This window comes from Gorilla gorilla, chromosome 3 (genome assembly GCF_029281585.2).
Source record: "Gorilla gorilla gorilla isolate KB3781 chromosome 3, NHGRI_mGorGor1-v2.1_pri, whole genome shotgun sequence".
Taxonomy (NCBI): domain Eukaryota; kingdom Metazoa; phylum Chordata; class Mammalia; order Primates; family Hominidae; genus Gorilla; species Gorilla gorilla.
In genome coordinates this window covers 146,195,441-146,267,529 of record NC_073227.2, presented here as the reverse complement: position 1 = coordinate 146,267,529, position 72,089 = coordinate 146,195,441, and the positions used below count along the sequence as shown (strand labels likewise).

The following is a 72,089-nucleotide window of genomic DNA, read 5'->3' as shown; positions in this document are numbered from 1 at the left end:
TGGAAAGGCAAAAGACCTCAAATAACCAACACAAGGATGAAAAAGAAACACATTTAGAGGATTCATACTGACATTCAGACTTATTTTAAAGCTACAATAATTGAGAAAGTGTGGTTTTTCCAAAAGAATAGGAACAGAGGTTAGTAGAACAAAATATAGTGCCAAGAAATAGATCCATGAAAAATATGGTCAACTGGTCTTAGACAAAGTAGCAATGGCAATTCCAAGTAGAAAGAATAATCTTTTTAGAAGATAATAACAGGAAAATAGACATACACACAAAAAATGAACATAGACACAGAACCTTGTAATTTTCAGAAATTTTAGCTGAAACTATACATTACATCTAATGTAAAACACAAAACTAAAAAATTTCTAAAAGAAAAATAGAAGAAAATCTAAGTGACTTCTGCATTATCATTGAGTTTTTAGTCACAACACTAACTAAAAGCACTACCCATGAAAGAAAAAATTAATAAATTGGACTTTGTCAAAATTGAAAACCTCTGCTCTGTGAAAGACACTGTTAGGAGGACAAAAAGACAAACCAAAGTCTGGGAGAAAATATTTGGAAAACACATATATGGTAAACAGCTTGCATCTAAAATATACAAAAACCAATTAACACTCAATGATAAGAAAATAATCGAATTTAAAAATAATCGAATGCAAAAGAGGGCTGGGCCCAGTGGCTCATGCCTGTAATCCCAGCATTTTGGGAGGCAGAGGCGGGTAGATCACCTGAGGTCAGGAGTTCGAGACCAGCCTAACCAACACGGTGAAACCCCATCTCTACTAAAAATACAAAAATTAGCCAGAATTGGTAGCAAGTGCCTGTAATCTGCCTTACCAACATGGTGAAACCCCATCTTTACTAAAAATAGAGAAATTAGCTGGATGTGGTAGCAAGTGCCTATAACCTCAGGCACTCAGGAGGCTGAGGCAGGAGAATCCCTTGAACCCAGGAAGTGGAGGTTGCAGTGAGCCAAGATTGTGCCACTGTACTCCAGGCTGGGCAACAGAGTGAGATTCTGTCTGAAAAAAAAAAAAAAAGTGCAAAAGATCTGGACAGACACTTCAACAAATAAGATATACAAATGGAAAATAAGCATAGGAAAAGATGCTCGACATTATTTGTTTTTAAATTATTGTAAATTAAAACAAGTTGTCACTACATGCCTATTAGGATGGCTAAAATTTCAAATATCTAAAATACCAGTTGATGACTAGGATGCAGAACCTCAGGAACTCTCCATTGTTAGGGAGAATGGAAATGGCATAACCACTTTCGAAGATATCTTTGAAATTTTGTACAAAGCTAAACATAGTCTTACCACACAATCCAGAAATTGTATTACTGGGTATTTACCCAACAGATTTAAAAACATGTCTACACAACAACCGATACACAAACTTTTATAGTAACTTTATACATAATCACCGAAAAAGTTGAAGTGACCAAGATATCACAGATAGTGGCATATCTATACAATGAAATATTATTTAACAATAAAAAGAAGGGAATTATCAAGCCACAAAGAGATGTGGGTAAATCTTAAATATGTTTTCAACTGAAATATTACAACCTAAAATACTATGTATTGTATGGTTCCAATTACATGACCTATTTGAAAAGGCAATGCTTTAGAGATAATAAAAAAATCAGCGCTTCCAAGTGGTTTGAGAAATGGGGAAAAAACATTCAAATAGGTAAAGTAAATGGAATTTTTAGGAAAATGAAACTATTGTATATGATACTATAATTGGGCCTACTTGACATTATACATATGTCAAAATCCATTTAACTTTATAGCAAAATAGTAACATTTAATGTATGACATTTTCAAAAAATTAGGAGGTCTTAGGAATCCCAAGTTGAAATGCAGAGTATGACAAAACAATTTCATTGTATTCTAAATATATGAGACAACCTCACTAAAGGGGGTAGAGGAAAAGGTGCTGAGCTAAGTAACTTTGGAAATGTGTGGAATCTATAAAACTAATGGCAAAAGAAACTGGTTTATAAAGCTGTTGCCCAATAGGGACTAGGTTAACAACGCTTGAACTGGTATACATGTAGATTGGACTTGAACAATTAAGTAAATTGATAAAACAAAACCAGATTTCTAAATATTGGAGTGGGTGTTTACAAATAAGTGAGGGAGGACAACTAGAATAATTCATGTGGTGATGTATTAGACCTAGAAATGTAAGTATGAGCTCATGTTTAACTTAATGTAGGTACAAATGGTTACACATAGAAATATTTGTATGTATGTGTATATACAAGGTCTGGTATGCACACATATATTTCTTTTCTGTGTCAGTGGCAAGGGTCTAGAAGGAATGACGTCCTGGTAGAGGAAAGCATACCCAGTACTTTGATGTTGGTTTCTAATACTGTTCTTCAGTGAAAGAAATCAGAGCTCTTTGTAGAAATGGCCAAATCTAAGACAGGACAGAGAATGTATAAGACTGAAGTGTCATGCAATATAACAAAATAAGATAGTTTTTTAAAAATAATGAAAGTGTATTAATGGGGCTTTATTTAAGAGAGACACAAAAGATGACTGAAAAATTACCAGTGGTAAAAGCCAGACATTTTGAACAAGACAATAAATTAAGCATTGTTATAATCCACAGTATAAAATACATATTTTTTATTCTACACTGCTATAAATAAATGCTTGATAAATAAACAAATAGAGGAGAGAGACAAATTTCCTATGCAGAATGTCAAATACTTTATGTAGAAATTTCACCCTCAAAGAGGTTAAACATAACTCTCCACTATTTAAATGTGGACTGCATATAGTGCCTTCTTCTCAAATAGTATGGTATAGAATGATAAGAAAAAAAAAAGATAATTTTAGGCCAGGTGTGGTGGCTCACACATGTGATCCCAGCACTTTGGGAGGCCGAGGCTGGTGGATCACGAGGTCAGGAGATTGAGACCATCCTGGCTAACACAGTGAAACCCTGTCTCTACTAAACAAAATACAAAAAATTTGCTGGGTGTGGTGGTGGGCGCCCGTAGTCCCAGCTACTCTGGGAGGCTGAGGCAGGAGAATGGTGTGAACCCAGGACACGGAGCTTGCAGTGAGCCGAGATCATGCCATTGCACTCCAGCCTGGGCAAGAGAGCCAGAATCCATCTCAAAAAAAAAAAAAAAAAAAAAAGATAATTTTACTTGGACAAACACTTCCTCAGCTAAGTAATCAAACCAACATCGACAGTCATAAGTCATGCTGAAAGTATATAAACTTGCTATAGTGCAATGGAAATGGCACTTTACCTCCTTTCATCCTCTTAAAACCCACAACTCTACTCTAATTATGAGAAAAACACCAGGCAAATTGCAATAAAGGAACATCGTTTAAAATTACTGAGTAGTAGTCCATAAAACTGTCAAGGTCATCAAAAACAGGGAACATGTGAGAAACTATAACCTTAAGTGAAGCCTAAGGAAATATGATAATTACATGCAATAGTTTCCAGGATGGGATCTTGGAAAACAAAAATAATCTTAGGTAAAAAATGAGAAAATCAGAAAAAAGAATGGACTTTGATATGGGTTGGCTCTGTGTCCCCACCCAAATCTCATCTTGAATTCTACTCCCATAATTCCCGCATGCTGTGTGAGAGACCCAGTGGGAGATAATTTGAATCACGGTGTCAGTTTCTCCCATACTGTTCCCGTGGTAGTGAATAAGTCTCACGAGATCTAATGATTTTATCAGGAGTTTCCGCTTTTGCATCTTCTCTCATTTTCTCTTGCTGCCATGTAAGAAGTGCCTTTTGCCTCCTGCCATGATTCTGAAGCCTCCCCAGCCATGTGGAACTGTAAGTCCAATTAAACCTCTTTTTCTTTGCAGTCTCAGGTATGTCTTTATCAGCAGCATAAAAACAGACATACAGACTTTTAAGTAATAATTATTTATTATATTTGTTCATTAATTATAACAAATATACCATATAATAAAATATGTCAACAATAGAAAATGCTGGGCATAAGGTACATAGGAATTCTCATTACAATCTGTAATTTTGTAAGTTCTGTAATTTTTCTGTAAATATAAAATGGTTCTAAAATTTAATTTAATTTTATGTATATACTAAATATATATATTATATATAGACTATATACATTACTTAAATTCTATATAGTCTATAAAACTCTGAATATATATACATATACACAAATATGTACAGTCTTATTGCATAGTTAATATTTGAAAAATAGTAACTTCTATAGACAAAAATTGATAAAGGCTGTATATTTAGAGACTACACTTGAATACGTGTTTGAGCAAAAGAAACTACTTAATAATGAGGATCTCGAAGCCACACGTGAGCATCCCAATATAGACCATATCTCATTAACTCATATCAATAGAATATAGTTGAAGCTAAAATTATTATGCTGTTCTGCTGAATCATGGTTCATGAATCCAAAATAACTGTATCAACTACCACTGTTTTTAACTTGGAGATTTAATACAGTGTACAGTAACCTAGTTGTTAAGAGGAAATACTACCCATAAATCATGCAAACACACATGCAACACTGAAAATTTGTAAACTATCTGTTGGTATCAGAAAGTCATGGCAGTTAAGTTTCCCTAAATCCATGTAATTGTTTCCTTTACTCTTTTTAAATTCCAAAATATTGAAGGATCTACAAGCCAGGTTAATTTCCTAATATAAGAAGTTATTGTACTGATAAAATCCCTTCTATATTCAACTAAACAGAATACTAAGCCACTCACCCAAACAGGATATCTTGAAATACTTTTCTGAAAATGTCACTGAGATTTCTAAAATATTTCTGAGATTTTTGTGTTACTACTAAGATATTATTAGTTAGAATTCTGCTTCTTCACAATAGAAAGTGAAAATGTCTTTAAATTATTTCTCTTGAGCAGATGACTAAAATATGTCAATTAAAGTTACCAACTATGATTCTACTTCTAAAGACTTCCCAATACTACAAATTTTCATTCCACAGAACTCATATATATGTAAGAATAAGAAACAGAATTCTAGCAGACCATTTTCATATACTCAGACATTTCTTGATAGGGTTGCTACATATAAATAAGTGAGTATTATCCTGGGAAGACTTAACTACTATAGCATTACCAAATACCAAATGGGGCATTTATTTAAACCTTTTGAAATAGATAATTTAAGGAATAAATTGAATGTTAGTATGTACTTTCACAATTAGTAAAGCATCAAACTACGTCGAGATGCAGAAGAGAGGTACACCTGTTATACAAGAAGTTGTAGTTCTTATCAAATGTCATAACTGGTTTAATGTTAATCATAAAGAATATAAAATATAGGGCCAATTTATGTGATAAAATAAAGAATTTTTTTGTAAAGAATCTAGTAGTCAATATAGTCCACAAGCTTATTTCTTCTTAATTATTGAGCTGCGTCAAAGATACTTAAAAGGATCTAATCAAAAGCATAGGCTCTTACTTTAGCTGCTAGTGGAACAATCAGATACCTACTATGTACAAAACATATTCAACTGGAGCCAGTATTTTTGCATGCCTCCAAATTGTTCAAATTTTATATTTGTAATGGCCTATATTATTAAAAATGTACTGGGTGCATTTTGTTAATGATATTTTCTTAAAGAATTTTATGTTCTCACACTCATAAAACTGCTGAATTTCTTACAAATGGAAAATTATTTCTATGTCTCGTTTCAAGTCTGGTCATAATAATCTGGAGTGCCTATGGGAGAATTTAAAAATAATAAAAATGCAATTATTCAGCACAAAAAGTCATAGACTCACAGAACTATTTCATTTTTTAGAATGGAGTAAAAATAAAACACGTGTCTACAAAAAAATGCCAGATTTCAAAATGAACAGTAGTTAAAATGAAAAGAAGAGCAAGCAAAAACCTTCATAATCTATTAACTGACTAAGCAATTGGTGGTATTTTAATTTCAGTTTCCACAAACTTCCAAATAATGTCCATTTATAGTCGAAGAGGAGAGCTGTAATAATATTTGCTGAAATTCCAAAATGTACAGCACATTTCAATAAAACATCACAAACAGATTCTAAACAGAAAAATTAAAAGTCCTAAACAGTTAACAAATGTATTTTAAGAGGGCATATAACATGTGTCGGGCGTGGTGGCTCACGCCTGTAATCCCAGCACTTTGGGAGGCCGAGGCAGGCGGATCACCTGAGGTCCTGAGTTGGAGACTAGCTGATCAACATGGCGAAACTCCGCCTCTACTAAAAATACAAAATTAGCTAGGTGTAGTGGTGGGCGCCTGTAATCCCAGCTACTTGCGAGGCTGAGACAGGAGAATTGCTTGAACCCAGGAGACGGAGGTTGCAGTGAGTCAAGATTGGGCTATTGCCCTGCAGCCTAAACAAAACAAAAACAAAAACAAAAACAAACTAACAACAACAACAAAAATGCAATTTTAATTGGGCTTGCAGTCGTCGCCGGTACCAGCGCTGCCTCTAGCTCACCAAGCACCAGCCAAAGGAGACCATGGCTCCTACAAAGTAGACTGCTCACAAATCGAAAGGTGGTAAGGCACCCAGGAAGCAAGGAGCTACAAAAGTTGCTGCTCACAAGAGTTCGCCCTCTACTGGAGAAATGAAAAAACCTCATCGTTTCAGGCCTGGTATTCTCCTTGAAATTACACTTCATCCAAGTCCACTGAATTTCTGATTCGCAGACTTCCCTTCCAGTGTGTGGTGTATATTAGTCCATTTTCACGCTGCTGATAAAGACATATCCAAGACTGGGCAATTTACAAAAAAAAGAGGTTTACTGGACTCACAGATGCACATGGCTGGAGAGGTCTCACAATCATGGTGGAAGATGAAAGGCACATCTCACATGGCAGAAGACAAGAGAAGGAATCAGAGAGTCAAGTGAAAGGGGTTTCCCCACGTAAAACCAGCAGATCTCCTAAAACTCATTCACTACAGGAGAACAGTATGGTGGAAACCGCCCCAGGATTCCATTATCTCCCACTGGGTCCCTCCCACAACATGAGGGAATTATGGGAGCTACAATTCAAGATGAGATTTGGGTGGCGACACAGCTAAACCATATCGTGCTGGAAGAAATAGCTCAGGAGCTCAGGACTTTAAAACAGATCTACGCTTCCAGAGCCCAGCTATTGGTGTTTTGCAGGAGGCAATTAAAGTCTATCTGGTTAGCCTTTTTGAAGCTACCAACCTGTGTGCTATTTATCCATGCCGCATGTGTAACAATTACACCAAAAGACAATCAACTAGCACACCACACACGTGGAGAACGTGCTTAAGAAACTGCTATGAAGGGAACATTGCATTCGCAAAAAAAAAAAAGAAAAAAAAATGTCTTCTTTCTCTTTTTGGCAGTTCTGAATGTTAGATATTTTTTCCCATGGGGTCAAAAGGTACTCAAGTATATGACTGTGAGTGGAAAAATAGGGGACAGAAATCACATATTGGCAATTTTTCCATTTTCATTTGTGTGTGAATTTTTAATATAAACGCGGAGACATAAAACATTAATGCAAGTCAAACTGTTTCAGTGAACAAGTTTCAGTGTTTCAACTTTATAATAATTATAAATGAACATGTTAATTTTTCTGAACAATCCAGGATTTGAATTTTTTTAAAAAAGCAAGTAAATTTCTTATTGGCAGCAACAAAATGGTGTTTGTAGCATTTTTATCATATAGTGAATTCCATCTATTCACTATACTTTTCTAACTGAGCTGTCCTAAATGCAAGTACATCTTTTTAATATTGTCTGTCTTCTGTGCTGTTCTTGTAAGTTTGCTATTAAAATACATCAAATGATAAGACAACAGAATTTCAATATTTTCCAAGAACTTCTTGAAACAAAAAATAGCTTATACCAACATTTAAAAAATTTCAATAGTGTTAGTGATACAATTGGCTTTTAGTAACGTGGATGAATTGTACAGTGGTGAAGTTTGGGCTTTTAGTGTACCTGTCATATTTTAACATCATTAATTAAATTAGATGTAGAAAGTTTATTTTTTCAACCATTCATTTTATTTATCTTTTTATTCTTTATTTGAAATCGTAGGAGCGATGACAATTGTTTATTCTCATCAGACGCAGCAGTGATTTTAAAATTCAGTTTTTCTCAGATAATGTCAATTAATTTTTCCAAACGATATGTGTGTATTTTAAATTATCTTTATAAACAATTTTAGTAAACGTGCGCTTGCAGTACACATGACATCCTATCAGACCCAACCTCTGGTAGATAAGAACAAGAAGCTGGACCAACTACAAAAACAAAACAAAACAAAATAGTTAAATGGAGGCACACAAAGTTTTTTTAGAGGCATCAATATTGTGGCTATCTTTTATGGCTTTTATTTAAACATTTTTTATGGGTACCTAGCATGACAGCTTTAATGCCAACAGGACACCAGGTGGATTTCAGGCCCAAAGAACAACAGGACAAAGTTCAGGCTGTCAATTTGATTGATTATAATATATCTTACAGCAGAATGAAATGAAACAGCTGCAATCGTATTAGGTGATTCATGACTCTAAAAGACAAGTGAATTCAAAAACAAGTTATAAAGATACATGTAATAATTATTATAACATTTCTTACTTTTTTTAGCTATGTTAATGTATAGTGGATTACTAAGATAGCAAAAAAAAAAAACTAGGGTTATTACTCTGACTGTGTCTAGTATTTGCAGGGCTTTGGGCCATGTTTTATACTAGATATATGTGATGCTCACAAGATCTCAGCAAGAGAGCAAATATTATTTTCAGATGGGAAAAGCCCGAGTAGGTTAATTAATCAGCTAGTAATAAGCAGAGCTAATATTTAAATCTAAGCCTATATGAATCTAAAGTATTTTCTGATCTGTGGTTTTAAGGTATTTGCTCCAGAGGAAGATTGACTTTTCTGGATCAATCTTGACAAGGTCAGACCAAAGATATTTTAGATTTGTAATTACCACCTAAACTCTAGGCCTTAGCTCCAGAAATATATCAACATGTGTTTTCTGGGTCATGCCTATGCCTTCAACATAAGATGTGTGTACTCTTAGTTTATGGACAAAGTATTACTAAAAATTCTCTTTTAAATTGTAAATGTTGTGACTAATATTATGTTAGAAGACCTGTTTGTGATAATGTCTGACAGCATATCAAACACATAATTTAAAATATATCCAGCTAATTCTGTCAACTATAAAAATTGCTCACTAAAGGAAATAAAAATTTAGCAAATGTATTTCTATAACATTGAATTTATTACAATTAAGATTTTTAAAAGTTAATTTACTACCACGAACTAAGGTTTGACTACATGCAGTGTACTTATCATCAAGTCCTTCTTAAGCCAAATATGTACTCTGTTTGTTGGGCTGAGTATAATAGCATTATTACAGAAATAAAAAAGCCAAATAATCTGTTTCTTTTGTTTTTTAACAGACTTTATTTTTAGAGCAGTTTTAGGTTAACAGCAAAATTGAGTGGAAGGTACAGAGATTTCCTATACATCCCTGGCCCCTACAAATGCATAAACTCTCCATTGTCAACATCCTCCACCAAAGCGTTATCTTTATTATCATTGACGAACCTACATTGACGAAGCATGCTCAGCCAAAGTTCATAGTTTACATTAGGGTCCACTCTTATTGTTAAATATTTTATGGATTTAGATGAATTTATAATGACATGGATTTACCATTATGGTATATGGAGTAAGTTATCTGTCCTAAAAATCCTCTGTGTTCTACCTGTTCATTGATTTACTTTTGTATCAGGGTTTAACAAGACTTCATGCTCAGACAGGGTTAATTAAGTTAATCTTCTGTATATGTATCATTTCCCTCTTGAATTTGAACTTTACCAACTTCTGAGAAATAAAATTTAAATTTTAGCTAGTTCCATATGTCTTCACCAAAAATATATTTTGCTGTTTAGATATGTTAAATAGATACACATACAAGTCAAAAAAACTTATCTTTCCCAAGAAAATGATTAATTGATTAATGAAATATCTTGGTGTTATGTGAGAAAAGATACATTTACTCAAGTTATCAATGTCAATATCCTCACTTTGGGATTTTTCCAAATTACTTTTTTGATATGTCTATGTGCTTAGATTTTTATAAATGTAATAAAACAATTGGAACTCATATAATGAACCACTTTTAATACCAGAAACATATTCTACAGTGTAAGATGTAATTTACCCTGGTAAATTTACATAGCATGATTTCCAATTAAAAATGGCTCTGTTTCTTATTCTGTGTTATAATGAGGCCCAGTATGATGGTTAAGAGAAGAGTTCAGTCGCATGATCTATTTTATCATTCTCTTTTTAATATTGTAAAGAATAACCTTCAGAACAAGTACTTTACAGTACTTGTAGAAAGTATCTATTCTTGAATTCCAACCCACACCTACTAAACCAGCATGTAAAAAATTGAAACCTCAGAAGCTGAATTTTAGAAAAGTATCCTTGGGGACACTTATACACACTCGGTTTACTTCAATAAGCAGAATAAATGCCATCTCAGTCTCTAGTTCAGGCTATCATGCCGAAGATGAATAAGTCATGGAGAGATACTAGAATTAACTGGCATTCTAACTGATGCAGCCAGCATATATGCATATATGTACATATAGGTACAGTTTCCTATGGGAATACATACACATTTTGTGAGGTATGTAGCCCAACTTAAAATAGGGAAGGTCATGAGAATCTTCCTAGAGAAGTGGACACTGAACTGAGTTTTGGAGGATGAGTAGGAATTAGTTTTAAAAAGGTTAAAAAAATGGGCATTTTAATTTAGAAAAACTGTGGTATAAAATAGCATGATGTATTTTGGAAACTGCGACCTGTAAAATGTTCAGGCAAAAGTGGCTGAAAATAAGGTGAAATATTGGAAAGTCTATAAACCACGGAATAGAACTTTATCTGACAATTTTAATGCAGCATCGAATATTTCAATAGGAAATCAGATAGACAACCTTAACAACATTTAGGGTGTGAGATTTATGCAAATTCAGGGCAATATTGAAGAGAATATAAATTTGAATCATTTTAGTTGCAAGTTATACAAACCAAATTTGAATTGAAGGTGGTTCTGTTCCCTTATTTTCTATTATGAAAAACTATTTAAAATTTGAGATAGTTTAAGCAAATGATGGAAATATTTAGACCCTTATAACCAAACTTTGAGAAAAGAACCAATAAGGCAGGGCTGATGTGGGAGGGAACTTAGACAATTAAATGCATTACTTCTGCTAGTCTCTACATGCAAGCTTCAGGTGGTCTTATTGCAGACCTTTTTTACAAAGGCAGGAATCAGTGTTGACAACAGTGTCTTGTCCAGTGTCTCCCTAACTTTGCCAATTGGGAATAACCCAAGTCAGGTCAGAAAGTTAAAAAGAAAGAATTTAAAGTTGTTCCATGACCACCCTTCAAGCTCCTCTGGTGAGTAAGGATTTAGCACACTGTGATAGGTTCAGATTGGGTCCCTTTCTCATTTCTCATCCAATTACTGAGGCCAGGAAGACAAGGTTATATTGGAAGATAGCAGCTCTCAAATGAACTTCAAAGTGTGAAGATAAGAGGAGAGAGAAAGAGAACTTCCCCCAAAAGGGGAGTGGTTTCTGTACCCATAATATGGATGGGGGAATAAGACTAGATCAAACACCACCACCACCATCAACAAATGCTATGGAAATCCATAAGGCTTCCCTAGCGTCTGAGCAATGGCAGTAGTTGAAGTGGGGAAAAAAAAGCTTTAAAAGATAAAATCAATTAGACATGAGAGATAATATGGTATGAGAGGTGTTTGGGAAATGCAGTTAAAATTATAACCTGTATTTCTGGCTTTGGGAAACAGGTTAATGTTAATGCCCTGTAGAGTACGAAATAAGGATACAAAACCATATCTAGGCAAGAATTGGAGCATTGCAAGTCTAGATATATATATATATATATGTGTATATATATATATATGTAATGCTTGCACATATAAAATAGAAGACATATATAAATACGTTCTTATAGACTTCCATAAAGAGAAAAAAATTATTTTTCTAGGTGGGCCTATATTATTTTTTACTACTTTACCACATGAAAGTAGATTTTGTTTTCTGCTTATCTCATTCTCATTTGAGGATAAAAAAGAATATATGTAATGCACCTATGATGGGCTCTAACATAGAAGGGGTGCTTAGAAAATGAACTGTTGAATCATTAGTCATGTGTATAGTAGAAAACAACACAAAGGAAAAAGTACCGTGCTTTGCTTTCTATTTCAGGAGGTTTGTTTATGTATTTGTTTTTCTTGAAGGATGAAAATATTTTAAATACGATGAAAAACTTGAACAAAGGTTAGAAATGGTAAATAGCAGTGAAAACATAAGACTTAGGCTGGGAACCTTTTCTGTAAATGGTCAAATAGCAAAAAGTTCAGGCTTTGCATTCCATGTAGTCTCTATCACCACTATTCTATTCTGCTTTGTAGAGGAACAGCAGCTGTAAATGATACATAAATGAATGAATGTTTACTGTGCTCCCAAAAGCCTTTATTTATAAGTACAGGAAGTGGAGAGCAGTATTTCCTCAGTGTGCAGTATTTTCTCCACACCTGATATAAGATAAGGATGGCATGTGATCTTATATTTCATGTAGATTTACAAAGACACCTGGAATCAAGCAAATGGCTAGAGCTTTAGTACATGGTGTTATTTAAAAATTGTTGTAGACATCACATAGCATCCTGGTCTGATGAACTGAGTATATGATAAATATTTTTTAAACCCTACCATATCACTGTTCAAAAGTACAGGTGTTTGCATTATAGTATCTAGTTTAAAAATAGGAGAATGTACGTATTCGTATGTTAATAATGGAAGATAATATATAAGATCTCTTGTCAAAGATAGAGGCCAACATTCTGTCTACTTTCTCTATATTCATTCTAAAGGGAATGAAAACCATGAGGTTTTAACATTCATAAGCCATTAATCTGATAGTTATTCTAAACCTAGCTTTTTATTACTTAGGTTGTGCCATCTGAGGTTTATTTTAGTGAGAGTATCACGCAAGACTCTTTTAACTGATGTTTCGTCTGAATTCCTATTATGCATCCCAGAATTGTCAAGAATGTTGGGTGGAAATCACCCTCAGTGATTTGCTTCAGGGAAATACTAAATCGCATCTATAACATTAACATAATATACTGTGTTAAATGCTTTGCCTCACTGATAATTTTTAAAGCATGTATAGAAAAATTAGTTATTAGAAGTCATATTTATCTAAAGCCTATATGAAATACCTATACTTGCAAAGCTTCAGTAGGTAACCAGAAACAGAGTGAGCCTATTCTGCTGAACTAAAATGAAAATGAACACCACAACAGCAGTTTTCAGTTGTGCTATTGGCCTCAGAATCCTTTCAGCAGCTGGAACATTCAATAATGTTCAGCATTTGGAACATTTAATTTGCTCATTTTTTCTCTTTATATCTTTCTTTGTTTCCCTATTTTCTTTCCTCCCTTCCTTCCTTTCTTCTTTTCTTCTTTTTGTTTCCTTTTCCTTTTCTTTTCTACATGCAGAGGCTGCACAATCCATCACAGAGTGATAGACATACATATGGCCTTCTGTGCAAGTCTTTGATTTGGATTGCTAATTTGAAGACCTTGAGTAAATTCCTTGGCAACCTGTACTTCAGTTGCTCATCTCCATATAAGACTAGTAATTTATGTCCAGTCTTCATTAAAGAATGCTTAGAGGAAACAGTAAGAATAATATAGGGAAAATATTGTACATTGTAAAAAAGAAAATTTCAAAGACTATCACCATCACTATTTCCAGGTTCCTCATGACTTTTTCTATAAGATAATCTCCTAATGGAATGCCACTCTCTGATCTCTGCTCTCTATCTTTTCACAGTATTCATTTGCATACAATATCATTATATTAAAGCAGATAAAAGTATATACTATGAAGCAAGACATCATAATTGACTTCATCAGATGATATCATTAGCTGTGGAAAGCCAGTATTGGTTTGTTTGCTAAGGAGACTCTGTAACTGAGGAAATGTCTGTCTCTTGCTCTGGGAAGCTGTGTGTCTCTAATAAACCATGTTCTTTGCTTGTATTAAAGAAATTTGTATTGTCTGTCTGTGTCTGCTGGTATCATTCCTAAAATTCTCATTACAATAGTTGATACAAATGTAGTGTTATAAATACCTCTCAGAAAGCCCATTCATTATACTATTATCAAGCATTAGCTTTCATACCATTTTTTGGATCATGTGCTTATCATCCATTTTAGAAATAATAGAATATGGCTTTTTGATCATGGGAGAGTATGCAGCCAAGTTGTGATAGAAAAAGAGAGTCATTAAATTTAGATTGTAGGAAAATTTCTGGAGGGAACAAAATGTGTTTGAGGACAGATGTGGTGGCTCACACGTGTAATCCCAAGACTTTGAGAGGCCAAAGCAGGATTAGTAAGCCCAGGAATTTGAGACCAGCCTAAGCAACATAGTGAGACTCCATCTCCACAAAAAATTAAAAACTAGCCGGGCATGGTGGCATGTTCTGTAGTTCCAGCTGCTTAGGAGGTTGACGGGGGAGGATTGCTTGAGCTGAGGATATCCAGGCTGCAGTGAGCCACCATGACCATGCCACTGCACTCCAGCCTGGGCAACAGAGTGAGACCCTATCTCTCGAAAAAACAAAAAACAAAACAAAAAAAACACAAGTATTTCCACACTTACATTTTCACTCCAAAAAGTAAAGAGTTTGAAGTCCCCACTTCCATTCTCACAAAAAGAGAATAAGTTAAATAAACTAAGAAACAAAATTACTCCTAGAATCATCATGAAATTGAAGTCATCGTGCAAACTGCTTCCCAGAAAACTGAAGAAAGAGGCAGAGATATAGAGAATCATAGCTTACTGAAAGCAGAAGCAGCTCCTTAAGCCAGGGCCAGAAGGAACACCAAACTGAATAATTGCCGGCAGTTCAGACGTAGTTTGAGAGCTAAAATCTACAGGGGAGAGGCAAATCTTAGGTGCCTCCCCAATCCCATGCTTTCAAGAGTTTTACCTCTAGGAGCCCCACCAGGTCTTTACTGTGAAAGTCTAAGGTAAATTTACTTATATTTCTGACAGTAAGAGGTGAAAAGCAACCCTTTTAAAATAAGCCCCAAGCTCTCCATGCTGTGTTCGCCATTCCATTCTTCTGTTCTCTGTAAAGGTCAGCCCTCAAGAGGAACTGTTTACCAAGTCTTATATGAGATGGGAAAGGGCAAATAGCCAGCTGTAGTCCTTCTACACTTAACACAAGGAGATAAAAAAGAGAGGGCCAGGAACGCTTTTGAAGGTCATGGCTCAAAGACCCTGGTCCTCCAAAATAACAAGCAAACAGGAAAACAAATAGAGCTTTAATCATAAGAGCACTTTCTGTACTTATCTTGCTACCACAAGATGTCTCCAGGATTACAACAGGGTATTACAACTGAGAGTGCTGTGTAACACAGACTCCATTTAAGAAAAGATTCCCAGGGAAACCCAGAGACTACAGCGGTGAAAAATACAAGGAACCAGGGAAACTGAAGTCTCTAACGCCTACAGATACAGGAAATATTTAACAGAGCCTAACCACTAGCTGTCAGTTCTGGACTGAATTGTGTCACTCCCAATGTGACTGTGTTTGGTGAAAGGGCCTATGTGGGTTATTAACATTAAATGAGGACACAAAGCTGGACCCCTATTCCAATATGACTTGTATGAAGAGCAGGAGACTCCTGGGATGTGCGCTCAGAGAGGAAGGGCCACATAAGGACTCAGTGAGAAGGTAGCTGTCTGCAAGACAAAAAGGGAGGTCTCTGAAGAAACCAAACTTGCCAACACCTTGATCTTGGATGTCTAGCCTCTACTACTTTGATAAAAATAGTTGTTTTCTGCTGCTTAAGCCACTCGGTCTATGGCCTGTTGTTATGGGGTCCTTAGAAGATTAATACACAAGATAAACATAAAAATTGCACACCAAACGCCTATTTATGTCAGTTTGTACTACCTGATACATCATGTTCAGCTTTGGACAAAACATAACTAGTCATGGTTAAAAACAAATAGGAAAAAAGAAATAATATAAAGAGACAAAGCATATAAACATACTCAAATACAGTAGATAATTTGACATTATCATACAGGGTATTTAAGATAACAATAATTAATATGCTCAGGGATCTTATGGGGAAAAAGTGCATAAACACCAAGAACAGATGGGTAATCCATGAACGGAGATTGAAACTCTAAGATAGAATCAAAAAGAATTGCTAAAAATGAAAAACACTTGTAACAGAAGTGAAGAATGCCTTTGATGGCCTCACTGGTGAACTGGACTTAGTCTAGAAAATAATAAGTGAGATTAAAAGTATGTTAATAAAAACCTTCCAAGCCAAAATTCAAAGAGAAAAAATGTAAAAAAGCAAAGGGTCAAAACCTGTGGAGTGATTACATAAGGTGCATCATACACATAATGAGAGTGTCAGATAAAAAAGGAAAAAAATGCAGAAAAAATACTGAAGTAATAATGACTGAGCATTTTCCAAAATTAATGACAGCCAGATCAAAGAAACCCAGAAAGAAACAAGCATGAAATTCCAAAAATCAATTCCTAGGCATATCATATCCCAACTGCAAAATAAATAAATAAATAAATAACACAGAAAAAGGTAAAGTATTACCTATAGAGAAAGAAGATAAGAATCACATGGGATTTCTGCTTACAAACTCTGCAAACAAAAAGGAGGTAGAATGAAATATTTAAAGTATTAAAAGAAAAAAGTCAACCCAAAAGTCTGTATCCAGAAAATTTATCCTTCAGAATTGAAGAAACACAGAATGGAAGACTTTCTCACACAGAAACTGAAGGAATATGTTGCTAGTAGACTTGACTTGTAAAAAATGTTACAATAAGTTTTTCAGAGAGAAGGTTTTATAGTTTGGATATTTGTGCCCACCCAAATTTCACATTGAATTATAATGCTGAATGCTTGAGGTGGGGAATATAATGACCCAAACACCTCCCTGATGTATGAAGAGGAAGAGATCCTGGTTGGAGGTGTTTGGGTGTTGGTGGCAGATCCCTCAGGGCTTGGTGCTGTCTTCATGATAGTGAGTAAGTTTTTGTGAAATCTGGTCATGTACAAGGTGTGGCACCTCTGCCTCCTCTCTCTCTCATTCTTGCTTCTGTTCTTGCCATGTGATATGCTTGCTCCCGCTTTGCCTTCCACCATCACTGGAAGCTTCCTGAGGCCTCCCCAGAAGCAAATGGCATTATACTTCCTGTAGAGTCTGCAGGGCTGTAAGCCAATTAAACCTCTTTTCTTATACATTACCCAGTCTCAGGTATTTTTCTGTAACAATGCAAGAATGGACTAATACAGGAGGAAAATAATAGAGGTCAGAAACTTGGTTCTATATAAAGAAAGAAACAGCATTTGAAAGTAAATAAATAAAGGTGAAATAAAACCTTTTATTTTTCTTATTTTTTATTGAGTTAATAGTTCACAGTCCAAAATAATAATAGTTACAGTGTATTTAGTAAAATGAGTAAGTAAAATGAATACCAACAATATTATAAGGTATAAGAGAGAAGAAATGAGACTACCTTGCTATATGGTTCCTGCACTATTTGTGAAGTTTTATAGTATTATTTGAAATTAGTTTTAAAAGTATACCACAAATTCTAGAGCAAATACTTAAAATTTTTAAAAGTATAATTGATGCAAAAAGAGGAGATACAATGTAATGATATAAAGCCAGAGAAGATAAAGAGGGGAAGACTCTTTTTAAGAATGCAAGCAATAAAGTGAAAACAATAAAAAATAGGTTAGGTATCAATCCACCTGTATCAATAAATACTTTAAATGTCATTATCCATTTAAAGTGATTATTTATATACACCAGTAAAAATGCCAATCTAAATATACCAACAAAATACAGAGACTGACAGGATAATTATTTTTAAAAACAACCATAGGATGTCTATAAGAAATCCACTTTAAATATAAAGACACAGATTTAAAATAAATGAATGGAAAAATATTTGATATGCTATTACAAATCAAAAGAAAGCTAGAGAAACTATATTAATTTCAGACAAAGGTGACTTCAGAGCAAGAACATTTACAAGGGATTAGAAGGGCATTACATAATAAGTGGGTTAGTTCTCAAAAAACCCTTAAAATTCTTAATGTGTATGCACGTAACAACAGAGCATCAAAATATGAGGCAAAAATGATCTAACTACTAAGAGAATGAGAGAAATCCATTATTACAGTTGGAGACTTCAACATAACTCCATCAGTAATTGACAAGAATCAGTAAGGACATAGTTTAACTGAACAACATAATACATTGACTGGATCTGATTAACATCTACAGAGTACTTCTTTGAACAGCAGCTAAATACACATTGTTCTCATGTGGAATATTCACTAAGATAGACCACATTCTGGGCTAACTAATTAAAAAGAACAGAAATCATGCAAAGTATGTCCTCAGACCACAATAAAATCAAACTGGAAATAGATAACAGACAGATTGCTGGAAAACTTCAAAATACTTAGTAATTAAATACCACATTTCTAAATAATATGTGGGTCAAGAATGAAGTCTCAAAATAAATTGAAAATATTTTAACTGAATGAAAGAACATAAAATGCAACTTATAATAACTTATGAGATGCAGCAAATGCAATGCTAGTTAGAAATTTAAATAACTAACTACATATCTTGGAAAAGAAGAAAGATCTAACATCAATAGTCTAAATGCTCCTTTTAGGAAACTAAGGAAATAAAAGCAATGTTAATTTAAGCAGAATAAAATAAATAAAAATTAGAGTAGACGTTAATGAAAATGAAAATAGGAAACTAATAGAGAAAATCAATAAAACCAAGAGTTTGTTCTTTGAGATGATCAGTGAGATTAGTAAATTTCTAGTAAGGTTAACCAGGATAAAAAAGAGAAAGAGAAACGATATAAATAACTAATATCAGGAATAGAGAAGGAACTTCATTACTGATCTCATAAACATTAAAAGAATAATAAAGAAACAAAGTAACATATGTCCACAAATCATTTAACTTACATAAAAATGGCCAATTTTTACAAGAACGATCTTTTAAAATTTAAACAAGGAGAAATAGATTCTCTGAATATTACAATATCTATTTTTTTAAAAAATCAAATAATAATCTTCCAAAGCAGAAAGCATCGGAGCCAGATGGTTTCACCGGCAAATTCTGACAAACATTTAAGAAAGAAATTATACAAATTCTATACACTCAGTTCCAGAAAATAGAAACAAAGAGAATACTTCCTAGCTCATTTTATGACACTAGCATTAAATTAATACACAAATTATAAAAAGACATTACAAGAAAAAAACTACAAGTAAATATCTCTTATGAACATACATGCATAAATCTTTGACAAAATATTAGCAAATTGATTGAATTATAAGCATAGTCAAGTGTGATTTATCCCAGAAATTTTCAAAAAAACCTGGTTCAACATTTGAAAATCAGTTCATGTAATCTATCATGTCAACAGGATAAAGAATCAATCATACAATATCAATACATGCAGAAAAATCATTTGACAAATCCAACACCCATTTATGATCAAAGCTCCCAGCAACTTTGGGAGGCCAAGGCAGGCAGATCACGAGATCAGGAGATCAAGACCCTCCTGGTCAACATGGTGAAACCCCATCTCTACTAAAAGTGCAAAAATTAGCCTGGTGTGGTGGCTCGCGCCTGCAATCCCAGCTTCTCAGGAGGGTGAGGCAGGAGATCGCTTGAATCCGGGAAGCGGAGGCTACAGCAGTGAGCCGAGATGGCACCACCGCACTCCAGCCTGGGCAACAGAGCGAGACTCTGCCTCAAAAAAAAAAAAAAAAAAAAAAAAAAACTCTCAGCAAACAAGGAATGGAATAGAACTTGCTCCAACTGATAGAGACCATCTACAAAAAAACCTACAAGTAGCATTATAGCTAATGGTGAGGAAAAAAAAGATGCTTTCCCTCTAAGACTGAGAACAACTCAAAGGCATTTACTCTCATACTCTTATTGAACATTGTACTGGAGGTCCTAGTTAAAGCAATAAGACATCAAAAGGAATACAAATATACACGGATTGGAAAAGAAGAACTAAACTATCTTTATTCACAAGTGACATGATTGTTTATACAAAAATTTCCAAATAATTGACCATAAAACTCCTATAACTAGTCAATTGTTATAACAAAGTGCCAGGATACAAGACAAATATACATGGATGTTTATTGCCTTCTTATATACTACCAAATAAACAATTGATATTTGAGGTTAATAACACAATGCAGTTAATATTAACACCCAAAACAATAAAAATGGGTATCAATTTAGTAAAGATGTACAAGATCTATACGAGAAAAAATACAAAAGTCTGTTGAAAGAAATCAAAGAGTCTAAATAAATGGAGAGATATTCCATGTTCATGGACATTAAGACTCATTTTTAAGATGTTACCTCCTCCAACTTGATCTATAGAGTCAACACTATCCCAATAAAATTTAAGCAAGTAATTTTGTGGATATGGAAAAATGGATTCTAAAGTTTATGTTAAAAAACAAAAGACCCAGAAGAGCCAATATAATCCTGAAGAACAAAGCTCAATGTTTAATTAGTTTACAAATGTCGTTTAATGAATTATAATTATTACTCCTAACTGTCACAGGAGAAGAGCAGCAGGGTATGGAATGGAAAAGATGTTGCTGAATGCCCTGTGCTGCATGATATGGCTCCTCAAATAAATCTCTGGACCTTCCGTTAAATAAGATAAAATAAATTGTGATGGGTGAATAAATAGACAAAGAAAAAACACAAAAATGTAAAATATAAGACAAAATCTAAGTGATCTTGAAACTGGCAATGAGTTTTAGGTATATAACACCAAAAGCATGATATGTGAGAGAAAATAATAAATTGGATTTTATTAAAATGTAAAATATCTGATCTTAAAAGACTCCATTAAGAAAATGAAAAGACAAGGCTCAAGCTGGGAGAAAATATTTGCAAAACATATATCTAATAGAGGACTTACATCCAAATATATAAATAATTCATAAGACTTAATAAGAAAACAAACAACCTAATTTTAAAATGGTCAAAAGATCTGTACAGAAATCTCACCAGAGAAGATACAGAGACATAAAATAATCACATGAAAAGGTGTCTAATATTAGGGAACTGAAAAATTAAAACAATAATGTGATACCACTAGACACATTTTGAAATGAAAAAAAACCCATTGCAACTCTAACTTATTCCTGGTGGAAATAAAATTGCTATGGTACCTTGTGAGGCATTTTGGCAAGCTTTTACAAGGCTAAAATCTAGTTTCGCCATATGATCCAACATTCTTGTTTTGGGTATTCACCCAAAAGAGTTGGAAACTTATGTCCACTCAAAACTCTGCAGATTTGTATTTATAGAAACTTTATTCGTAATTGCCAAAAACTGGAATCTACCAAGTGTTCTCAAATAGTCAAATGGAAAAACAAACTCTGATACATACACACAATAAAATATTTTTCAGTGCTAAAAAGAAATAAGCTACCAATCCACAAAAAGACATGGACAAAACTTAAGCGTATTTATTAGTGAAATAAGTCAGTAATGAGTGTGCACTCTGTTACTCCAACTAGATGATGTTCTGGGAAAAGAAACTACAGAGAAAATAAAAAGATGAGCAGTTTCCAGGGTTCAAGGAGAGTGAAGAAAAGGATGAACAGGTCAAACTGTTCTGTCTGATACCATATGGTAGATACATGACATTATGCATTGGTCAAAATTCATAGAACTATACAACACTAAGAGAGAACCTTGATGAATACTATGGACTCTAGCTAATGATAATTTACCAATATTAGTTCGTCAATTGCAACACATATACTACACTAATGGAAAGTGTTAATAATAGGGGAAACTGTCAGGGAGTGAGGGGAGAGTGAAAAGTGGGAAAGTATATACAAATTTTCTGTACTATCTGTTCTGTAAACCTAAAATTGCACTAACTAAATTTATTAAATTTAAAACAAAGAAAGCATTGAAGGCAGGAGGGCTAAAAGGACCTAGTGCATCCAAAATTTAGAGTGAAGAATCAGGTTCCCAGAAGAGCAGGACCAAAGATAGGGTAGAAGGAAGTAAGAATTCAGAGATCCTCAAAGACAAATTTACCTTCCTGAAGAGAAGAGCGATTACAAATAAATACAACATCTACATTTCATATATATCAGCTCATTTAATTCTCCCAACAATCCTCTGACATAGTATATTTCTGATTTCTTAGTTGATTAATCTAAGGTTAATATCACTTCACTTAATCAACTGAAAAATAGTAGTGAAGAAAGAACTTATAGCTACGTCCTGGGACCTAGCAACTGTATACAAACGAAGATAATAGTCCAAGTAGATGAAAATGGTTAATTTTCTACTAAGAAGTATATGCATATGTTTATGTATGTGTCTGTATATGTTGATGTATATGTACATGTGTATGTGAATCTGTATGTGTGGATATATTGCACATCATTATTTTCTAGAGGAGGACAAGCAATAATCCTGGCTCTTTCTGGAAGCAGGTTCCTTGATTGGCTCTTATTTATTTATTTATTTATTTTCATATTTCTGAAGAGATTGATGTCCCTGAGTGGGCCTGGAGGTTCCTAAATAAAAAGGGTTTGGATAAAGTTAAAATAGTTTGTGTGAAAAAGTGTCAGGAATGTTGTCTTTTAAGTCAGGAATCCTGGGGGTAAATGCAAAGCAGAATTGAGTAAAGCAGGTATGTGTGAATGAAAGATTCTGGGTGTGGTCCAGAGTAGAGTAAATTGACAGTGAGTAGAAGATCAGGATCAATAATTCAGCAGTTTCAGAGACCTTTATCAAGTGTGACCCCTTCCCCTACAACACACACTAGAATGCCAGTAGAATTTAGAGACAGACTGGAGACACAGAGCAGACTGCAGAACATGGTGTGGAAGCTGAGGATGCTTTATTCTGACATTAAAGTAATGGTTATTCACCAAAGATAAAGGGACTAAGAATCATCCATGTGGCGTACTCCACACTTCCAAATTTACTGAAAGCATTTTAGTTTTATCTGCTTTAAGAGATCAACAGAAATATTTCCTTCAGTGATCTTTAAATAAACCCAGTGGTTTCATTCACCTTTTACAAACAGCGTTTAATAAACATCCCTGAGAAAACTCATACACAGAGAGTGAGTTTAAAGATTTCAGTCATGTCCATATATAACCATGACAATATGTTTTTCTGTCTTTTCTGTACCTTGCATAATACATTGAGAATGTAAACCTAATAGGGAAACCAATTTTTGTTTTGTTCACTGCTTTATTCACAATATCTAGAAGAGTATGTGGTACAGAGATGATGTTAAATAAATATCCATTAAATGATGCTATGTTTATGTTGCTTCTCTACTCTTGAGTACATATTCCAAACAAACGCAATCTATTACCAAGGTTGCTTTTTCCCTCATTGAAGCCCTAATTTCTCATGCAGGGACTAGAAATCCAAAGCATATCTTTTTAGCTCGTATAAATTGAAAAGGTCCAAATCAAAATGGAGTTGACGTATTTGCTAACAAATCACAAGGCAGGGTGGAATTAATCACAATCCCTCCAAAGCTGTATTGTTTTACACTTTAGCACATGTTAAAACATACTTTTGCTGAAAAAAGTGAAAAGAGAAATTACTTAAAAAATCAGAGATCAGGATTTTATAACCCAACATACAATGAAACACATGTGCTGGCTAAAAGTTTCCATTTTGTCTCCTCGCTTTGACTGCTATGATCACATTGAACATGATAGAGTAAATTAGATACATCAGTATTTTGCTTGGTGATTAACTAATGGTGACTCTAATTTTGATAACATCACTTTAAGAGGGAAATGTTTGCAAACACAAAGTGCCAAGTGTGAAAGTCATTTTCTTTTGCCTATTTTTGAAATTGTTGTTAGGTCACAGTTCAGTTGAAGATTGGCGAGGTAATACCAGATAGTGGAGAAGCCAGAGGAGCTTCATAATGAGATTAGACTTCACCAGCAATTATTCCCTAAGTACTAAAAATACTTTACACATGTGCCATGCTTTCTAGTTTCCAGTGTCCTTTAGTATTTGATCCTTGTAACTCAGTAAGTGCAGCAGAGCACATTTTACCAAACAACATTACAAATGCAGAAATGTAGACTCAATGAAGTTAACTGATGAGCCCAATATCACAGTGAAAAGTGGCAAAGCCAGAGTTAGAACCCACCTCTCTGACTTCCATAAATAAGAATATTTATAGCTGAATTTTATTTATCTGGAATTCTATATTATTATTATTTTTTGTAAAATATTATTATTTAATATATATACCCTGATTACAATCTCAAACGGATGCACTGAAATAGCCATGAACATTTGGAATGATAATAAAACCAACAGTAAAAATAAGATTAACATTTGTTAATGCTAGGCACAATACTAGGCATTTTATGTGATTACGTTATGTAATTTTCTCAACATTATCATCAGGCAGATGCTATTTGATAGATAAAGACACTTAGGTCCAAAGACCATAAATGTCTTTAAGCAAGGTCATAAAGCTTCTTTCAAGGTCAACCTTGGACTTGAATTTAGACCAGAGCCTAGGTCTTAGCCACCAGGTAATTCTATCTCCTGAATCTGACTTTTAACTACATCACCCCTCTTTGTGATCATTTCATATCTATGAGTATGATTATAAACCCTCCTTGCTGAGAACATTAAGTTTTGAATAAGAAAATGAATATAAAATTTATTTACAAACTACAAATACAGAAAAATCAGTGATTATTAGTTAAAATTCATTTCCTGTGATCTTTTCCATTAATGCTTTTTTTCTTTTCTCTTTTTCTCCCTCCTTTTTAGTCTCTAGTTGGTTTCTTTACCATACTAGTAACTGTAAAGTGATGTAATTGGGTTTCATGAATTCCCGTGCATTTTCCTCTTCCATGACCACAGTTCCCATCAGGCATCTTGTGTGTGGCTGATCACTGAGGAATAAGTGAGTTGTGAATTTATGAATGTAAATCCATCATCACCAATTGAAAGAAATTTAGTGGTGTATGCTGTATTGACAGTGGGCTGTTAACATTATATTTATGTATGAAGGATAGATATTATTCAATGTTTTATATTTTTTCTATCAAGTTTTTCTTTAATAACTCTGAAACTTTAGTACTTGGGCATTGGACTCTGTGAAATGTGAAAATCTCCATCAGTGCTTTTTCCCACAAATTTGTTAAAATAACCTACACATTCAAGTTAAATATGGTTAGCTGTCATCAGCTTCTAATTGTGGAACTGGAGTCTTCAGTAAAATTGGACAGTGGAACAAATCACATAAGGCATTTTACTCTTTTTTTCCATTTTGGCTCTGAATCTATGTTGACAGGGTGACTTACATTAGTTTTATGCTCTCAGAAAAATGTAGCCCTATTTGCATTTGTTGCTATTTTCTTTTTTTCTTGCTAAAATGCAGAAGCTTACCTAGCAATAAAATGAAGACATATCATAAAATGGCTCTTTTTCATAAAAAATGTTAACAACTGTCACTGAGGGCTAAAACAAGTGACCTGGCAAAACCCAATTAACATATAACTAAACATCTTATCTTTTTATCATCATGCATTAATTTATTTCCTTTTCTCTTTTTTTCCCGCAAGTTTAGTATTTGTTACCTTGTGGCAACACACATGTTGGTGATCAGCTAATTTACGCCTCATGTTGCATATAGAATCTAGTGGCTGCCAATAATTATTATGGTAGCCAAACTAGAGATTTTTCACTTCTCTTCTGAAAACTAATCATGCATTCTTTAAAGCAATCTGGTTTTGTTTTACGAATTTTCTGCAAGAAAAATAAAAAAGAAACTCAGAACTGTGATATTTGCCATTATTCATGAAAAGTTATATGAAGGAAAGAAAGTAGGATTTTTAAAAATTAGGCTTTAGCATTAGAAAATGTGCATGGAGAAGAGGATGATGGAGTCTAAAGATCTCATCTTTATGTCACATTTTAAATAGGCAATGGTTCAATACTTGGCCAATGGGAATCTTACTGCCTGAAACTCCTCTGGATTTCTTATTGAAACTATTTACTGATAGGTGAAATTAATAATTTCAAGTTTATTTAAAATTTGAAAAACTATGAAGAGCTCATGGAAGCTTGTCAGTTTAATTGAACACATCACTATTTCAAACATGCAGTAAAAAAATAAAATAGTATTCAGATATTCAATTAAATAAAAAGACATTTTCAAAGTAATACGCATTTATTTCTGAAAATCAGTTTGACTTTTGCCTGCTTTCATGCACATTCAGCATATGTTTCTTCAGTAGCTATAAATTTGCTCATTTGTTGAAGTACAGTGGGTTTTTTCCCCCTCTGGATTACACGGGAGTAATTTTCTGCTTATATTGCAGAAAAGATGATAAAGGATCTTAGGTGTATATGAAAGACTTTTGATTAAAATAAGTTTTATTTGAACTATTTCTGGTCACATAACAATTTTATATTATCTTCTCTTATTGCTGAAATTTCAAAATTATATATCCTTTAGCTCTTTTTTTCTTTCTAATTAGATTCTTTATTTCCCCATTATTTTCATTTTTCTTTCCTTTTCATTTCTCGCCTTCTTTTACATACCTGCAACGTAGACAAAGCTTTAGCATTATGCAAATAGGGAGTTCAGCAACTTTCAAGATATTTGTATGATTTTATGCCATGTACACTAAATATTTGTAAAGTTTTTTTGTTTTGTTTTGTTTTGTTTTGTTTTTTTGAGGCAGTCCTGCTCTGTTACCCAGGCTAGAGTGCAGTGGCACGATCTTGGCTCCTTACAACCTCCACCTCCCAGGTTCAAGTGATTCTCCTGTCTCAGTCTCTAGAGTAGCTGGGATTATAGGCATGCACCACCACACCCAGCTAATTTTCATATTTTTTAATAGAGATGGGGTTTTGCTATGTTGGCCAGGCTGGTCTCGAACTCCTGGCCTCAAGTGATCTTCCTGCATCAGCCTCCCAAAATGCTGGGATTACCGGCGTGAGCCACCAGGCCTGGCCAATATTTGTAAAGATTTTTGTCCACTATTAATAACATTTGAGTACTCTATTAGGTTGAAAATAAGTTAAGCTGCTATAACAAGGAGATTCCAGAATACTCTACTCACATATGACAGAAAGATATTTCACTCTAATATAATAGTCTAAATTGAGCAGGCCCTTCTGAGGGAACAATTGTGCCATCTTCATACCAGATTTCCAGTGTTGCTTTGGGCCTTGCCATTCCTCAAGCAGTGGGAAAGGAAAAGAGCAATCCAGTGAGAACAGCTTTGTTTTTAAACTGATAACACATTGAAGTTGCTCACAACATTTTTTCCTGATATTATCAGCTTAAACATACACACAAAGGCCACATCTGCCTACAAGTCAGATGAGAAAATATAGCCCCTCATTGGATCAACATAGGCCCAGCAAAAATTCAAGGGTTTCACTACAAAGAGGAAAATGAAGAGAATGGGTAAAAAGAAATAGTTAGCAGTCTTCATCCACTGATAACTGTTAGGTTTCTTCAGAGTTTAATAAAATGACCACTTATTTGTTTATAACACTCCATTACTCAAAGTACTATCATCTAATGTATATACAGAATATTTGTAAATCAAAGACATGATTCTTTAAAATTGTTTTCAAAATGAGAAAGAGGAATGAAAGCTCATTTTTGTTTCTTTCTTTCTCTGTCTTTTATTTCTGTTATGCTTTACACTCTTAAAATATAAGCAGTCTGGTATTCTCAAAAGTGCTAATGGTATTGCCACATAAATTTTAATCTATTTCCCATTGAACCAGCATTAAATTCACAGGCAGCCTGGAAAGAATTAAGGCCTACCAGTTTTGAGTTTATTTCTGAACACAGATCTACTAGAGAAGTCATAAGAACTCTTATCAAAACGTCATTTGGAGAAATGTAGTATTTTATATGGTTTTACTAATATTATAAAATTATATTACATTATTTATAATCATGTTTGAGCAGGGATAAATGACAAATTTAAAACTGATCTATAGGCAAAACAAAAATTGTCACAGACAAACTGTAACTACTGGCTAATTTTTCAACAAAAGAAGATAAAATTCATATTTACAAAACCATAAAAAAACTTCACTTCTTTTTAGAGTATAATCATCTCTTCAATGTTTGTTCATAATTATATTCCAATTACATGCTATAAGTTTTCCAAATGTACTCGTTTCAAATGTGAATATTTGCAATATTTTATGATATATATCCATTACTATACTCACTTGCCATTTTTGTTCACCTCGTTTCTTTTATTATTATTTTTTTATTTATTTTGGGGTGGGGGATGGAGTTTTGCTCTTGTTGCCCAGGCTGGAGTGCAATGGCGTGGTCTCGGCTCACTGCCACCTCCACCTCCTGCGTTCAAGGGATTCTCCTCTCTCAGGCTCCCAAGTAGCTGGGATTACAGGCAACCCCCTCCATGACTGGCTAATTTTTGTAATTTTAGTAGAGACAGGGTTTCACCATGTTGGCCAGACTGGTTTTGAACGCCTGACCTCAGGTGATCCACCACCTCAGCCTCCCAAAGTGCTGGGATTACAGGCATGAGCCACCGTGCCCGGCCCACCTCATTGTTTTTTAAACTATAACTCATGCTAGAATTCACTAAAGAAAGCAGCTGCATAAAATTGTTAATGATATTTATACTCCTTCACTCAAAACAATGTTTAGCAGTTGCAAAATTTATACTTTTTTCTATTATTGATAACTAGCGAAGTAAGACACTTCATTAATATTTTTTCCAAACAGCTGTGTCTGAAATTCTGATATATCAGGTATGTCTCAGATTTACACACAATTATCAAGAAAAATAAATAGAATCTTGAGATTTTCTGTGACTATCTTTTTTAAAAATGAGAGTTGTCTTTCATGTGTAAATTACTTAAAATAATAAATTAATAAACACCTATTTTATTACTCAAAATAATAAACCCCTGAACAGGGGATGATTTTATTCACACTTGCACCCCCAAAGCACAATTCTTGGCACGTAGTAGGCAATTAATGACTATTGGTTAAATCAATATTACTCAAAATTATAAAATAATATTATTCAAAATAATACACCCCTATATAATTAATAGAGGGGTTTATCATTTTTAAAAAATTATAATTATAGGGGTTTATCACTAATAACAATTATATCTAAATGTTGATTGTTATTATTATTATTATTTTTTTTTTAGATGGAGTCTCACTCTGTCACCCAGGCTGGAGTGCAGTGGTGCAATCTCAGCTCACTGCAACCTCTGCCTTCTGGGTTCAAGTGATCCTCCTGACTCAGCCTCCCAAGTAGCTGGAATTGTAAGCAAACACCACCATGCCTGGCTAATTTTTGTATTTTTAGTAGAGACAAGGTTTCACCATGTTGGTCAGGATGGTCTTGATCTCCTGACCTCATGAACTGCCTGCCTCGGCCCCCCAAAGTGCTGGGATTACAGGCATGAGCTACCGCGCCTGGCCCAAATGTTGATTTTTTATAAGGAAAACATTTGAAAATAAATATTAAAATATACGATATTTCTTATTGAACTCATGTCAATAGTAGAATAAAAAATAAAGCATTTTTTCCAATTATTACTTTTTTTGGAAATGAAAAATGAAAAGAAAATGTAGATAGTCTTGCTGTTGGAAGTATTGAAAGTTTTGTTTTTTTTTCTAATACAAACATGGCATCTCTTGCAAAGAACAGACAAGGAATTCGCCATAATTTCTCAAGATTATCACTGTGCCTCCGTTGAGTCTGATGCTCCAGTGATATCAATCATCTTGCAGGTACTAGGGCATGCTTCATCCCTACTGACATGTACTGAGGCATCCTGAATTTAACATGTCCAGGAGAAACATAGTTTCTCAGTAGCAATCCTGTTATCCTAGTAAATGGGAATACCATATTTCCATTTCTCAGGCCCTAAAATTTGGAATCGGTTTTGAATTCTGTCTTTCTTCTTTAGATTAGTTACCCAATCATGTTGATACTACCTTCAAAATGCATTCAGAATCCGATGGACTCTCACTTTTTTTTTTTTTTTTTTTTTTTTGAGACGGATTCTCGCTCTGTCGCCCAAGCTGGAGTGCAGTGGCACGATCTCGGCTCACTGCAAGCTCCTCCTCCCGGGTTTACGCCATTCTCCTGCCTCAGCCTCCCCAGCAGCCTGGACTACAGGCGCCCACCACCACGCCCGGCTAATTTTTTTTTATTTTTAGTAGAAACGGGGGTTTCACCGTGTTAGCCAGGATGGTCTCGATCTCCTGACCTCGTGATCCGCCCGTCTCGGTCTCCCAAAGTGCTGGGATTACAGGCGTGAGCCACTGCGCCCGGCCGGACTCTCACTTTTAAATGCTACTACCCCGGTTCTATGCATCAATATCTGTCATGTAGATCACTGTGAAAACTCCACGTCTTGTTTCCCTGTTTCCATTCTTGCCTTCCACAATCATATCATACATCATCTAGATTTCTTTAAAACTTAAAAGTTTATCTTTATTCAAAATTATCTAGTCAACATAAAATCTGAAGTTCTTACCATGCCCTGAAAGGCCATATGTTGTTTTTTTCACCTCCCTTCATTCTGATTTCGGGCCTTAACTCTCTCCCTCTGAATCACCGCATGTCAGCCATACTGGCCTCTTTGCTGTTTCTCAAACGAATTAGTTCCTGCCTCAGAGTGTTTGCCCTTGCTATTTCTTCTACTTGAAAAGTTATTCCACCCTACTCGGTTTCTCACTTCTCCCAGGTCTTTACTCAAATGTTATTAATGGACTGGCTTTCTAAAAAGGTTCTCCTTCCCCAGGCCCTCTCTATCCTCATACTCTGCTTTGTTTTTTTTAAACAGAATTAATCACTACTTGAGATATTATATTTATTAGTTTATTTATTTTCTTTTTCTAACATATAAATTTTACAAAAACAGTTATGTTTTCTGTTTTGTTCAGTACAACATCTGCAGGGTCTGGCATTCAAAAACCATTTGCTGAATGAACGAAGAAATAAAGGAATGCATCATGCCCGGAGGCTGTTTCAGATCTTTGTGTCTCTCTGCCAGCTTTTCCTGCTGCCTAGAAGTCTTGTACTCTCCTGGGTACTGGCTATCTAGTGAACAAATCTTCAATTACCCTACTGGAGAGTTTAGAATATTGTCCTCTTTCCTTGAGCTTTTCTGTCACACTCCTCAGATCAAACTACCCACCCTTTTCTCTGCTCTTCTACTGTAACCTCTGCATGCTTCTTTCATACCTCCTGGGACACTTAGGTGTCTACAGTACTTTCTATGTCCAAAAGCATCTTGTGGACAGGAGACAATTTTATTCTCACAATCCTTAGCACACAGTAGGCACTTAATGACTATTTTTTAAATCAATGCATAAATAGAAATAAGCAACATATGTCTAATATTCTCATCTTGGTATATGAATGAAAACCTAAAGCTAAAGATTTCTATGAGTTAACTTCATTTTTATGACTCTAATAACTTATTTAATAATAATAATGCCAATGACCTATTGCACATTTGCTTTTTGCTGGCATTATTGTAATTTAATAAGTAGTAGTAACTCATTTATTCAATCTGCTGAGTTTATGAACTATTATCATTTGAATTTTAGACAGGAGTGACCAAGGCACTAAGATGTTAAGCAGCTTGTCTCACTTACTAATAAGAACAGACTCAGTTCATCTGCCTCCAGAGCCTCTGCTCTGTGTTGTTAGTTCACTATACAGTCTTCCTCACTATAAGACTAATTTCTTTTTTTCCCCCTACATTTATTAGGAGAAAAGTTTTTGACAGAGTTCAGTGTTGATTGATTACCAAAGTAAATCTCAGAGAAACTTCCGTGAGCATCATATGATATAAATCTATTTCTGAGGCTACAGCTTTTCATCAAAATTATTGGTCTTTATTGGTTTCGGTATGTGTTTGTGTCTTATCAAGGCACATTCTGTACAGGTAGTTTTCGAACTGATTTTAAATACATTATTTTGTGTAATTATATATATATAAATTATACACATATATATAATTTCATAGTTAATTTTTTCCTATATCCTAAAACAAGAGTTAACAGATGTGATTGACATTGACAGTGCCTCTCACAGGGAAGACGTAGGTTTTATTTTCCATTAAATATTTAAGGATCACGTGTACTAACCTAAAGGAAAACTCAACATATTCATGAATAAGCATAACCTGGCTTATTATGTTAAATTGTACTAAATTGGATAAAACTGGGGAGTGGCTATCGAAATAATTTTCTTAAATTTAGAAATAGGAACCCTATTGTATTAAATCTCTTATTATTACCATCTTAAGCAAGCATTTAATGATAATCTTAATGATTAGCACCGCTATTTTAGAGGACAGTTGCAAACAGAGATCATGACAGGTGTTATTAAGGGAAAACCTAAAATGAATTTATAGAGAAATTATTAGATTTAGAGGGTAAGTTTAGTAAGCTGGTTATATATACACACACATATATATAAACATATATACATATATAAATACATATAGTTAATCTGAAAATGATTAATTATGCTTTTATGCTGAGCAATAAATATTTAGTAAATATAATTTCTGGGACTGCTATCTTTTCAATTGCTTTATATGGAAAATTTTAAATATATACAAATGTAGAAACTATGATAATAAAAAAACCCATGGACCATCTGTCCTTATCAACTCATGACTAATTTGCCTACAGCTCTTGCTAATTCCTGCTACTTCTGGTTTGTTTTGAAAATTATTTTATTTTTAAAATTTCAGTGTGTCTCTCTAAATAATTAGCATTCATATTGAAACATAACCATATTTCTATGATAATATTTAACTTAAAAATAATGCTTAATTTTATGATGTAATCAATTAGTGTTCAAATTCCCTGAGGGTCTCAAATATTTTTATAGAATGTTTACTAGAACCAAGATACAAATAAGATCCATATGCTACGGTTGGTTAAAATGAAACTTCTCTTATAATTTCTAAACCTCCCTCCTCTAAACGTTTTTTTCTTAATGTTTATTTGCTGAGGAACCAGGCTATTTGTCCTATATAATTTCCCAGAATATGAAATTTTCTAATTGTATCCCTTTGGTAACACTTAACTTGTATTCTGTTTTATATATTTCTGATAAATTGGTAGTTAGATCTGGAGGCTTGATCATATTCTGGTTTGGAATTTGGCAATAATAATTTACAGGTGGAATTGTATACTTCCATTCTATACATAATATGGTGAGTTTCAGAAAGTAGAATGACTCCTTTATATGTTTCTTCACTTTCTAGATTATTCTGAGATTGCATTAAATCCATTGATTGTTTCCTTAGTTCAAATATGAAATTTGTATTTTTGTTTTCTTGAAAATTGATTGACATATAGTAAATTATGTAAATTTACTAGAATATTATCAAATATAAATGATTAGGATGATTTTTTCCTCAATTCACCTATTATATTTGATTTTTAATTGACTTTTTCTTATTTCATTAATAGTCAACAAATCTTTACAACAGCAGAAACATATTAAAAATGGTTTTGATTTTTAATTTAATGCCTTCAGTTACCATAAGAAAACTGTTGACACACCTGAGACCTACAGAATACACTGACTGTGACTGTTTACCATTTAGTTTTCTTTACAGTTTCTCTTCAAAGTAACCATGAATATTGAGATGCATGTGTCTTGAGTTTTCAACATGTTCAGGATGTAGTTCATCTCTATTCCTGAACTTGGATTTACTCTCCTTTCAGATTAATCATGAAAGGCTTAATTTATTATGAAATTCAAAGAAAAATGCTTTATATACTCTTATCAATAATTCTACTCTGATAAATCCAAAACCGTATATGATTGCCAAACTCTATTAAAGAATTACGTATCATCACTTTAGAGTTTTTCATAAGTGCTATTAATTGCCATTTCAAAATAGACTTTGGTGATTTTCGTGGTTTATTCAGGGTGGCCCTTGGAATCAAGCTAAATACTCTTTTTGTCTTTTAGTTCATATTTACCAATATGAAATTCTACTTAGAATATACTCTCTCTAACAGTGCAAAGTGCTACATCAGATATTGGGCAAAGATAAACAGAACTGCTATTTGAAAGCCTAAAAATCGAAGACAGAAACAGAAAGACAGACAACATATACTAGGATAGAATGTAGACACACCTACACAGGATCAAAAGATAGGGACAGCAAAACATCCCATTTACATGTGAACAGAGCTTAAGAAATGCAGCCTATAGGCCATAAAATTAAAGAGTGGTTTGAAGCACAGAAATACATTAATATCAAAAAAAAAAAAAGAAACTGAGATGAAATCGGAAGAAAATGAAAATTAAGTCAATCTGCTTTATAGATGGCATGACACAGTCAGTCCTTCCCTGGATTGTTTAGCTCACTGGCTTGAGCATCTTCAGACCTTTGTTTTCTCAAACTTGAAATGTGCTCCCAAGAACAGATTTAGTCTCTGAAGTCTCTGGCACCCACCTTGATCTTGTATATTAAGTAAAAGAGCTCTAATTTTTTAGGAAAAATAAAACTTATCTGACTCTAATTTTTTGACCCAGTTCTGCAAAGAGATTTCTACTATATTCCTAGTCCTTGTATTTTCCCCAAGGTGTGGTAGGCACACTCTATTTCTTTGTCTAATGTCAATTATTTTATATATCTGGGGCACCAGGGCTTTGCCTGCCCCTGTGATTGACACCTGGTAATCAGCAAATCGAATATAAGAACGCTGTCTGTTTCTTCTCTCCCTCTTCTCTTCTCTGTATAATTTTAATATCACATAGTCCTAAATCTCTAGTCAACACTGTGAAAATCCCTTGTTCATGCCTCTCTGATGCCACATTCTGTTGCCAGTTGTTTTAAATGCTCTATCCTGACTGCCAGATCAATTTCTACCTGCAGTTACATCTGTCTTCAAAGACTTGCTCCATTGGAGTATTCATCTGGGTCCAGTCTGAGAATGTCATTCCTTCTGAAGATGTACAATATTATGCCACTTAGGGAGTATGCATACCTGAGGTCATTTTCCCATTGCCCCCCAAGGAGCAGCCATGTTCCTCTGGCATCACTGTGACTATGAATTGGAAATACTGCAGCTAAAGGAGCTGCCCTCCCACAACACCACAGGAAGAAGCTCTGTGTAGTCACTGTGGAGAGCTACAGCTCCTGCCCCTCTTCCACAGCTTTCCCAATCCACTCTGTCTCCCAAGACACTGCCATCACAGATAACCTTCCATCAGGTTGCTTCTCCCATATTATCTGCAGGCCTCTGTAGGGACTGAGGAGCTAGAAATCTCTATACCTTATATCTTCTTCCACTGATGTCTAGAAAGGGATAGAATATTGATCCAGCTGCTGGGATTGGAGCTATAGATGAAAGGATGTATAGAGGATACAAGTGTCTGAAGGTAACTATGACCTGAATCAGAATTTTAAACATGTTTCCACAGAAGCAATGTTGTAAGCACATTTGTTAATTTATCTACCCATTCCTGTGTACCAAACATGAGCCAGGCACCATAATGAAATAAATGATGATTTGTTTCTTAATTAAAATCATTATTATTTTTCTACTTAGGTTAAATTATAGATTATAGATTTATTGGCCTTGGTGAATAGGAATCCTGATCACCATTATAGTACAGTTTTTAAGAGAAAATTCATTTCAAGTTCCAACAATCAGGCCATAGACTTGCTAGAAAGCATTTGCAAGAACACTCCAACTCACAACTGTGAATTGTGGTAGAGTTATGACCTGCAGTTACCTTCTCGTGCCCATTTGTTGATATCACCAACTGTCATGAGTAGCTTTACATTAGAGAAATCATGTTAAAGAAACATACAATGCAGTTTTGAAGAGAAAAACATAACCCTGCCTAGTGGGGCTGCACATATGTCTGTGCAGCTTGTGCACACCAAGATTCTGAAGGCACTATTCAGAGAGGTTGCAATGCAAATTTGTTACTTGGGGTTTTGAAGGGCACCACCTGCACAACCGTCTTGCTGCCTACCTGACTCTTATCTTTACTTGAATGATGAAAGTAATGGGTCTAGAGTGTAGATAGTGGTAAAAGTTCCAGGATTTGTTGTTTGTTATTTGTTTGCTTTATTAGCACATCAGCTAATAAAGCTTTTCTACATAGGTTCCTCTTTTTTATTTTTATTTTTTTATTTATTTTGAGACAGAGTCTCTCTCTGTCATCCAGGCTGGAGTGCAGTGGTGCAATCTCCGCTCACTGCAACCTCCACCTCCGGGTTCAAGCAATTCTCCTACCTCAGCCTCCCAAGTAGCTGGGACTACAGGTGCACACCACCGCACCCAGCTCATTTTTTTTGTATTTTTAGTAGAGACGGGGTTTCACCATGTTGGCCAGGCTGGTCTCGAACTCCTGACCTCAGATGATCCACCCACCTTGGGCTCCTCCGAAAGTGCTAGGATTACGGACATGAGCCACCATGCCTGGCCCATAGGTTCCTTTTCTGAGTAACCTGATTTCAGATATAAGACAGAAAAATACAGACACCAGGTCAGTTAGGTAGAACTTAAAGATTACTGTTTTTGCTATTGTAGACTCAGCTTTAAAACATGACAAGGCAACATTTCCAGCATTTAGGAGATTTCGTGATTTAGCCTTAAAGGGAGCACCTGGGAAGGGAACCATCCTATTCCCTGCAGAATTAAAATTGACCAAGAGAAAGGGAATAAATAGTGAGGGCAATCAAAAAAGGGAGCATATCTCAAATGTGTGGTTATGGGCTTCAGATTCTTATTTACACTGGTGCTGGAAAGAGAAGGACAGAGACAGACAGAGAGGCATGACTAGATGTCAACGTGGGTTGAATGCATGAATCTCAGAAAAGGGAGTGATCAGCGTAAAGTCAGGATGTTTGATAACCGCAGATAGTTTTCCAAATATCTGAACATCATTTGTATCTGTGGATCAGAATGAGCAGCTAAAATTAGGAAAGTATGCCAGAATGAGATTATTTAGTAACTTTTTTAGGATATCTCTGATGATAAGGTATGCAATGTCATTAAAGAAAAAAATTAGAATTTAAGAATAGAGACAGAAAGAAATTCCTCAGGCCTCAGATCTACTCCAGGATGTACAGTTAAGTGGACAACACAATTTGATGATGAGAGTAGACCACTGTCTGAGTGGTCTCAGAAAGGCAGGCTGGGATGAACTACACTGCTGACTACTCCTCAGCCCATAGTACTTGGTGGAGTCAGCAGCCAGGCTCGAAGCAGTGGTATCATCACCCATCTCCAAAGAGAGCAGCTGAGTTCTTCATCTTCCCTCTAACCAATTTCCCCTGAGATAATTCTACCTAAACAAGCCTCAACAAAGATGATAACATCTGGTGTTAGTATGACCAACAATACCATGCAGACCAAACGAAAGAGCAGTAAGAGACCCATGACTTCCAAAGAAAGCATTCCTTTTTTTTTTATTTCCTAGAGATGAAAGTACAAAGGCTTAACCTCTTGGGTTGAGTAACCTCCAGCAATATTTAGAGTTTTCCCAGGAGGCAAAATTGCCAGGTAAAAAAGAAAGATATTTATATTATGAGAACAATGTGAATGAAGTAACCTCATTGAAGATTAAAAGGAATATGACTTAATTCTTTATCTCATGCTAGTAAACTGGTTTTATATGAAGATTTTAGCTTTCATGTCTCTGCTTGGATACAATTCTTTTTTTTTTTCACTGCAGGGAGCTGAAACAACAAAGAGGGGGAAGCTGTCTGGAGAGGGAGAAAGACGACTAATTTAGGATCCAATGTAAGTTCTTGGCTAAGGGCTGGACTACACGTGTATGAAAAGAAACTATACAGTGATTAACTTGAGAGAAGCTGCTGTGCGTTTAAGAACAGATCTAAGACACTGTAGGTAGAACCACACTGGGAGACTTTGGAATTCCAGTCCACACACTTCTAAATACCATAAGCATCCATAAGCGCACTCCAGAAAAGTCATGTCTTTGGATTTAGGACTCTGCGCTAGAGTAAAATCCACTGAAAATGCAACCTTCTAAAGCCTAAAACCAAGCCTCAGTGATATCTTTAGATGAAAGTCAGGGTTTGGAGATTGAATTCCAACAAATAAAGGAGTCTTGGAAAACAGTCTTTCCACAGAGACATGTTAACAAAGTGAAAACAAAAACTTTAAGGTTATCAGTTAGTAATTGCACTCCCTACTAGAATTAAAAGAAAAACTCTTCAGAAGTATGTACCAGAATCAGGAGTGTATATAACATAATATCCACAAAGTTCAGTGTTAAACCTAAATTTACTAGACATTTTTAAAAAAGGAAATATGACCCACAGTTAAGAAAAAAAAATACAATGAATAGAAACTGACCTCAAGATGGCCCAGATATTGGATTTAGCAGATCAAGACTTTTTAAAGCTAATATAAATATTTTCATGGATTTGAAGGAAAATGGGGTTTATCTAAAGATATAGAGAAGCTTGGTTAGAGAAATGAAAACTATGGGGAAAAAAGAAGCAGAACCATATGGAAATTCTGAAACTAAAAATTACAATGTCTAAAATGAAAAAAAATTCTGATGGGATTAATAGCAGATTGAGGATGATAGGAAAAAGGGGTCAGCAAACTAAATAATAGAAATTAATCAATATGAAAAAAGGGAAAAAAAATAAGATAAATTATCAGAGCCTCAGAGAACTAAGAGTCACTGTCAAACAATCTTATGTGTGTAATTAGGATCCCAGAAAAAGAAGACAATAAGAATATGACCAGTAAACATTTGAAGATATAATGGCAATACTTTTTCCAGATTTAATAATTAATATTTACTATCCATTGATAGATTCAAGAGAACTCAGCTTCAGGCTAAAAATGATCAAGAGAAAATAATGACATTAGCTCAAGAAAAAAATAGATGTAGTACTTACACAGAAAACATGATATAGATTATGGCTAATTTCTCATCTGAAACCATGGAGGCCTAGAGCTATAGAAAGATTTATTTAAAATGCTTAAAAACCAATCTTCCTAGAATTCTATTTCCAGTGAAAATATTCTTTAGAAACAAGAATGAAATGAAAACATTCTCAGATAAGTAGTAACTGAAAATATTGCAAGTAGACTTGTGCTAAAAGAAATGCTAAAGAATGTTCATTACACTGACAGGAAATGACATCAGATGGAAACTTGGCTCTATTATTAGGAATGAAGATACTAGAAATGGTTAAAAACAAGGGGCAGGAGAGGGGACAGTAAGCATAAAAGGGTTTTGTTAAATGTCCCGATTTCCCTTAAAAAAAAAAAAACAGACTGTTTAAAACAAATAAGAAAAATAAAACAAAAATTGTTAAATGTAGTTATATAGTTATAATAAAACTTAAAATATTACAACAGTAGCACAAAAGATGAAAAATAGCATTTCAGTTAGCTCCAGCTGCCATAACAAAATACCATAGATTGGTATAACAGAAATTCATTTTCTCCCAGTTCTGGAGGCTGAGAAGTTTAAGTCAAGGCACCAAATGCTGGCCCGTTTTGGTTCTGATGTGGGCTCTCTTCCTGGCTTTTGGACAGATGTCTTCCCTCTGTGTCCTCACACGGCAGAGACAGAGAATAAAAAGAGACAGCAAGAGTAAGGGTGAGAGAGCCCACATTCCTCTGTTCTCTCCTCTTATAAGGACACTAATCTATGGGATCAGGGCCCTATCCTTATTACCTTATTTAATCTTAACTACCTTTGTGTAGGCCCAATCTCTAAACAGTCACATTTAGGGTAGGGCTTCAATATATGAATATTTGGGTGGATGCAATTTAGTCCATAGCAGATGGTGAGGGTATCAGTGAAATTGTATTGTTGTAAGGCTTGTATAATTGTGAAGTGTGAAGTGTCAGATACAAAGTTGCAAGTTTACAGCGGAAAATGGTGTAATATTGACTCTACATAATAAAGGAAGAAAATATTTTTTAAAAATTAATAATACAAATATGATACTTTGTCACAATATTAAGGACTACACAAAATCTCTTCATTACACCGATAATCAAAATAGTATGAACAACCAAGAAAAAAGAAATTCATTATGGACCAAAGAACATATTGGTACCCTAATCATTTTTTATCTTTCTAATATTAATGAATTTCTGAATATTGTAGTTGTTACTTTATGTTCTGCAAGATTACCTTTTTATATATACACAATTTAAAACTAAAATAGGATGGGCTTAAATTATCTTCTTCCAGCTAAAGTTAGTATTTGATGAAATTTTAACTAGAGCAGTAAAGCAGCGTAGTCATTATTCAAATCTATACAGACCCACCTTTACAAAACAGCCTCCAGTTTAACACTAAGCATTCTTTAAAAAGCCTATTTGTTGTTAGACAGAAGGAAGGCTAAACTTCATGTATGACAGGATTGTAAATATTTCTACTCAGAAAATGAAATCAAGATTCAACTCTCTATTTGAGGAAAACATGCCAACTTTAAGAGAAGCTGAAATTTTGCACGGCCTACTTATTGCTTGTTTCCTAAATGACCTAGAGTAAATAGAAACAGCCTTTTCATGTGGCTGCTGATTAAAGCAAGGTCTGTAAGTTGGCAGTATATCATCTGAAATTTCAAAGTATAAGTGGAAGCTGGGGTTTCTTTTCCTTTCAAAAAATCCCCCTAGTCTTTATACGTGGTCTGAGTAGCTGGCATACAGATATAAAATCGCTGGGCAGTAATCAGGAGTGTACTGGTCCTTATGGCAGGCATCAAGTGGGTTACTGCCAGGTCTTTGAACTACAAAAATAAATAGAGAATAGAAGTGCATTGTATTGGCCAAGCCTGGGGCTCAGTCATCTGTCTTGGAGCATGCTCTGGTGAGAGTGTTTAACTTGGATTCTTTCCATCACATGTGGTAGCTGCAAGAGTGAAAAGAGAGAGGAAAAGAACAATGTTAGGTGGTATATTTAATAGTGTGTTGGCTTAACAATTCTCAGGAAACTGTTACTTCTATTTTTCTCTTAGCAGCCAGAGTTTATTCTCTTTGTTGAGGTTCTGAATGAGTGAATGTGTACTTTAGAAAATGTGATTCTACCATCTCCACTACTTTCTATTGTTTTACAAAAGGCTTAAATAGCAAGCATAGAGATTCCCTCCAAATGCTATCTATTAAAGGAAACTCAAAGGACAGTATATTTTTATATTTAATTTCACCAGCAGCCTTGATATCCCTGAGTCAACTGGTCTCCTTTACCCTGAACCTGAGAAGCTGGAATTTGTGGTAACTGGATGTTTGTTGTTTTTGGCTAAATTATCCTCTTTTCTTTCTTTTCAAGGACAATATAACATAAACTAAAACAATTTTAGGCTCCGGCTGCCTTTTCATTTTTCTAATTTTTCTTCTATAAGAAAAGAGAACCTTCACTAAACCACATTGTACCCATAATAGAAACTTGATTTAAAAAAATACCTGTGACTAGAGAAGGAGTGGATTCTTTGTAAAGACAGTGATGCACTCAGCTGTTGTATATTAGAAAAAATTTTGCTTGTTTTCACAGCAGAATTATTTTGCTTTCTATATTATCAGAAAGAGTACTAGCAAATCACGTGAGATTTTTAAGAGATTTTAAAGAAAAAGGCAATACTTTTCACAGTTAAGTTTTTAGTTGCTAGCGCATTTTTTTCTAGATCATGCAGCACACAGTTGTAGCTCTGTGAAACATCAGTAATAACAAAGTAATGAAAATCTGAATTATTTATGAAAATACAACTAAAGAAAATTGTTATAAAATTTTGTTATATGACTTTGGACTACACATTTTTTCATGATTTCTACAATTTTTAAATTTGAGATCTTGTTCAGAAACTAAATATGTCAACGTAATAGTCCATTTAAAAAATTATTGAAGTACATACCTGGTAATACGAGCTTTATTCAAAGCAGCTTTATTCAATCTAATTCTTCATAGGAACAATATAATATATGAGGAGCTACATTTCTGTAAAATCTAAATGGCTTCTTCTGTTAAATAATGAAAAGATTAAAATAAATCTTGAAGATTAATAAATATTCCTTATGAAAATTATTCAATAGCTTATGAGGTTGATATTTTAAAACTAAGCTCAACATCGATCATCTTTTTTCTTGGATAACAGTCTTATTAGAACTGCAAATTTAATTAACTTTTTAAAATATAAAAAGTCAAAGACTGCACACAAAAAAATTTCAGTACAATTTAACATTAAGAGGTTATCAAACAAAGGAAAAACATATATAGCTACAGTTCTTATGCTTTTTGAAACATTTTCATATACTATTTTCAAATCATATGATATTATAGCAGACTGTATCATTTGCTATCATGTTGCATAATTTTAGTAATATTTTAATAATGAATTTCTATCACATATTACTTCAAAAATTTCAGATTTTCTTCTATACTCTGCGTTTGAAACCCATTTTTTATTTCCCCCAACTAGGTTTGCAGACATTCTTTTCCCTTATTGTCACAAAAGCAGTGATAGAAACAGAGAATGAAAATTAGTGTAATAATAGCAACAATACCTCTATATTTATGTCTTATAAAAACAAGGAAATTATTAGATGCTCCTGAGGCAAAACTCTAATGTAAAAACATTTCCAAAAGCATTGCTTTTGAGGGCTTAACAGACTTATTAAATTCTTTAGGGACACTCGAGATCAACTGACTCAGAAATCGCATGTTTTCTGCTTTTTCAATGTGTTTAAACAGCCAGATTTAATGCTTCCATGTACCCATTGAAAATGTGTGAGTACTTTAAATGTTCTTGACCTCAAACAGGCATTTAAACAAACTGTAGGTTGAACCTATTCTAGATAGTAGAAACTTCAGAAGGTTTTGTTCTCCAGGTAAATAAAGCTTCCCACTCAGACGTTTTCTTTTTTATTTTCTCTGCCATACAAGTTGAGCAACTGGCTCATGGACTTACTTTAAAAAATATAATAAGACTAACTCAGGCCAAATAGATTCTGCAAGTGAGTGATGTAGAATGTAGAGAAGAGAAATTATTTGAGAGTGTCTTAATAATCAAGGCATACTGGTGTGAATAAAAGATGTCTCAAACTTCCAACTAGGCCAAAGAGACTAATTACTAGGTCTTTTTCCAGTGCAGCCATGGGCTTGCCCCTTTGATTGACATTTGATTGACTGGGCTATTCTACAGATCTGTAGGGGCAGAGGCCAACTTGCATATTCTTCTTCTGACAGGTTTGCAATAGTTTCTGTCCTGTGGAAAAGATAACCTCAAACATTATGGTGTATTGCCCTGTTGGACATTAACTGATTTTGTATTTAACCCAGCAATCTTGCCTAGACTCTCCTTTATGTTGCTTAAAAATACTTGCACTTGCACTAGTATTCTTCTTTGAACTAGTTTTATTTTACTTCTCAATTAATGAGTTAAGTAAAGATCATTGAAAGATATTCACTTTATGTTTACCTAAGTCATGACTTAACCTTTTGGAAAAGTATAATAAAACATTGGTAAGAGGACAAAAAAATGATTCAGATGTTACAAACTTTAAAGAGCTCAGTGAGGAAAACAGTACTTTTACGAATTCTCCCAAGATTTATGACAATAAAAATTAATTTCATTGTTAAAATATGCAAAGTATTAAATTTAAAACTCCATTTTATTTAGCTAATAAAAATAATCCAACTGTCAAATATTTATTGAACATTTTCTTTCTTGTGATGGTCCTCCTTTAATAACCTGTGCATTGTAGAGACAACATACTGTCATACGAGAGTGCACTATTCTCTAGACCAAACCTTTGACTTTTTTGTTTTTCTATTCCCAGTGTTTTCCATAATGCTTGACTTAGTAGGTGTCTGGTAAATGATACATTTTAGATTTTTAATGTGTATGAGGCATGTCTTTCCATCTTTGTTAAATAAAATCAAGTCTCTCAAAAGTATTCCATTTATGAGACCTCCCTGGGACCCAAATATGCCAATTTTTTTTCAAGTTCAACGTATTTAAAATGTAAAAATTTTATTCAGTGTACCTGTATACATCTTATTTGTAATAATTATTGTGTTTGTTTTTTCAAAAATTAAAAAAAGCAAAATGGCATTAGACTACATTAGGAACTAGAGGTGCTACTTGCATGCTGTGTGGACAGTTCACTTCTCTTTGTCTCTGTTTATTGAACTCTAAAATGAGGTACGGGAGAGAAAGTATCCTAAAGTATCTTCACTGCCTAAGAGTCTATTATCGTATGTCAACATCTGTAGCAATTTGATCCTACCTAGTGACAGTACCACTGCGGTTGTCAACTCTACAATATTACAGATAAAGTTTAGGAAGAACTTTAAGAACATTAAGTTGGCCAAGTTAAAGATCTGCTGAGTGTATGTGATTAACAGGATGCCTTTTGAAATAAAAAGATACTTCAAAAAATCTTTTTACTTGCAGCGTGCTCTATATAATTGAGAAATTGATGTGGAGGGTAGATGGAGCACAGTTTCATAATCTTTTAGCCTACAGATACTAAAGACCACATTTGGTGTTCTTGGAGAAAGCACGGGGAAATAGAGCAAGGCAGGCACCTAGTGTTTTGTTTTGCTTTGTTTTATGGCTGTGTGTGTGTGAGTATGTGTGTGTGTGCATGTATGTGAACATGCTCCCCCTGCCAATGATTTTATGAGGCTTCATTCAACATGAAAAGTTTGTGACATGAAGGAAAAATTGTCAAACCTAATATGAAACCTGAGTTGTAGGCTACCTAAATCATAACCAGTGCTAACTCATAAATAGGCCTATCAAAAATATTTCACAGACTGACCAAGTGTAAATATAAGCCTTTGATTGCTGGCATATATGAGCCATGTAGCTGTAAGTCCTACAAAACAACTATTCTATGGTGAGGTTAGGATTCAATATAGCAATATTCTAAGACTTATTTAGCTCTTAGTATGTAAGTTATGCTGCCAGAACTTTTTTTCTGGCTTTATAGTGCTGAAAAAATAAATTTACATTATTTTACACATTAACAGTAATATGTAGTAATATAAGGTGTGTTATTATGTTTTTCTTTTTTTTTCTCCCCTCTGATGAGCTTATTTTTACTGAGTTCCTTGGAAATTCTCCTGATTTAATTTTCAACATTTTTTAGCATTACCTTTTAAAATTAATTCTATTTAATTATTTCACAAAGAATGGGGGCTCATTCACCTCTCTTTATTTTCCTTCCAAACTTAATTCCAGTAGTCCTGTAAGAAATGCCATACTCACTCTTCCCTATCAGGGCTTTATTTCTCTAGGTAAAGATTTTCTGCCTTTCGTTGTTCTTGAACCATTAAATATAACCGATTTGCCTAAAGGGACGATATACCTCTCCTTCTGTACAGTGAATAAGAGAATTGTTTATGTAAATGGTATACATATGGACAAGTCATACATACACTTCACACCCCAAAGCTATCTAAAATACAGACATTTGGATTCAACAAACCTGTAAGCTGAAGGGGAACACCTAACCAAGCTCAAACAACTAGGCTTTCATTGTTTTAGCTCCAATATATACATGGAATTTGTTTTCCCCAAATGTGGCCCAAGTTTTCTATAAACTCATTGAAGAAATTCTTGTTGAACCAGTATATAGAGAGCTATGTGAGCTTCCTAACCCCCAACATGTAATTTGATTCTCAATTATAAATCCCTAGGTATGTATTATGTAGGGAACAATAAGAGATGAGCCTTTTCACATCACCCCCCCATAAATATTCCCTTTAATCATTTTTATACCTCATACACATTTCTCCTGCATAATAAATTTTAATTGATTTTCACAGTCTTAGAACACATTTATATTTTGCATCTAGAGAACAATAAAAAGATAAATTATTAACAATATCCATGGAGTTGTTCAGATAATTATTTTAAACTTGAGACCACATTGCTGTTATTCTCAGACACCTGGGAAAAATGCATTTCTACGAGCCAATTTGCTTAACCCAGAACAAGATAAAACACTGCTTTGAGGCTAATTCCTATAACTTTCTTTTAAAAAGAAACTTAGTTATGGAATTTGTAGAATATTTATAGTATAGTTTGGTCATTTTCTTAAATGAGCCTTGATATCTGTGATAGTTAATATTAGATGTGAACGTGACTGGATTTGAGGAATGCCTAAATGGCTGGTGAACCATTTTTTCTGGGCGTGGCTGTGAGGGTGTTGCTAGAGGAGTCAGTGGACTGGGAGAGGAAGACCCACCCTCAATGTGGGCAGTCTCCATCCAACAGTTGCCAGTGGGGCTAGAACAAAGCCGGCAAAAGAAGGGAGATAAACAGTTGGCTCAGTTTTCTGATTCTCTCTTTCTTGTTGTGCCAGACACTTGCTTCCTCTGCTCCTGCCCTTGGACATCAGACTCTAGGTTCTTTGGACTTTGGACTCCAGGGCTTGTACCTGCAACCGCGTGGAGGAGGCTCTCAGGCCTTTGGGCTCAGACTGAGGGCTGCACTGTTGGCTTCCCTGGTTTTGAGGCTTTTGGACTTGGACTGAACCACACTACAGGCTATTCCCAGCTTGCCGACAGCCTATCAGGAGATTTCACCTAGTAATCATGTGAGCCACTTAGCCCTAATAAAATCCCTTGTATATATGCATATATCCTATTGGTTCTGCCCCTCTGGAGAACCATCATACAGGTTTTGGTACCAGGAGTGATTTTAAATGAACGGAATTTTAAGGATGAATTTCCTTAGTTGGTTTTGGGTTTCTGAAGTTGCTTCTCTAATGTGATTAGTCTTAAAAATGCTAAAAACTCTACTTCTAATAGTAGGGAGAGCACCGATAGTAAAAATAAATGCATTTGATACGCTGATTCACTGTTCCCGAGAGACAAGGAGTTTAGTTATTCTATAAAGGATACCTTTGAACATTCGTGGAGAACCCAAGAATATAATGAAGTTGATTGCTCCTACGTTTACTGGACAAAGTGGTGAAAAAAAGGGATGAGTTCAGGGATTCTAGCTCCTGGCTCCAGAAGCACATACATAACCTGAAAGTTTCCAAGTGTGCCCTGGGTGAAAATCTTCTCTTCAGTAGACAAAGGGCCGAAATTGCTGAAAATCAAACACAGGCTCTTATTATGCCAGTGGCTAACCTACAAGAAAAGGTGCACTCTTAGCCTCAAGAGGTGTCTACTGTTAAAGTGAGGGCATTGATTAGGAAAGAATAAAACCCTGTAAGTTAGAATCAGAACATGTGGGAGGACTCTGATGAAGTGAGGGACACTGAGCAGAGGAAGTCGTCTCCCCACCTCCCCTCCTTGGTAGCAAAATCTCCCCCACCCACAGTAGTATGAGCCTTTCAGCCTTTGTCTGAGGAGATTAACCCTGCATTGCCTGAGGAAACAATGATGGCCTCCCTTAAGGCAGTTGCCAGGCAAAACAACTCTGATTCTCCTCAGGACCCATCCCCAGGACCCCACTGTGCTTCTAGATCTGTAACTAGATTCAAGTCCTGGCATGCCCCTAGAGGTGAGATACAGAGTGTGACCCACTAGAAGGTGTAACTACACTCCCAAAGAACTACTTAAGTTTTCTGATGTATATAAGCAGAAATCCAGGAGACAGCTATGGGAAAGGATAGTAAGTGTGTGGGATAGTGGAGGTAGGAACATAAAGTTGGGTCAGGCTGAATTTAGTGATAAAGGACCACTAAGAAGAGATTCTACATTTAATGTTGCAACATGACGAATTGAAAAAGACCCAATAGTTCATTTACTTGGTTAATTGAAGCATGGATCAAAATATAGCCCACCGTGAGCAAGCTGGAAAGGACTGATCTCCCTTGATTTAATGTAGAGGAAGGACTCCTCTACATTGGAATGCTAGAATAGCATTGGAATGCATAGAGATTGGAATGCTAGAATGGATTTGTCACTTAAAAGACCTACTCACCTCAACTGGGAGGGTTCAGAATACACACCGTTCACCAATACTTTGTGAAATACTTTTGTGAGGGGAGCACCAGTATCCTTGAAGAGTTGTGTGCTCTCTTGTACGCCTGATTTTAGAGTGGGAACTGCAGTCACTCAATTGGAAAACCTAAATGCAATGAGAATAATTGGATCCTAAGGTGACAGAGGCCAAGTGGAGGCACTCAAACATCAAAGGTAAGGTGGGCACAATTATTGTAATGGACAGCCGAGGCAAAGCAACAATCAGAATACTCTTGTAAAAAGTAAAGTAGAGGTTCCTCTTCAAAGACTTTCCCCTCCATTTAATTAGGAATAAGTAGTAAATTCTCTTAGGAGCAGAATTTTTTCAAAGAACTATGCTAACATTTTTAAATATCTGCTAGCCGTGATAAAGAAATCAATGTACTTTCGTTCTTAGCTCCTGCAATTTAGCCTGAATATTTGCCCTGGCATGCTTATACTGGTCCAAGCAAGCATTAGGCCATAGCCTGTTCCTCTTCCTTATTTAAAGATGTTTTTACCTTTCTCAGCATTCCACAAGTTACTTCCTCCTTCCTTTTTTCTCCTCTGCCTTTGCCTCTTTTAAAAAATTCTAAGTTGCTAGGCAATCGGGACAAATACAGAATGTGAGGTACCGTTCCAGCCAATGGAAACCGGACACAGCAATAGGGTGGACGCGTCAGGTTATAAATGACCCTGTCCCCTTTGTTTGGTGTACTCTCATGGCAAAACTGCTGGCGAGTGTACTCTTTCTGCAGGAAGTAAAAATGGCCTTGCTGAGTAAATTAAATTTATGTTCAAGTGCTGTTTCTTTACGGCACTGGGAAACAAGCATTTCAAACACTCTGACTCGTGTAGAGCTCTGGAATGGCTAATTCATCGTGGTGTTCCTAGAAGTGAAATAGGCAGGAAGCCTCATACATTCTTATTTGATCCCTATAAGCAGAAAACTTCCAGTAAGTGAACAGAAGTCTAACTGGAATTACAAAAACAGAGAATCATGACCCCTCAATCAATTTCCAGACTTGAGGTAGTTTACAGACCCAGAACCCCTTGAATGAAGGGGAGGCTGAGTCCTCTTGAGGAAGGGCCTCACTATATTACCAAAAGTTTTTGCTGTTAATCTTTCTTCAGTCCTTCCTCAAGGGACCTCCAGCCTTTTACTAGTGTAACTGTGCATTGGTGAAAGGGAAATAATTAGACCTTTCAGGGACTACTGGACACTGTCTCTGAACTGACATTGATTCTGTGGGACCTAAAATGTCATTGTGGTGGTTAGAATAGAGGGCTTATGGAGGTCAGGTAATTAATGGAGTTTTAGCTCAGGTCTGACTTACAGTGGGTCCATTAGGTTCCTGAACCCATCCGCCATTTCTTCTGTGCCAGAATGCATAATTGGAATAGGCGTACTTAGCAACTGGGAGAATCCCCACATTAGTTCCCTGACCTATGGGGTGAGGGCTATTATAATGGGATATGCCAAATTGAAGCTGTTATAGCTTCCTCTACCTAGGAAAATAGTAAATAAAAAACAATATTGCATCCCTGAAGGGGTTGCAAAGATTAGTGCCAGCATCAAGGACTTGAAAGATGCAAGGGTGGTGATCCTCATCCTCACCACATCCCTGTTCAACTCTCCTATTTGGCCTATTCAGAAGACAGATGGATCTTAACAAATGACAGTGTTAATCAAATGGTGACACCAATTGCAGCCACTATACCAGATGTGGTTTCATTGCTTGAGCAAATGAACACATCTCCTGGTACCTGGTATGCATCTATTGATCTGGCAAGTGCCTTTTTCTCCATTCCTGTCCGTAAGGCCCACCAGAAGCAATTTGCCTTCAGCTGGCAACGCCAGCAATATACCTTCACTGTCTTATCTCAGACATATATCAACTCTTTTGTTATACTCTTTTTCACAGAGATCTTTGTCACTTTTCCTTTTCATAATATATCACACTGTTCCATTACATTGATGACATTCTGATTGGACCTAGTAAGAGAGAAGTGGCAACCACTCTTGATTTACTGGTGCAAGATTTGAATGTTGGGGTAGGAAATAAATCGGAACTAAATTCAGAGGCCTTATACCTCAGTGAAATTTCTAGGTGTCTAGTGGTACGGGGCCTGTCTAGATATTTCTTCTAAGATGAAGTATAAGTTCTTGCTTCTGGCACTCCTACAACCAAGAAAGAGGCATAATGCCTAGTGGGCCTATTTGGATTTTAAAGGCAACACATCCTCATTTGAAGGTATTACACCAGACCATTTATCCAGTGATCCATAAAGCTGCTTGTTTTGAATGGGGCCCAAAACAAGAGAAGGCTCTGCAACAGGTCTAGGCTGCTGTACAAGCTACCCTGCCACTTGGTTCATATGATCCAGCAGATCCAATAGTGTTTAAGGTGTCAGCCAGATGAGAATGCTGATGGGAGCCTTTGCCAGGCCCCCATAGGTTAATCACAGTGAAGGCCTTTAGGATTTTGAATCAAGGCCTGACAATCTCCTGCATGTAGCTACTCCTCTTTTGAGAGATAGCTCTTGGCCTGCTATTGGGCCTTGGTGAAAACTGAATGTTTGGCTATGGGTCACCGAGTTACCATGTGACCTGAGCTGCCTATCAAAACTGGGTGTTTTCTGACCCATCTAGCCATAAAGTTGGGCATGCACAGCAGCCTTTCATCATCAAATAGAAGTGGTATATACCTTATCAATCTTGAGCGTGTCCTAAAGGCAAGAGTAAGTTATATGAGGAAGTGGCCCAAATACCCGTAGTCCCAAATCCTTCTGCCCTGCCTTCTCTATTCTAACCTGTACCCTGGCCTCTTGGGGAGTTCCTTATCATCATTTGACAGGAAAAGAGAAGACTAGGGCCTGGTTTACAGACAGTTCTGCACGATAGGCAGGCACCTCCCCAAAGTGGACAGCTGCAGCACTACAGACCATTTCTGGGACACCCCTGAAGGACAGTAGTAAAGGGAAATCTTTCCAGTGTGCAGAACTGCAAGCAGTGTACCTGGCTGTGCACTTTGCTTGGAAGGAGATATAGCCAGATGTGCAATTATATACTGACTCATGGGTGGTAGCCAATGGTTTGGCTGGATGGTCAGGGACTTGGAAGGAGCATGATTGGAAAAATCAGTGACAAATTTAGGGAAGAGCTATGTGCATGAACCTGTCTAACTGTTTAAAGAATGTAAGTATATTTGTCTTCCTTGTGAATGTTCACCAAAGGTGACCTCAGTAGTGGAGATTTTTAATAATCAAGTGGATAGGATGACCCATTCCGTGGACACCACTCAGCCCCTTTCCCCAGCCACCCATGTCATCACTCAATGGACTCATGAAAAAGTGGCCATGGTGTCAGGGATGGAGCTTATGCATGGGGTCAGTAAAGTGGACTTCCACTCACCAAGGCTGACTTGGCTACAGCAATTGCTGAGTTTCCAATCTGTCAGCAGCAAACAACACTGAGCCTCAATATGGCACCATTCCTCATGGTGATCAGCCAACTACCTGGTGGAAGATTTATTACTTTGGGCCTCTTCCATCATGGAAAGGGCAGTGGTTTGTTCTTACTGGAATAGACATTTTCTCCAGATGTGCATTTGTCTTTCCTGCCCACATTACATTTTCCAAGACTGCCATCTGTGAACTCACAGAATGCCTTATCTACTGTCATGGTATCCCACACAGTGTTGCTTCTGACCAAAGAACTCACTTCACAACCAAGGAAGTGCGCCAGTGGGCTCATGCCCATGGCATTCACTTGCCTTACCATGTCCCCTGTCAACCTGAAGCAGCTGGTTTGATAAAACAATTGAATGGCCTTTCGAAGTCACAATTACAACACCAACTAGGTGATAACCGTTTTCAGGTCTGGGGCCAAGTTCTCCAGATGACTGTATATGCTCCAAATCAGCACCCAATATATGGTACGATTTTCTCTCATTGCCAGGATTCACAGATCCGGGAATCAAAAGGGTGGAAGTAGAAGTGGTATCACTTATCACTCACCATCACCTCTAGTGACCCATTAGCAAAATTTTTGCTTCCTGTTCCCATAACGTTATGTTCTGCTGGCCTAGAGGTCTGAGTTCCAGAAGGAAGAATGCAGCCACCAGGAGACACAACAGTGACTCCATTGAATTGGAAGTTAAGATTGCCATGTGGCCACTTTGGACTCATGTCTCTAAGTCAACAGGCTAAGAACGGAGTTAGTGTTGGCTGGACTGATTGACCTGATTTCAAAATGAAATCAGACTACTGCTCCACAATGGAGATAAGGAATCATATGTTTGGAATTCAGGAGATACCTTAGGGCTTCCCTTAATATTACCCGGCCCTGTAATTAAAGTCAATGGGAAACTACAACAACCTAATTCAGGCTCAGAATATAAATGGCCCAGACCCTTCAGGAATTGAGGGTTGGGTCACTCCATCAGGTAAAACAAACCAAAACCAAAACAAAAATAACAAAACAACCAACTAAGATGCTTACTGAAGGCAAATGAGTAGTAGAAGGTAGTTATCAATACCAGCTATGACCACGTGACCAGTTACTGACATGAGGACTGTACTTGTCATGAGTATTTCCTCCTTATTTTGTTAAGAATATATTTGTGCATATATACCACTGTATTAAGCAAAGTCTTTGTTTTTTTTTAATTTCTTAATCATGTAACCTAAGATTTATTGACTTTATATCAGCACTTAAGTGTTCTTAATTTTATATAATACTATTTAGGTTAAGGATTACTGCATTTTCAGTTGTACAAAGGATAGTTGTATTATGTTAGATGGAATTATGACTTTGTTATTGTCTTTACTTGGAGATTAAGTATGATTTGAGGGCATGTGTATGGGTGCTCAGTGGACAAGAGGTCAACTTATCATGGTTAATATTAGGTGTCAGCTGGACTGGATTAAAGGATGCCTAGATGCCTGGGGAAATACTGTTTCTGGGTGTGTCTGTAAGGGTGTTGCCAGAGGAGATTGATATTTGAGTCAGTGGACTTGGAGAGGAAGACCCAACCTTGATGTAGGTGGGCACCATCCAATGACTGCCAGCATGGCTAGAACAAAGCAGGCAGAAGAAGGGGGATTAGCAGCTTGCTCAGTCTTCTGGTTCTCTCTCTTCCCGTATCAGATGCTTGCTTCCTCTGCTCCTGCTCTTGGACATCAGACTCCAGGTTCTTTGGCCTTTGGACTCTGAGACTTGCACCAGTAGCCTCCCGGAGGCTCTCAGACCTTTAGCCTCAGACTGAGGGCTGCACTGTTGGCTTCCCTGGTTTTGAGGCTTTTGAACTTGGACTGAGCCACTATCAGTTTCTCTCTTCCCCCAGCTTGCAGATGGCCTATCACAAGACTTCACCTAGTAATCATGTAAGCCAATTATCACTAATAAACTCCCTTTTATATAAACATATACCCTATTGGTTGTGTCCCTCTGAAGAACCCTAATATACTAGCATATATATTATAATTATATGCTTTCAATTAATTACGTATGTATAAATAGGATAAATTTTTTATCCAATTATTTTGTCCTGCATTGCAGATACAGCAAAAGGAAAAGCAGAATTTATATATTTATTGTTGTTTAGAATGAGTAGGATCCCCTTTTGATTTATGATTTTGTTATTTTTTTCCTTTTTTGTGGATTAATCAACTTAAATGTGCTACTTCATACAGTAGACATTTTAGAGTATTATAAAGGCAGTGTTCATGTAACTATAAGTATCCAGAGAGGAATGACCTTGAGAGGGTCATTGAGTGCTTGAGCGCTGTTCTTCATCTCCCCTACTGCAAATTCACTCAACCAAACTAGACAACCTCAGAATTATGTTCATTTGAGCTCATCCCACAAACATTCAGGGCTGGGCATTACAACAGCTCTGGTGCTCTTGCAGTAACGGACTGAACATAAAATCCTGAGCTCTTTCCAGTCCCACCCCAGCAGACTGCTGCACTCTGCTACAGCAGCCCTAACTGGAGTCTTCCTTCTCCCCTATCACAAAAAACATGGGCAGTATTGCATCTAGAATTGTGTTTTGTTGTTGTTATTTTATTAAATCAGTTTCAGAGCTAGCTCAGTTTGCCAAGGCCTTAAATGCTTTGGTTGCTAATCTTAATCTACACACTAACCCTGAAGGTTCAGTCAGTGGCTCTTCAATTTTAGGGTATGTAAAATCTGCTGGGCTGATAATGCAGATCCTATACTCATCACCAGGATCAGAGGTAAGGCCCAAGAATATGTGTTTTATCTAAATCTCAGGTGATTCTGATACAGATTGGCTTTTAGGAGGCCACACTTTGACAAAAACTTTCATAAATGTTATCCATCCCATTTCACAAATTAGAGTGCTACAGAGCAAATATTTTTTTCTAGACCAATAAAGAACACAGATTACCTGGCTTTGAAGTTTATACCTTAAAAAATACGTAAAAGGCACTCCTAAATTTCTGGACTTTTTTTCCCCATGCTTTTCTCTTCTATTTTCAAATATGCTTCATTCATAAGGGATCAGCCATCTGATTATTCACATAGAACTACTTTAATCAAATAAATTTGCTTAGGCTTTTGACTGAATAAAAAATTTGATTGACTAAATTGGTCAATTGTTGAATATAAAAGTTTGTTGAAATAGTTGTGAAGCTGGCAATAGGGAAGGTGTGACTGAGGTTTTCAACTGAACTCAATACTACAATTTTAATCCATTTGATTTAAACAGAACACATATATACAAACATAAACACACAAGCACACACAGAGGGAAACAAAGCATAATGTTGCCACAGGTAAAGCAATGTCAAAGAACAATAACAATGCAGGTCAGGAAAGTCTAATAAACCCCATTTTTTCTATCCCCCAAGTTTTACTTAACACTGGACATTTTTACCACTCTGGGATTATGAAATTTAGAGTTTATGCTCTGGGAATACCATTTCAAATAATTTCTATCCTTCCAGTTCTTTGAGAGGATAATATCAAGAGTACTTTAGCCACAAACCAAAAAGGGGAATAGTTTTGGTAAAAGCTTGTCTTAGAATATAAAAGCAATCATGATCTTATAAATAAAAAATGCATTTATTCAGGTCCAGGCTTGTCTTCATGCTCTGGGTTTCTTGGGTAAACATATTGACTGAATCAGGCCTCCATTCCTGGTTATGGATTGCAGTGCCTGAGCTTTATGAAGCTCCTAAGTATTTGATAATCTCTCCTAAGCTAAAATAAATTCCTTTATTTGGTTATAGTCAGTTACATATAGTATACCATTGTATTTTTTAAATATCTAAACTTAAGATAAATTCCATTTTATAATAGAATTCTATTTGAACAAAAGAAGTTATAGAAACGTTAAAATGCTACTCCCTACACCTTAAAACACACACACACACACACACACCCCTAAACGTGCAAAAATGAATCACTGTTCTACTTTATAAAGCAAGTTGTTCGGCAGTTTGGGTTTAATTATTATTTTTGGACTAATAAACTAAGTACCTTTAAAAAACTATTTCCATTTTATTAATAAAATTTTCCTTGGGAAACACAATAGTTCATTTTTGAAAATAATTTTATTTATAATCACCCATGTTGACTATTAACATTCATAATATTTACTTCTATCAATTTGACGCAAATTTAGTCTGAGTCTAACGTGATTCTTGTTCCTTTTAACCCGGGGCTGTACATGATCTGAGATCATGGGTTGGGTTTAACAAGAATGTTTTGGAGAAATTTTAAATGCATACTCCTTTTCCCTTACTTGCTTGTGCTGCCAAAATATGTCGTTGTTTCACCAATGGCAAGATGGATGTACTTTCACCATCCATGCAAGATGGATGTACTCATTTGTGATGTCATTCTTTAGGCCACTGTAATACACTTCTTATCTGATGCTTTCTGCAGGAAAGTTCCAAAATGAATATATTAATTTATTTATCATTTAGTACTCTGACTTTTAGTAAATTGAATAGTACTTAATTTCAAGTTATAACTTTCTTAAAACATTATATTAAATTCATCTTGATAATTTTTAGGTTTGTTCTGTTTATTCTTTGTGTTCATTCTTTCGGGTTTTGGTTTCCTGGGCAATTTTTCCTTTTTTTTTTTTTTTTTTTCCTCTGGCTCTCTTCCATTTTAATCTAAAACATTTGATCATTGGCCCTGGTCTCAGAGTGTGTACATTGCCTTTCAGATGATAATCTGGTTAAAAGTTAAAGTGGTTTTATGTATGGTGTGATTGTACCAGTGTTTATAATCATACATTTTATTGTACTGTAAATGTTCTTTTAGCATTTTGTAATTTTCTTTAACATTAGATGTTTTCTGCATAAAATTGGATTAGATTTAAGTGTAAACTGTATTCTAGCAGATCAAAGAAAAGAATGGAATACATGATAAGTATTCCATCTGGTGAGCATTGAGAAAGAATTACAAGCAATTTGCAAGCAGTCTCAGTGGAATTAAGGAACAAACAAGACTGAAGACATGCACTTGTATAGGTCATATAGAAACGACCACTCAGTGACACCCAATTGCTTTTGCTGTCAGTATGGTTGTTCTCTACATGTTTTACGTATGCAAGAATATTGTTTCTTCTCTTAAGACAGTATTATACTTTATTCTCTCATTTCATACAATCTCTTTTTTAAATGACGAGTTTTTTGTCCAAATTATATTTAATTTTCTCAAACTCAAATGTCACTTAAAGTGTCAAGCCTTTCTTCAGGAAAAATGTTAGTCTCTTAGCCTCTCTTCAAAAATAGTCTTATCATTCACTGCTTCCCAGAGGCAATTACTTTTAGTTATGTAACTTGTTGCATTTGTTATTTATCTCTGTATCTTAGGAATTTAACTTCCTTTCTCACCACATCCAAAAAATACACTTCCTTTCTATCCATTACTAAATGTACTTCCAGTTCTGGTTAGGTCAATAGTCTGCATTTACATTATCATGACAAGATATTATTCACATCTGAGCCTTATAGAATATTGTTATTTTTTTCTTGAACAACTTCTTATTTCCCTTGGAGTTACTAATTGTCTTTTTTCTTTGCTTAGTTTTTTTTTTAAATATATTAATCTCTAGTTTTTCTCTAAGTTTTTCTCCAGAAATAAAGTTTTTCTCTAAATGTTAGTATATTCATATGCATAAAATGCCCAACAAATTGTCATCTTCTTAGGGAAACATCTCCCCATGATTTCTCACTTGTTCTTATCTGGATTGTTTGCTTTCTAGATCTTAGGAGATCTGAAACTACTCTGGCTTTAATTAGTTAATTACATAATTTTCTTTTAAGCCTATCCACAGTATCTTTTTGAGAATGACTGCATAAAGGTAAATAGTTTTTCAACACTTTGCACATCAAAGCATCTATAATCACATTTAGTTGGTAGTTTTTTTTAGGAATAGACTATTAGGTTCAAACAGATTTTCTTGATATTTTAAGGCTCCATTATCTTCTAGTTCCAAATGTAATTTGTGATTCTTTGCTTAAAGAAAAATTCTTTTATTTTTTTCTCCCTGAAAATCATGCTGTTCTTGATAACAATATGTAGAAATTTCAGTATAATATTTACCTGTAGCTCTATCTTCACCAATTGTTCTAGGCATTTCATAAATCTATTCACTGAAGAAACTAATTTCCTTATTCCAGGAATAATTTACTGATTTTTTTTTTAATTTTCTCACCGCTTTTTCCTCTGTTCTGTCTTGCAGGAACTCCTTTTATTCAGATGTTGAGACTCCAGACCTGATCCTCTGATTTTCTGATCTTTTCTCCCATGTTTCCATAAATTTGTATTTTTCTTGATTTGGGGGAAGAATTATTTAAATTTCTAATTAATATATCAAATTTTCATTTCTGCTATATAGTTTACATTTCAAGTTATTTTTTGTTTCCTGAATATCTCTTTTTCATTACATTGGTCTTCTAACAGAGAGATATTTCTTTCTTTTGTCTCTCTGAGAATATTAATGATAGTTATTATTTCTTCCTGTCTAATGTCTTTTCTTCAAGTTTCTTTCTTTTTCTTGCTTATTTGTTATGATCAGTTTATTTCGTATTGGAGGGCTCCCTAGATATATCTTTATTATGGCTGTCTTCTTATCTTTAAAATTAGGGCATGTAAATCTGATTTGAAACTTTGTCTACATAAGAAATGTGAACTGTGGCCCTCGCTGTTTGATAAGTTTTGGTTACATTTTTACAGTACTCTGGCTTGACTGGCCTGATTGCTATCATGTCAGCTTCTGTAAGTCTCTTCAATTGGCTGGCTAAACGAACGTTCCATAGATTTTTTTCAATCTCCTGATTACAGAGTATAATATTGGATACCTTGATTTTGGGAACTGGTATGGAAGAGGTTGTGGGGAGGGGGGTGATTTGAGTATCAACAGGGTAAACTTTCACTTAATCCCACATTTTCTGTATTGCATTCTCAATTTGCCTGTTATACTCAAGTCCAGAGACACCTTGTTCTGTTCTTTCCCTAGTGTAAATCTCCAACTTCTGCTGAGATATGAGCGGTTCAGTCCCAGCTTTAGGGGGTAGGAGAAAAACATGAGTAGATCTAAATATTTCTAAATTCAAATTTCAAATTTTGCTCTTTTTAGCCACATAGTCACCATGACCTTAGAACTCTGTGGGTCAACTCTAAACTAAAGTAGTAGTTGGTTCCATTTCTATATGTTTCTTCCCTATTAGACGTATATACTGAAAAACCAATATATGCACAAGTTTTCATGTTTAAAAAATGTTAATGTATATTATCAACATTACATTTTTAAGAGTTACTCATATTGAAACATGAACCTCTGTTTTATGAAATTTTTAAATTTTTATTTTGAAATTATTTAATTTATAGAATACTGAAAAGATGTAGGTTTAGTATTCAATAGTACAGCTATTGAACTTATACTGATTTAAATTAAAAGCAATTTTTTTAAAGCATGGGTTAATAAATGATTATGCAAGGAAATGAGTAGTATTCTTTACATATAAAGCTTTTCTCTTAGTCGGTAGTATACACTATGTTAAGTTTTTATGCCTGCCTTTTCCCGACTAGCTTATATTTTATATAAAACAAGAAAATCTAAAAAAAGGGTTACCAAATTTTAAGCTGCTTTAATAAGAAATAATAAGGCACAAAAGAAGGACTGATGAAGTCTTCACAGAAAAGGATCAAAGCTTCTTTATACATGAAGGATTTGGTCTGAATCTCGAAAAATAACTATTAAGTATTCAAAAAAGCAATTTTTCTACAAATACTAGTTGTTAAACAGTGTGCAGTATTAACAGTTTTCAAGACCCCACTGAATAAATGTCTACAGAGTTGTACACGACTAATAAGACTTTTACACAAACTACAAGTATTATATTTCTACCTATTCACCAAAGCTCTTTGATAAAAAAATTTTTTTAATATATATTTTATTGTATTAGAGAAGTATTCAATCTACAATACAAACACACTTACTGTAATACAAATAAAGGTGAAAATGTTATTACTGATCTGGATAATGCAATGGAACACACATCTAGAAAGTTTTTCATTTCTTTTTGATATTTTCACTTGTGGGGCTGGTTGCTTTGATCAAAATATAGAATATGTATATGTAATATATATGTATTTTTTAGCAATTTATTGCACCACTTTACCTTATTCTGCAAACGTAAACTGTATTCACAGCCTTTGCTGAGTACTTCATAAATATTTGTTATTTATCAAAATGAGACTAGACCAAGAATGTGTGATATGTTATTGTTATCCTTTTCCATCCTGTGTAGCCTACATTTTTTTTGGTTTTAATTACTTCTTTAGAATGTCATTTGGATACCTTCCAATTTAAACCACCAAAAAATAGGTTTTGGCTACATTAATGATCTATTATAACCAAAGATGTTATTCAAAATATTGAACAATTAATATGACCTGGGAACAGATAATGCAGAGTGAAAAGTGATCCAATTAGGAGTGAAACCATTTCTACAACCACTGTGGCCTTTCCAGTATGAACTTGCTGACAATCTGCCCTGATCTTAATAACCTCATGAGATTATATGTTATCAAGAGACATAAAAAGGGACGTTACATTGAGAAGAAAACAGAAAAAAAACTGACGTCTTTTGTTTTATTTTTAGATACAAGATTTTAGAAATAAAGTGGTTAAGAAACAACCAACTCAATTTTTATGGTTAATAGATACCCTATTTTCTATTGGAATTCCTGTTTTACTTATATATTTATTTACTTTTTATGAAGTGGATCATTATCATAAAAATACCATCTACTAGAATGCAATTAAAAGTACATTTAAAGCTTCATTAAAATCTTTCTGATATGAATTAAGCAGTTAACAATAGGCAACCTACAGAAACAAGAGCTATTAATGCTGTCATGAAAACAAAGTTCCAACAACTATCCACTAGAGAGCATGAGCCTGGACTGTAGATTGTTTATTGTCAAAGACTTGACTGGCTAATAAATGCTGGCAATGTCTTGAGTGTGCTGGAATGCAGTGCAGCTGCTGCATTAGTCAGACTTTCCCTTTTCTGAATGCTATAATCCCTCCAATATTGCATTAAATATGTTTTCAATATTTATCTGGATAAAAATGTGCTGAATGTTGCAACAGTTTAATTCCAATGTTACACAGGAAATCTGGAAAAAAGAGAAGGTAACTTTATCTTAATTGTTAAAACCTAATGCTATTTATTCTCTTATAATACTTGAGAGTACTCAATAAGACTTGTGATCACTCTAAGGCAGGCAAACACCAGCAGCACTGCAAGCATATATGAGGGCTTAGTACTTGGCTGTAGGGACTTAACTGACCTCTTGCCATCCATGAAGATCTAAGTTCAGGCAGGCCTCCATGAATGAATGTCATGTAGTAGGTAATAAATGGCTTTAAGACTTGTTATACTCTACAATCCAAATCTTGACAGGCCAGAAATAGAAATCATGTATTACCATGTCACATATTTTTATTAGATTTCTTGTATGATTATCTAAACTATTGTGAGCCAATCTATTGGGTGGTAACTAAAGACATTAAATTTCCTCAATAGACTCTGAGCCACTTGAGGTCTATGATTATCCTTTTAAAAAATGTAACATCTCTATTGAGATATGATTCACATATTCATGTACCATACATTTCACACATTTAAAGCGTAAAATTCAATGCTTCTGTTATATCCTCAGAGTTATGCAACCATCACTGCAATCGATTTTAGAATTTAGTCATTATCCCCCTAGAAATCCTTATAGCCATTAACATTCATTCTTATTTCTCTCCCAACACTCCCAGTCCTAGGCAAACACTAATCTACTCTCTATCTTTTTAGATTTGCATATTCTGGTCATTTTAAATAAATGAAATCATACAGTATATGACCTCTTGTGAGTGGCTTCTTTCAGCACAATTTTTTCAAGGTTAATTCACATTGTAGTATGTATCAATACCTTATTTCTTTCTATTGTCAAAATACATTCCGTTTTATGGCTATATATCATTTTATTTTTCTATTTATCAGTTGACGGACATTTTGGCCATTTCCACTTTTGGACTATTATAAGTAATGCTGCTGTGAACTTTTTTTGTACAAGGCTTTTTGTAGAGATGTAGTTTTAATTCTTTTTATTCTATACGTAGGAGTGGAATTGTTGGGTCATAATGTAACTACAAATTTAAACCTTTGAGGAATGGCTAGACCATGTCCAAAGTGGCTATACCAAATTACATTCCCAACATTCATGTGTAAGGGCTCCAAACTTTCCACATCTCCCTAACATGTCTGTCATTTTAATAACAATCATACTGGTGGGTGTAAGTGGTATCACATTATGGTTCAGATTTAGATTTCTCTGATGGCTAACAATATTGAGCATTTTTATGTGCCTAATGACTATTTGTATACCTTCTTTTAAGAAATGCCTATTCAAGATTTTGCCTATTATTGAGTTATATTTTTGAGTTTTAAAAGTTTTCCTATATTCTAGAGAGAAGTCCCATATCAAGATATATAATTTATAAATCTTTTCTCTCATTCTGTGAGTTTTCTTTTCATTGTCTTGATGGTAACCTTTGTAGCACAAAAGCTTTTAATTTTGAAGTTCAAATTATCCTTTCTTTTTCATTGATTTATTTATTTGTTTTATTTTGTCTCTGTGTTGTTAGTGTCACATCTAAGAAGGCTTTGTCTAACCCAAAGCCATAAATTTGTTCTTATATTTTCTTCTAAGAGTTTTATAGCTTTAGCTCTCATATTTAGGTGATTTGATTTATTTTGAGTTCATTTTTATATAATGAATAAGAAAGGAGTTCATATTTACTCTTTTGCCTGTGTTTATGCAGTCGTCCAAGATATTGTAATCAACACAGTGGGGTACTGGCCTAGAGACAGACATACAGATCAATGGAATAAAATAAAAAGTTCAAAAATAAGCCCTCTCATTAAAGTCAATTAGTTTTCGACAAGAGTGCTAAGATAATTCAATGGGGGAAAGATTGAATAGTGTTTTCAACAACTGGGGCTAGGATGACTGGATGGCCACATTTAAACTTTTGGTTTTGCTAATATTATCTATCATCTATTCCCCATTTTCTTAATTTCACTTTATATAGTTATCCTTTTTTCCTTTCTGCTTGTTAATAATTATCCTTTCTTCCTTTCTGCTTGTTTCAGGTTTAATTTGCTCTTTTTTCTAATGTCTTAAGTGGAAAGTTATATTATTTAAGATAATATAACATCTTAATTATTATTATTTAAGATAATATTAATTATCTTAATTAAATATATTTAATACAGGCAGTAACAGCCATGAAATCCTCCATGAACTGCTTTAACAGCATCCATAAGCTTGAGTATATTGTGTGTTTATTTTCATTAATCTAAAAATTTCTAATTTCTTGTGATTTCTCCTTCACTAATCGGTTATTAGTAGGTTATTTAATTTAAACCCATCTGGAAATACCCTAAATTTGTTTCTGTTATTTTCATTTCAGTGAGGTTAGAGAACATATTTTGTACTATTTCAATCCATTTAAATTTATTGAAACTCGTTTTATGGTCTAGCATAAAATCTATCCTGGAGAATGCTCCATGTTCTAATTTACATTCCCACCAACAGTGTATGAGGGTTCCCCTTCCTTCACAACCTCACCAGCATTTATTATTGCCTGTTTTTAAATACAAGACATTTTAACTGGAGTGAGCTCATATCTTGTAGTTTGGATTTGCATTTCTCTGATGATTAGTGATATTGAGAATTTTTTACATACTTGTTGGGCATTTGTATGTCTTCTTTTGAGAAATGTATATTCAGATCTTTTGCCCATTTTTAATCAGATTATTTGTTTTTTGTTTTTTCTATTCAGTTGTTTAAGCTTTTTATATATTCAGATTATTAATCACTTGTTAGAGTGATAGTTTTTCTCCCATTCTGTGTATTGTCTCTTCACTTGGTTGATTTCTGTGCAGAAGAAGTTTTACCTTTATGTAATCCCATTTGTCCATTTTTGCTTTGATTGTCTGTGCTTTTGAGGTCTTACTTGAGAAATCTGTGTCCAAACCAATGTCCTGGAATGTTTCCTCAATGTTCTCTTCTAGTAATTTTATAGTTTCAGATCTTATATGTAAGTTTTCAATCTACTTTGATTTTTTATTTTTTGTATATGGTGAGAGATAGGTGCCTAGTTTCATTCATCTGCATACGGATATATAGTTTTCCCAGTCAACTCATTTTCAACAAAGTTGCCAAGAATGTATACTGGGAAAGGACAGTCTCTTCAATAAATGGCCTTCATTATTTTTGATGCAATATCAGTTACTTTTATTGTAATTTTCTTTTCTGTTATGAGTATCTTTCTTTTGGTACTTTAAAAATTTTCTGTTCATTCTTTCTTTCACTGTTTTTAACAAGATGTGTCTGGGTTTGAGTCTTTCTTGCGTGAATACTAGTTGGAGTTCCTTGAGTTTCTTGGATGTGTAGGTTAGTGTTTTTCATCAAATATGGTATGTTTTCAGGCATTATTTCTTCAAATATATTTCTGTCCTTTTCTCACTCTCCCCTCCACTTCTGGTACTCTAAGGTGCATGTTGATGTTCCACATTTATCTGAAGCTTTGTATATTTTTCCTAATGATTCTTCTTTTGTCATTTGTGTTGCATAATCGCTATGAACTTACTTTCAAATTTACTAGCTTTCTTCCGCCTGTTCAAGTCTACTGTTGTGCTCCTGTAGTGAAAGTTTTATTTCAGTTATTGTACCTTTCAATTTCAGAATTTCCTTCTAGTTCTTTTATTAAATTAAATTTATTTAATTATTATTATTGTTTCAAAGTAGTTTTGGGGAGCGGGTGGCGTTTGGTTACATGGATAAGTTCTTTAGTGGTGATTTCTGAGACTTTGGTGCAGCCATCACCCGAGCAGTGTACACGGTACCCAGTGTGTACTCTTTTATCCCTCACCCGCCTCCCACCCAATCCCCCAAGTCCCCAGAGTCCATTATATTATTTTTATGAATTTGCATCCTACTAGCTTAGCTCCCACTTATAAGTGAGAACATATGATGTTTGGTTTCCCATTCCTGAGTTACTTCGCTTAGAAAAATGCTCTTCAACTCCATCCAGGTTGCTGCAAATGCCATTATTCCATTCCTTTCATGGCTGAGCAGTATTCTGTGGTGTGTGTGTGTATATACATATATACATATATATATATGTATGTGAATATATATTTTTTTTCACATACATATATATATATATATTTTTTTTTTCTTTATCCACTCGTTGGTTGATGGGTATTTAGGCTGGTTCCATATTTTTGCAATTGTGCTGCTATAAACGTGTGTGCAAGTATCTTATTCATATAATGACTTTATTCTACATGGTGCTGGTATAAAAATAGGCACATAGACAAATGGAACAGAATAGAGAACCCAGAAATAAAGCCAAATACTTACAGCCAGCTGATTTTTAATAAAGCAAACAAAAACATAAAGTGGGGCAAGTACACCCTATTCAACAAATGGTGCTGGGATAATTGGCTAACCACATGTAGGAGAATGAAACTGGAACTTCGTCTCTCACCTTAAAAATTAACTCAAGATAGATTAAAGACTTAAATTTAAGACCTGAAACCATACAAATTCTAGAAGGTAACATCAGAAAAACTATTCTAGATATTGCCTTAAGCAAGAGTTCATGACCAAGAACGCAAATGCAAATGCAACCAAAACAAAGATAAATAGATGGGACTTAATTAAACTAAAAAGCTTCTGAACAGCAAAAGAAATAATCAGCAGAGTAAACAGACAACCCACAGAATAGGAGAAAATATTCACAAGCTATTCATCTGACAAAGGACTAATATCCAGAATCTACAAGGAATTCAAACAAATCAGCAAGGTAAAAACAAATAATCGCACCAAAAAGTGGGAAAGACATGAATACACAAGTCTCAAAAGAAGACACAGAAATGGCAAACAAACATGAAAAACGCTCAACACCATCTAGTTCTTCTTTGTCATTTCTATTCATTTATAAACATTATTTATTTTATGAGACATTGTCATGATATCATTCTTTACTTCTTTCAGCATGGTCTCCTTTATTTCTTTGAACATAGTTGTAAAGGTTGTTTTAAGTTTTTGTCTGTTAATTTTAACATCTGAGCCCTCTCATAGGAAGTTTCTGTTGACTGATTTTTTTTTTCTGTGTATGGGTCACACCTTCCTGTTTCTTTTCATGCATTATAAACTTTTGTTGAAAACTGGACTTTTGATAATATGTTTTAGCAAATTTAGATATTAATTAAGCTTCTCCAGGGGTTGTTACTATCATTGTTATTTTGTTTGTTTGCTTGCATGCTTATTTGTTTAGAGACTTTGCTGGACTGTGTTAATAATCTTTCCCCTGTACTGTGAGACCTCTGATGTCAACCGTCAGAGGGCATATCCAGGCCTGGGCATGTTTACAGGTATCCTGAGATGGCAGTGATGTTAGCAGGGCTATCTTTAACTGTCTCACTCATCTCTCTGTTAGGCTCTCTGCCTATGTTTGTATCACACAGAGCACTTAAGCTCCACTAGTTGCCAGTTGATTGTGCTGTTATTTTTTACTGCACTATGGGATGTAAATTGATTCCTTGTCTGATCCAACTAAACCTTGGGCCCTTTGCAGGGGTAGTTTTTTTAGGTCAATCTTCAAGACTTGCTCTGACTACAGGAAGGCTCTTCTCTTCTTAGCTGTCTTTTGCCCTGGTTCTCTCTGATAGACTGGTTGGGCAGTGATTTAGTTTCTTGCTATTTGGGTTTTATGCACCTCTATTTAATTGCTTACCATGCAAATCTCCATGGATTTTCCAGATTAACCTTAGGCTTTAGTTTTTCTACAAACTGTTCTAAATATAGTCATTTTCTTTTGGGGAGCTTTGGAGCTTTCTGTTCTTATAATCTGTCTTTATGCTCCAAAGGGAATTCCTCTGGGAGGAATCTCTGAGTCACTGTTCTGAGCTGGGACAGCAGCCCACTTCTCATGGAGACAACCCTGCTTTGTGAGCAAGGTACTTTGTGAGCCAGTTGCCTCTGGTCTTCTCAATTTGCCTTTCTCTGCAGAAAATCTCTGCGCAACAAACCATTTTGGGCAAGGATGGTCAGGGCCCGGTACTGTGTTTTCTTCTCCTCGAATAAGACCACCACTGGTGGAACTGGTAGTTTTATCCTTTCTATCTGTACTGCAGAAGCCATAACTCAGATGCATGCCCCACCTAAATATAAGGTGGTCTGGAAAATGTATTTAAATGTAGACTACATTTAGCTAACTAAATGTGTGTGCATGTATATGTGTGTGTGTGTGTGTACATACATGCATGTATATATATGCACATACTACATTTCCATTTTACATATATATACACACACACACACACACTTTAGAGAGAGAGAGAGAGAAAAAGATTTATTTAAATTAAAAGAAACTTTGATATTCTTATGTTTTGATGTTTTCCCATACGTAGTTATTCCCAATTTTTTAGAATAATTTTTGAGTTAAATATTCTCCCAATGCCTATTAAGTTATCACAACCTCATTTATTTAAAAATCCATGCCTTCCTCTGTATACAGGGAGAAGGAATTAAAAGAGAGAGAGAGAGATTTATTAGGAGAGATTGGCTCATGTGATTATTGAGGCTGAGAAGTCCCATGATCTGTTGTCTGCAAGCTGGAGGCCCAGGAGCTCTCCTGGGGTAGCTCCAATCTAAGTCTGAAGGCCTGAGAACCAATTAAGCCAAAGGTGTAAGTCCCAGTCTGAGTCTGAAAGGCCTAAGAACTAGGAGCACTGCTGTCCACAGCAGGAGAAGATGAATGTCCTAGTTCAAGGAGAGGGAGCAAATTCACCCTTCTTCCATCTTTTTGCTCTGTTCAGGTTCTCAGGGGCTGGATGATACCCATTTAAAATGATGAAGACATGTTCTTTACTCAGTGTACCAATTCAGGCAGTAACCTCTTCTGGAAACACCCTCACAGACACACCCAGAAATAATGTTCTACCAGCTACTTGGGCATCTCTTAATCTAGTCCAGTTGGCATATGAAGTCAATCATCACGGTATTCAACTAACAGCCTCCGCTTTTCTGACCACCACATATCCATTTCACTCTTTCCCCAAATGCTTTACTTTGTCAAGGCTACTATGACAAAGTACCACGAACTTGGTGGCTTAAACAACTGAAATATATTCTCTCAGCTCTGAGAATCTGAGATCGAGCATTAGCACAATTGCTGCCTTCTGATGCTGAGAGGAAGAATCCGTTCTGTGCCTTCCTCCTAGATTCTGGTAGTTTTCTAACAATCTTTGGTGTTTCTTGGCTTGTAGCAGTATCACCCCAATGCCTACCTTTGTATTCACATCACCTCTGTGTATATAGTGGAAAGTCTGGATTTTTAAACAAATGACGTTGTAATAACTTAGGATATCTCACTCAAAAATTATTCTAAAAAATTGGGAATAATTAAGTATGGGGAAAATCAAGCTATAAGAATATAAAAGTTTCTTTAAATTTAAATATTTCTGTATTAGAGCTAGGAAGTTCTTAGACCATATTATAAAAACCCCTAGAACTTCTACTCAAGGAAAGACTGATATTATTTTATGGTAAAAAAAAATTACAAAGGTTAGATATGCCATAAGCAAAATCAAAATATAAACCAAGACACAGGAGCATAGCTGCAACTCATATCATGCTGTCTAATATAGCAAGAGCTACTATTAATTTAGAGGAAAAAAAGAACTAAGAAACAAATAGAAAATGGGCTGAATGAATGAACAGAAAGTTCACAGTAAAATAAATTAAACATCTTTTAAATATATGGAAAAAGGTACTCCATATTACCATTAATAAGATTAATACAAATTAAATCTACATGAAATTGTAATTTCTCCACTATCAGATTGGCAAAAAGTTCAAAAGCCTTCTAATACGTTCTTTTAAAGAGTTGTTGGAAAATAGACTTCTAAATACACTGCACATGTTAAAGCAGAATTACACAACCTCTATGGAGACAGTTTAACATTATCTAACAAAATTATAAATATATGTATACTTATCCCATATAATACTGTCACTGTAATTTATTCTATAGATATGCAATTATTTGTTTGAAATGATGTTTGCAATGCTAATTATTATGCAACTATTTATAATAGTAAAAGATTACAAATAGCCCACATTCCCCTCAATGGTGAACTTGTTAAATAAATATGCTGCATCTACATGATAAAATACAATACAGAAAATATACTGTAAAAAATGAATAAAGAAGTTTCTAAGTTCTAACATGAAAAGACATGCAGGATAGAGTGTTAAACGATAAAGAGTAAGGTGAATAATTGTGTATTTATAAATGTAGTTTATCAGATAGATTTATATAAAAATTTTCTTGGATAAACTTAAAAATTACTGGGAAGGCAAACAAAAACTCAGTTAATCTATAAGAAACAAAAATATAGGTCATGAATAAAAGCAAAACTTCTTAGTAAATACGTTATATTTTATTAATATATTAATGTTTTGATCATTAATTATGTAAATGTATTATCTATTTACAAACCTGTAATTGCATTTTATTTTTTGATCAAAAATTCTGAAACAACAATAAAATTATTAAAACTTTTGAAAAAAATAGAGGTTGTTATACACTGTTGCGATATAATAAATTAAAACCTCTAAGAAAGATAATTGCATACCGTATCAAAAGTATATACACCCTTGGACCCAACAGTTTTACTTCTAGGAGTTTACCCTGCTTATGTTCTTGCACATGTGAAAAAACTATAGGTATACAAGGATGTTTTTATTGCAGCTGTGATTATAATATTGAAATATAGAAAACAATGTAAATATTGTTTAATTGAAAGCAGTATAATTGGTACATTCATAAATAGAATTCCATGTAGTCATTAAAATAAAAGATTGTTCTCTGTGTGATTTCCAAGATACATATTTAGGGAAAAACAAGCAGAGTACTGTGTGTAGTTTATTGAAATTTTTGAAGAAGTATAGTTAGAATAGATGTATATGTGTGTAAACATCATCTCTAGAAGAATACGTAAGAAACTAGCTGTGGTTATCTATGCAAAGGGAATTCTATGGTTCAAGAACACCAGTTTTGATTAAGAAGTAATTTTATGCATATCCTTTTTCTTTCTTTAGGAATACTTACACTACGCATATATACATTTCCAAAGTAATAAATAAAATGTACTTGTTAAAATCAGATAACAATGGACAGTGTAAATTCCTTATAGGAGAGCCAATAATGTAAAGACAGATAACTGACCATTAGCTTTTGTTATTAAAAGTCACCAGAGACAGGGCATGGTGGCTTACACTTGTTAACTCCAGCACTTTTTGAGGCTGAGGCAGGAAGATCATTTGAGCCCAGGAGTTCAAGACCAGCTTGAGCAACATAGTGAGACCCTGTCTGTATGATAAATAAATAAATAAACAGTTGTTTTTTTTTTTTAAATAGAAGTCACTGGAGACATTGAGAAGAGGAACTTTAATTGAAGGTGGGATAAACTCTTGTTTCAAAGAGATACAAGAAAAATATGAGGGAAGAAAGTAAAGAAAAACATGTAAATAACTCATTTAAGGCAATTTGCCCTTTACACTTCATAACTAATAGCAGAGACATAGAGTAGTAACTGGAAAAGGTAATAAGAGTCTAGAGAGAGTTTTTGTTTCTTTGTTTGCTGCAAGATGGGACATGTTTCAGAATGTGTGACATCAACAAAAATAATTCAGTACATAATGAATATTGGCCTAGGAGAGAAAGGATATAATTGCAGGAGCATCATTCTCTGTGAGTGGGGGATTTGGAATCTAGTGCATAGTACGGGTTTAGCCTCTGGAGCACCACTTATCAGTTTTATGAGGAGGGAAGTCACAGAGTGTGGAATATTATTCCATCAATCTGAAGTCATTCAAAAAAATATAGTTTTTATTCTTAATGTTAAAAAAGCACAACTATTTTAAGCTTCACAGTGATTAGGCAGGCATGCAAATAATAAACAAATGTGCTAAAGTAGCTATAGATGTGAGGAGCATAAGCAGATGAATAAAATGATGTTTGTTTGAAAATGTTTTATATTGCATTTAGTTATTATATACATCATTTGAAAATATCATATTACTGAACATGTATATATCCAAATTTATTTGCATATATTTTGAGTAACAAAATAATCACTGCTTTGTGACATACCTAAATAAAAGGAGCTCAGCCTAAGAATCTATGAGTAGAAAATATATAATTGTATCTGTGTTGTATAAATAATTTCAGTGTTGCTTATTACATCTAAAATTTTCTGAACAACTTACATTTTAGTTTATATAGCAGAATTTGACTATCCAAATAGAAACCCAGCACAATCATAAACTGATTTCCTTATAACAGACAAATTGTATGTGTAAATTTAACTTTTGATCACTCTTGCTGTGCAACAAATTACCCTCATAACTTGGCATTTTAAAACAATAAAAATGACCCTGAGAATATATTGCATCTGTCACAGAGTAACCACATAAAGAATTATATTTTTTCTTCTAAATGTATCTGAAAAGAAGGAAAGGTATTTTTTCTTGATTCTCCAAAAGAGAACAAGGAAGTCATTTTGATTGTTTGTTTCTGAAGGTCTCAGATACCCTGCACTGAGGGTAATATTTTCAAAGAAAAGTTTTAGCTTTTCAAATTCCAGAGTCTTTTAAAGAGTTGGGCGTAGCCATACACTAAGAAAGTATAGGATAATTCTATACTGAATGTATTAGTCAGGGTTCCACAGAACTAGTGGAATAGCTAGATCTATATAAAGGGGAGTTTATTAAGTATTAACTCACATGGTCACAACGTCCCACAATAGGCCGTCTGCAGGCGGAGGAGCAAGGAGAGCCAGTCTGAGTTCCAAAACTAAAGAACTTGGAGCGCGATGTTCAAGAGCAGGAAGCATCCAGCAAGGGAGAAAGATGTAGGCTGGGAGGCTAGGCCAGTCTCTCTTTTCACATTTTCCGCCTGCTTATATTCTAGTCATGCTGGCAGCTGATTTGATTGTGCCCACCCAGATTAAGTGTGGGTCTGCCTTTCCCAGCCCACTGACTCAAATGTTTATCTCCTTTGGCAGCACCCTCAAAGACACACCCAGGATCAATATCCTTCAATCCAATCAAGTTGACACTCAATATTAACCATCACACTGAAAAACTCAAGTGCAACAAATATGGTGAGTAACTTTGCAGTACAGGATTAACTCAGGATGGGTGGGTTGTCCATACTTTGCACATTTTTAATAAAAGGTT

General features: G+C 34.8%; 1 long non-coding RNA gene across 1 annotated transcript; it reads right to left on the bottom strand.

Annotated features, from left to right (window-relative positions):
* Positions 1-26,768: 26,768 nt before the first annotated feature.
* On the bottom strand, positions 26,769-48,783 carry LOC129532970 (uncharacterized). Its single transcript, XR_008678958.2, has 7 exons — positions 48,736-48,783; positions 48,195-48,341; positions 47,162-47,354; positions 42,162-42,267; positions 40,579-41,164; positions 36,679-36,755; positions 26,769-26,822 (listed from the first exon to the last, which is right to left on the bottom strand). It is a non-coding gene; the product is annotated as an uncharacterized lncRNA (long non-coding RNA).
* Between the last annotated feature and the right edge of the window lie 23,306 nt (positions 48,784-72,089).